The 72089-nt window shown below is 34.3% G+C and overlaps 3 protein-coding genes across 3 annotated transcripts; all 3 read left to right on the forward strand.

Moving 5' to 3' along the window:
* The first annotated feature begins 20828 nt into the window (after positions 1-20828).
* Positions 20829-26906, forward strand: LOC125842514 (protein SAWADEE HOMEODOMAIN HOMOLOG 2-like). Its single transcript, XM_049521815.1, has 9 exons — positions 20829-21014; positions 22423-22508; positions 22610-22655; positions 22746-22881; positions 24115-24178; positions 25708-25759; positions 25883-26026; positions 26263-26382; positions 26478-26906. Exons 1-9 carry the CDS (start codon positions 20961-20963, stop codon positions 26541-26543), a joined length of 768 nt encoding a protein of 255 aa, XP_049377772.1. The 5' UTR covers positions 20829-20960; the 3' UTR covers positions 26544-26906.
* A 30394-nt stretch (positions 26907-57300) lies between these two features.
* On the forward strand, positions 57301-58003 carry LOC125842516 (lachrymatory-factor synthase). Its single transcript, XM_049521816.1, has one exon. It carries the CDS (start codon positions 57371-57373, stop codon positions 57920-57922), a length of 552 nt encoding a protein of 183 aa, XP_049377773.1. The 5' UTR covers positions 57301-57370; the 3' UTR covers positions 57923-58003.
* A 10462-nt stretch (positions 58004-68465) lies between these two features.
* Positions 68466-69004, forward strand: LOC125842519 (lachrymatory-factor synthase-like). Its single transcript, XM_049521821.1, has one exon. It carries the CDS (start codon positions 68477-68479, stop codon positions 69002-69004), a length of 528 nt encoding a protein of 175 aa, XP_049377778.1. The 5' UTR covers positions 68466-68476.
* The last annotated feature ends 3085 nt before the right edge of the window (positions 69005-72089 follow it).

The raw sequence follows: 72089 nt of genomic DNA on the forward strand, positions 1-72089 counted from the left end.
GCATCCAGATCACGTTTAGATCAGTTCTCGATATTCAGTTCAGCAGCATCAGTGGCGAGTCCTCATTCTCCGAAGACAATAGTCATGAGTTTCTTATCAGTATTTTTAGTCTTTAGTTTCAGTTTNTTAGATCAGTTCTCGATATTCAGTTCAGCAGCATCAGTGGCGAGTCCTCATTCTCCGAAGACAATAGTCATGAGTTTCTTATGAGTATTTTTAGTCTTTAGTTTCAGTTTTGCTAGATCTAGTTGGGGCATGTCCCAACATTTCTAGTAAGTTTAGAGGCTTATTTCAGACATAGTTAGATTTAGCTTAGTATTGAGTTAATATCTTCTTTGTATTAAACTCATCAGTAATCCTATATCTCAGTTATAATATATGGGTAGTCCCCATCTTTTCATCTTATTTATGATTTAGCTTCCGCACAGTTTCTATTATTCAGATTATATTTAGTATGCTCATGATCATGCCAGCAGGGTTAGCTTGGGATCACTTGTGGTCCTAGGTCCCGTGTCCGCGTCTTGGGGGTAGCTCGGGGTGAGACAAACTTCGTATCAGAGCACTACGTTTAAGTGTCCTAGGATGTCTAAAATGCCGCACTAAGTAGAGTCCTTTTCACGGGTGTGAAGTGCACCACATCTAATGAGAGGGAGGCTATGAAGTGTTTTAGGAAAACTTCACTTTTTTTGATATTCTTATCGTGCGTAAGGTATGATCTAATTCTATTCTAACTCGACATTCTACATTTCAGCGATCATGCCTTCCCGTAGAGCTAACACTAGGAATGCGAATGTCATGAATGCTAACATAGTTCCTCTAGTCCCAGATCAGGGAGTTTCGAATGCAGAGTTTCAAAACACTATTCAACCTTTCGCTGAAAGTATGAATAATCAGAACAATCAACAGGTTGAGGGAGATAAGCTTAGGGAAATTGTTAAGGTAACCAAGAAAGCTAGAACAGGGAACTATGAGTACTCTCAACACAAATCGGGTGGTGGAAATCACTCACAGTTTCAACGAGATCAGAATAGAAGGGCACCAGGCTCTAAGTCTCAGGGAAGTGTTTCAGGAAATAGGACCTACCCAACTTGTCCAAAGTGTGGTAAGAACCATCCAGGCGAGTGTCTTGCAGGCAAGGAATGATGTTTTGGGTGTGGTCAGTCTGGTCATAGGGTGAAGAATTGCCCTTTTACCAGGAAGAGGCAAAAAGGTAACAATACTAGGGCTCAGTCTACAGCTCCAACAGTACCGGCAGGTCGCCCAACTCGGCAGGGTATGTCATCTTGTATAGGTGGTAGTCAATACCAAGGCAGGTTTTATTCTCTCCAGGCTCACCATGACCAGAAAGATTCTCCTGATGTTATCACTGGTATGTTTCGAGTCCTTCTTTAGATATTTTGTAGTGTTAGATCCAAGGGCTACTCTTACCTTTTTAACTCTCCTTATAGCAGTAATCTTAGGAGTTAGTCTAGAAACTCTTTCAGAACCCTTCTCATTCTCTATTCCAGTCGGTGACCCAGTTATAGCTAGACGGGTATACAGAAACTGCCCTATCTCAGTCTCTCAGAAAGTCACCTCAGCAGATCTTGTAGAGTTAGAAATGGTAGATTTTGATATAATTCTAGTCATGGATTGGTTTCAGTTCTGTCATGCCTCAGTCGATTGTAGAATTCGGGTTGTTTAGTTCCAATTTCCAAACCATCCAGTCTTAGAATAGAAGGGTAATATCTTAGTGCCTATATATCGATTATCTCTTACCTAAGGCCAGTAATAGGTGAATCTAGAGGGTGGTGTAGCACATATTGAGGAAAAAGAGAATGAAGTAGAAAATGATATTCATCGTCTTGCTCTATTAGGAGTTAGTCTTACTAGCACATCAGATGGCGGTGTGATAGAGTTCAGAATAGATCAGATTCTTCTTCGGTAAAGGAAGTTAAGGTAAAGCAACACAACGATCCGATATTGCTTGAACTCAAGGGTGTAGTCCATCAACAGAGAGTGGAGGTTTATCTCCCAAGGGGGAGATGGTGTGCTTCGCTACCAGGGTCGATTATGTGTTCCTAATGTGGGCGAGTTGAGACAACATATTCTTGTAGAGGCCCATAACTCCAGATATTCTATCCATCCAAGCACCACTAAGATGTATCGCGATCTGCGGGAAGTCTATTGGTGGAATGGTATGAAAAGAGATATAGTAGATTTTGTGGCTAAGTGTCCAAATTGCCAGCAAGTCAAGGTAGAACATCAGAAACAAGGAGGTATGACTCAAGAGATTGACATTCCTACTTGGAAGTGGGAAGTGATCCACATGGACTTCATCACAGGTTTACCTCGTACTCGCAAACACCATGACTCCATTTGGGTGATTGTTGATAGGGTTACTAAGTCTTCTCGCTTTTTGGCAGTCAAGACTACAGATTCGACGAAGGATTACGCCAAGCTTTACATTAATGAGATTATGAGGTTGCATGGGGTTCCTTTGTCTATTATCTCAGATAGAGGTCCTTAGTTTACCTCTAATTTTTGGAAGTCATTTCAAAAGGGTCTTTGAACTCAGGTTAACCTTAGCACATCATTTCATCCACAGACGGATGGTCAGGCAGAACGTACCATTCAGACCTTAGAGGACATGTTGAGAGCTTGTATGATCGACTTCAAGGGTAGTTGGGATGATCACCTTCCTCTGATTGAGTTCGCCTACAACAATAGTTACCATTCCAGCATTCAGATGACCCCTTATGAGGCATTGTATGGGCGTAGATGTAGATCTCCAGTTGGATGGTTTGAAGTAAGTGAAGCAGCCTTGATAGGACCAGATTGGGTCCTTGATGCTATGGAGAAAGTGCAACTCATTAGAGAGAGAGTTAAGACTGCTCAGAGTCGCCAGAAGTCTTATGCAAATGTGAGAAGAAAGGAACTAGAGTTCCAAGTTGATGATTGGGTTTTCCTAAAAGTGTCACCTATGAAAGGGGTGATGAGATTTGGCAAGAAAGGGAAGCTCAATCCCGGATATGTAGGCCCTTACCGGATCTTGAAAAGGATTGGTAAAGTGGCTTATGAGTTAGAGTTGCCAGCAGATTTAGCAGCAGTGCATCCAGTCTTTCACATTTCTCTTTTGAAGAAGTGTGTGGGTGATCCAACATCCATAGTGCCATTAGAGAGTGTGCCGTGATAGATAGTCTTTCTTATGAGGATGTACCAGTTGAGATTCTCGATCGTCAGGTTAGAAGGTTGAGAAATAAAGAAGTCGCTTCAGTCAAGGTTTTGTGGAGGAGTCAGTCAGTAGAGGGAGCTACTTGGGAAGCAGAAGCAGCCATGAAGTCTAAGTATCCTCACCTCTTTCCTACCGATTCCATTCCAGCTTGAGGTAATAGTTCCTCATCAGTTTTTCAGTCATTCATGCGAAAATTCAGTCTTAGAATCATGTTCCTTCAGTTTGTACTGGCATGTTCAGCGTATTTGCATGTTCTTGGAGCTCAGTTCAATTAGAAATTCAGTTCTCAGTGTTTAGTGGTAGGGATTGCAGCCCTCTCCCTCTATTACTGCTAGATTAGTCATCATTCGAGGACGAATGGTCCCAAGGGGGAGATAATGTAACACCCCGTATCCAAAAATAGAGATTTCAGATTTCTGGTGTTACAGGTGGCACTCACGGACACCATTCACGGACCGTAGATGGACTCACGGTCCGTCCTGCAAGTCCGTGATTCGTGACAGAAAACTTCCCCAGAACTCAGTCAGAAAATTTGGCTAAGTCCCGACTCACGGACAGACCCACGGTCCGTAGATCAGACCACGATCCGTGGTCTGTGTCCGTGGATCGAGACTTCCCTTTACCAGCCTCTGAGACAAACTACGGTCGACCAGCACGGACCGTCATTCGCTCCACGGTCCGTAGGTCTGACCGTAGATGAGGGTCAGCGGCCAGTTAGCTGAAAAATATTGATGGGTCAACTTCAGATGGTCATAACTCTTATCACAAAATTAATTATGTATCCCATGACCTATGGTTAGATAGATAATTGAATTACCTTTCCAACGCCACTGAGTTTGCTAAATTCTGACCTCCGAGTAAAAAGTTATGTCCATTTTAGTGAAGCCCTGTCGGGCAGACTCGACCTACGGACCCGATCGACGGACCGTCGATTGATTGACGGACCGTCGGTTGATTCCGTCGATCACTCCGACAGCAGTTAATTCAGGGGTCTTTTGGTCTTTTCCTATTTCGTTTAACCCCTTAGATACGTCGTTTAAACCCTAAATCATGAGGTTTTAATCAGTTTAAGCCTAGAAACATAACTAGAACTTATCCAAGTCAATTCATTAATCAAAACTTAGAAAATTAGAAGCAAGAGAGGAGAAAAAGGTCAAGAACCCTAGTTCAAGAACGCAGCGAGGTTTCTTCAGTTCCAGCCCCGAAATCGAAAGATTTCTCCGTGGAATTCGTCACCAGGTATGTGGGATTTCACTAGTGGGTTCCTTTCGCCCATTAGGTCCCTAGAATTCAGTCAGATTCTTGATTCCATGATTATGAACAGACCTAGGGTTTCTAGAATTTCAACAGATCATCATGAATTAGTTATTTAAATGTTCCAAATCAGATTATCATGTTATTGCTCAGTTTATCGCATGAATTTCAGAACCCTAGCTATGTATTTCTTTAGTTCTTGAATTACACATGCTAGGTCAGATATTTCAGTATTCAGTTTTACATGCCTCAGTTTATGAATGCATCATTATCAGATTAATTGTTGCATTCTCAGTTTGCATGTTCAGTTTCGAGCTATCCAGTATTTACAGAAATTCAGTCATAACTAGTTAACCACTTAATTCATTGGGAGTAGCATAATACCGAGTTGGACTAGGGTTTCAGCGTACCCATATAGTCCCAGAACTACGAGCCACGTAGGTGTAAGTCCCCTCTGTGGGCAACATCAGTTTAGTGATCACGCCAGCATGCCTCTATACCTCTGGCAGGGTATATTGGGTCCTCTCGATGGGGCGTATACATTGGACTCCACATTTAGCTCATGTGGTTTTATGTCGGTTATTAGTAGCTCCCACAGTTCAGTCAGACTCTATTGCATTGACCATATTTCAGTACAGTCAGTATTCAGTCTCAGCATGTTATAAATTTGGCTATATCATGTTCAGATTATTTCATTGCTTTATTGCTTTGTTCAGTTATATGTTATTTCAGCTTTACTCTATCCTGCATGCTCAGTACCTTTCAAGTACTGACGCATACGTGCGCTACATCTTCTCGTGATGTAGGTTTAGGTTCTCAGCATCCAGATCATGTTTAGATCGGTTCTCGATCTTCAGTTCAGCAGCATCAGTGGTGAGTCCTCATTCTCCGAAGACAATAGTCATGAGTTTCTTTTCAGTATTTTTAGTCTTTATTTCAGTTTTGCTAGATCTAGTTGGGGCATGTCCCAACATTTCTAGTCTGTTTAGAGGCTTATTTCAGACATAGTTAGATTCAGCTTAGTATTGAGTTAATATCTTCTTTGTATTAAACTCATCAGTTATCATATATCTCAGTTATAATATATGGGTAGTCCCCATCTTTTCATCTTATTTATGATTTAGCTTCCGCACAGTTTCTATTATTCAGATTATATTTAGTATGCTCATGATCATGCCAGCAGGGTTAGCTTGGGATCACTTGTGGTCCTAGGTCCCGTGTTCGCGTCTTGGGGTAGCTCGGGGATTGACATACTTGGTATCAGAGCACTACGTTTAAGTATCCTAGGATGTCTGAAAAGCCGCACTAAGTAGAGTTCTTTTCATGGGTGTGAAGTGCACCACATCTAATGAGAGGGAGGCTATGAAGTGTTTTAGGAAAACTTCACTTTTTTTGGTATTCTTATCGTGCGTAAGGTATGATCTAATTCTATTCTAACTCGACGTTCTACATTTCAGCGATCATGCCATCCCGTAGAGCTAACACAAGGAAGTTAAGGTAAAGCAAGACAGCGATCCGATATTGCTTGAACTCAAGGGTGTAATCCATCAACAGAGAGTGGAGGTTTATCTCCCAGGGGGAGATGGTGTGCTTCGCTACCAGGGTCGATTATGTGTTCCTAATATGGGCGAGTTGAGACAACATATTCTTGTAGAGGCCCATAACTCCAGATATTCTATCCATCCAAGCGCCACTAAGATGTATCGCGATCTGCGGGAAGTCTATTGGTGGAATGGTATGAAAAGAGATATAGTAGATTTTGTGGCTAAGTGCCCCAATTGCCAGCAAGTCAAGGTAGAACATCAGAAACAAGGAGGTATGACTCAAGAGATTGACATTCCTACTTGGAAGTGGGAACTGATCCACATGGACTTCATCACAGGTTTACCTCGTACTCGCAAACACCATGACTCCATTTGGGTGATTGTTGATAGGGTTACTAAGTCTTCTCGCTTTTTGGAAGTCAAGACTATAGATTCGACGGAGGATTACGCCAAGCTTTACATTAATGAGATTGTGAGGTTGCATGGGGTTCCTTTGTCTATTATCTCAGATAGAGGTCCTTAGTTTACCTCTAATTTTTGGAAGTCATTTCAAAAGGGTCTTTGAACTCAAGTTAACCTTAGCACAACATTTCATCCACAGACGGATGGTCAGGTAGAACGTACCATTCAGACCTTAGAGGACATGTTGAGAGCTTGTGTGATCGACTTCAAGGGTAGTTGGGATGATCACCTTCCTCTGATTGAGTTCGCCTACAACAATAGTTACCATTCCAGCATTCAGATGGCCCCTTATGAGGCATTGTATGGGCGTAGATGTAGATCTCCAGTTTGTTGGTTTGAAGTAGGTGAAGAAGCCTTGATAGGACCAGATTTGGTCCTTGATGCTATGGAGAAAGTGCAACTCATTAGAGAGAGACTTAAGATTGCTCAGAGTCGCCAGAAGTCTTATGCAGATGTGAGAAGATGGGAACTAGAGTTCCAAGTTGATGATTGGGTTTTCCTAAAAGTGTCACCTATGAAAGGGGTGATGAGATTTGGCAAGAAAGGGAAGCTCAGTCCCGGATATGTAGTCCCTTACCGTATCTTGAAAAGGATTGGTAAATTGGCTTATGAGTTAGAGTTTCCAGCAGATTTAGCAGCAGTGCATCCAGTCTTTCGCATTTCTCTTTTTGAAGAAGTGTGTGGGTGATCCAACATCCATAGTGCCATTAGAGAGTGTGCCGTGAAAGATAGTCTTTCTTATGAGGATGTACCAGTTGAGATTCTCGATCGTCAGGTTAGAAGGTTGAGAAACAAAGAAGTCGCTTCAGTCAAGGTTTTGTGGAGGAATCAGTCAGTAGAGGGAGCTACTTGGGAAGTAGAGGGAGCCATGAAGTCTAAGTATCCTCACCTCTTTCCTTCCTATTCCATTCCAGCTTGAGGTAATAGTTCCTCATCAGTTTTTAATTCATTTATGCGAAAATTCAGTCTTAGAATCATGTTCCTTCAGTTTGTACTGGCATTTTCAGCGTATTTGCATGTTCTTGGAACTCAGTTCAATTAGAAATTCAGTTCTCAGTATTTAGTGGTAGGGATTGCAGCCCTCTCCCTCTATTTCAGCTAGATTAGTCATCATTCGAGGACGAATGGTCCCAAGGGGGAGATAATGTAACACCCCGTATCCAAAAATAGAGATTTCAGATTTCTGGTGTTACAGGTGGCACTCACGGACACCATTCACGGACCGTAGATAGACTCACAGTCTGTCCTGCAGGTCCGTGGGTCGTGACAGAAAACTTCCCCAAAACTCAATCAGAAAATTTGGCTAAGTCTCGACTCACGGACAGACCCACGCTCCGTAGATCAGACCACGATCCGTGGTCTGTGTCCGTGGATCGAGACTTCCCTTTACCAGCCTCTGAGACAAACTACGGTCGACCAGCATGGACCGTCATTCACTCCACGGTCCGTAGGTCTGACTGTAGATGAGGGTCAGCGGCCAGTTAGCTGAAAAATATTGATGGGTCAACTTCAGATGGTCATAACTCTTATCACAACATTAATTATGTATCCCATGACCTATGGTTAGATAGATAATTGAATTACCTTTCCAACGCCACTGAGTTTGCTAAATTCTGACCTCCGAGTAAAAAGTTATGTCCATTTTAGTGAAGTCCTGTCGAGCAGACTCGACCTACGGACCCAATCGACAGACCGTCGATTGATTGACGGACCGTCAGTCAGGTCCGTCAGTCACACCGACAGCAGCTAATTCAATGGTCTTTTGATTTTTTCCTATTTCGTTTAACCCCTAAGATACGTCGTTTAGACCCTAAATCATGAGATTTTAATCAGTTTAAACCTAGAAACATTACTAGAACTTATCTAAGTCGATTCATTAATCAAAATCTAATAAAATTAGAATCAAGAGAGGAGAAAAAGGTCAAGAACCCTAGTTCAAGAACGCAGCAAGGTTCCTTCAGTTCCAGACCCAAAAACAAAAGATTTCTCCGTGGAATTCGTCACCAAGTACGTGGGATTTCACTAGTGGGTTCCTCTCGCCCATTAGGTCCCTAGAATTCAGTCAGATTCTTTATTCCATGATTATGAACAGACTAGGGTTTCTAGAATTGCAACAGATCATCATGAATTAGTTATTTAAATGTTCCAAATAAGATTATCATGTTGTTGCTCAGTTTCTTACATAAATTTTAGAACCCTAGCTATGTATTTCATTAGTTCTTGAATTACACATGCTAGGTCAGATATTTTAGTTATTCAAATATACATGCTCCAGTTTTATGCCATATTATCTGTATATTTCAGTATAAACCCTATTTTGAGTTATAAATCTTGAGAAGCTTTTCTTTAAGACAACACTTGAGTTTTAAACTGAGTTTTTGAGAAAGTTAAGATGAGTTTTGAGAAAGAGCTTCTAAAACATGATTAGTATACAATTGAGTAGGTCATCAATGTATGAATAGTATGGTATCTAGATATACCATCAATGTTTATGCAGTATGACTTCCCAAGTCATCAATGATCAGAGTATTGTTTTCTCAAAAGGAGTTTTCAAGTATGAGTATCTACATGTTAGTATTTCCAGCTATTCAGTATTTCAGTCATAATATATTCAGTTATACATGCTTCAGTTTATGAATGCATCATTATCAGATTAATTGTTGCATTCTCAGTTTGCATGTTCAGTTTCGAGCTATCTAGTATTTACAGAAATTCAGTCATAACTAGTTAACCACTAATTCATTGGGAGTAGCATAATACCGAGTTGGATTAGGGTTTCAGCGTACCCAATAGTCCCAGAACTATAAGCCACGTAGGAGTAAGTCCCCTCTGTCGGCAACATCAGTTTATTGATCACGCCAGCATGCCTCTATACCTCTGGCAGGGTATATTGGGTCCTCTCGATGGGGCGTATACATCGGACTCCACATTTAGCTCATGTGGTTTTATGTCGATTATTAGTAGCTCCCACAGTTCAGTCAGACTCTATTGCATTGACCATATTTCAGTATAGTCAGTATTCAGTCTCAGCATGTTATAAATTTGGTCATTGCATCAGTTAGCTCAGTATTCAGTATTTTCAGTATCTATATCATGTTCAGATTATTTCATTGCTTTATTGCTTTGTTCAGTTATATGTTATTTCAGCTTTACTCTATCCTGCATGCTCAGTACCTTTCAAGTACTGACGCATACGTGCGCTACATATTCTTGTGATGTAGGTTCAGGTTCTCAGCATCCAAATCACGTTTAGATCGGTTCTCGATATTCAGTTCAGCAACATCAGTGGTGAGTCCTCATTCTCCAAGGACAATAGTCATGAGTTTCTTTTCAGTATTTTTAGTCTTTAGTTTCAGTTTTGCTAGATCTAGTTGGGGCATGTCCCAACATTTCTAGTCAGTTTAGAGGCTTATTTCAGACATAGTTAGATTCAGTTTAGTGTTGAGTTAATATCTTCTTTGTATTAAACTCATCAGTTATCATATATCTCAGTTATAATATATGGGTAGTCCCTATCTTTTCATCTTATTTATGATTTAGCTTCCGCACAGTTTCTATTATTCAGATTATATTTAGTATGCTTATGATCTTGCCAGCAGGGTTAGCTTGGGATCACTTGTGGTCCTAGGTCCCGTGTCCGCGTCTCGGGGGTAGCTCGGGGCGTGACAGCTTATATGGTACCATCATTTCACACTCGTGGTATGTCAGGTCAATGAAACCACTTATCTCTTCAATCGTTGGTGCCAAGTCAAAATTCACAAATTTGAAGACCATCCTCACAGGGTCCCAAAATTCCAACAAAGCCCTAATCAGGTGATGGTTTGGTATGACAAACATGAGGTAGGTGAGACCGCCCAACAACTGACGGATCTCTTTTTCGCGGTCTCTCTTAATATCAATCCACCAACTCATTAGCTTGTGGTTTACCTCTACGATCATTTGCGGGTTTGGAGAGTTAAAAGTGTCCATGACTCTGCAAACAAAACAACAAACGAAATCTAAACTCCATTTTAGCAAATTTGGCTTAATTTAATTACTATGACCACATTGACACATAATTATGCAATTTGTCTAAAGGGTGTTGGGGCCCTTTAGACGATAAGGTGACTACTAATCATGTGGATTGACACCAAGGGTCAAACCACCTAGGGCTTATGCAACATGTATAACCTAAGTAAACTTTCTAAGAGTTGGCTTGACACGGACTTGAAAGGGGTTCTATGCGAGAAGACTCGTGGTTTTCCGGTAGTAAGACTATTCATTCCGTCCACGCATATGCCGACTCTCTATAATTGGGTATTTGAAGATAATTGGAGTAGTTGTGAGAGGTGCAAAGGCACAATATCACGGTAACAAAATAAAAAAGGAAGAGGGTCTCAATTGGGGGAATATGAGTGGATTGTCAGTTATCAAAATAGTAACATTTAGCACTTAGATGGAAAACAGTAACACATAAACAGTTTTATGAAAAGCGGTAAATAAATAAACAAGTAAATAAATGCCTACATAACAAAAGGAAATAAACATGCAAACACGTCGGAGAATTAATCCAATAAGGAAATAGGGTATGGGGTTAAGCATGCGAGTAAACAAATAAGGGAAAAAGGGAAAGGGCGAAACATGGAAATAAACAAATAAGGAAGAAAGGGAAGGGGTGGAACATGGAAAAAAAACGGTAAATAAGGAAACAAATGAACAAGGAAAGCTAATAACAACTTAACAGGCTAATAACCAAACAAACAACGAAATAACTCAGTAAAACCCACATAAGCATAAAACACGTAATGGTTAGAACCTAATATCCCCAGCAGAGTCGTCATTCTGTCGCGCCCCGTTTTGAGAAAAACGGGTTTTGGTGCACGACCTAACAACTCTTTTGGGCTTTGGGTGGTTGAAGAGTCGCCACCTAAAGAATTAAGGCGTGTTAGGGCACATATCTAACCTAACTAAGTCTAGCTAAGGTCAACGAACCAGAGATCAGGGTAAGGGTTCAAGTTACCTCGAGGGAAAGGTGTTAGGTATCCCTCGAGGTCCACAAATGTGGGTCCCGACCGTATCTCATGCAATATGTGCGGGTTATAAATAGCAAGTATTGTCACTTCTTTTGTTACTTATTTAATTAACATGGTTACTAAGTGATAAATTGTATTAAACAATTAAAGCCAGTTTAATTATTTATTTAATTGATTAAGCATGCGAAAACTAGGTGATAACAATATTAAGCAATTAAGGGCACTTTAATTATTTTAGTAAATTAGATAGGCAAGCGAGACTAAGTGATAATATAATAGATAAATATTACACAATAAATAAAGAGATGAGCGAGGGGATAGAAATTATACAAATAGATAAGCAAACAATTTTATTTTTTTATTAAACTACCCCAAATAAGTATAATTATTATAAACATATAAAAGGGAGAAGGAAAGGGAGACTCTGAAGGACTTTAGGATCAGCACTCGACTTTTTTTATTTTCGATAGGCTTTCGTGTAGGGACAGATAAAACCAAGGTTTGTCTCTTTAAGCCTGAGTCGATGTCATCATCTCCGTAGGGCCTAAACTACCCATACCCTACCACCATATGTTGTTCGTCTCTAAAAGGTGCCTAACGTCCCCGCTTAAGGTCCAAGAGGCATTGGACTACTATTATGGTGGATGTAGACAAAACAGAATATAATAGGCCTACCTAGACACCAAGTCAAACAAATAGGACCTTCATTTAGCACGTAAAATCTCAAGTTGGCCTCTAAATTTTATTTATCATGCTAGCAAACACAAGTAAAGTGAAGGTTGCATGCTAAGTGTATGCAAACAAGCATAGCAATACATATAAACGAGCGGTGATCAACACAACAGTATGACAATTAATTAATGAAAGGGCAAGTAATTACGACATAATGCATATTTTAGTTATAAACTGATTTTAAAGGTGGCAAAAAATTATCACAGATCCATGCATTTTTTAGAGCAGTAGCAGGTCGAACTATATTTATTTTAAATAGCAGTCAATTTATTAAATGCAAAAATTAATTAGGAGCCAAATTTAAATGGCAAAGCAGCATGCATAAGTTATTATTTAAAGCAGAGTTGTATTAGGGTAGCAAGTAGCAGACATAGTAAATTATTAGTAGCTGAGTTTAAGTAGCAGAACGATTGATTAAATACAAAAATTAATTAATTTAATCAGGGCGGTATATAAGTAGCAGATGCAGAAATTAATTATCAGTTAAATTTAAGTGGCAAAATGAGTAGTTACAATGCAGAATAGATTATGTCAAGCAGGTTAATATGCAGACAAAAGAATTATTGATTACTTTTATTTATTTTATTTTATTTTTCTTTCTTTTAAGTGGTAGTACTTAATGCATCACAGAGTAATGACACAATACATAACAAAATGTAGTTCAGTTATTTAACATGCTGGAGATTAGTTGATTTACTAATTCATAAACATATCAAAATTGCAATAGATATATGACTAGTCCAGTTTAAAGAACCTAAAATTGGTTTACAATTCCAGATTTTAGTGACATGCTGAAAATTGATTCACAAACCTATATACCTGATCTCTAAGTGTTTGAAAGATTGAAAATATATAGCTCCTATAGGCATAATTTCTACACACTAATGACATATTAAGAAAAATTTAAATCCTATAGGCATGCATTTCTGAGTACTAATTGTTCAAACAAACATATAGGCATGCTTTCTAAATGAAGTATAAGGTGACAATTATTCAACATATTTGATTTCTACGCCAAGTAACATATGAAGAGTAATTACTTTATAGGCACGTTATCCTAGGAATAGTATGAGGATTCTAATGCAAGCAGATTTTAAAAAAAAAATCAATATTTTATTTTTATTTTAATTAATTAAAATTTTATTATTTTAGGGAAACGCCTGAGTTTGAAATCAAGGAAACAACCATGCATTATTTTAGTATAATTAATAGGATGGTCTTGCAAATCCAATAATTCATTATAATGACCAGTTAGGTATTTAAACTCATAAACAACTTCCAAATTATAATTAGACAAGATAGAAATGAGTGATTAATGATGACAGTAACTTATTTTATTATTCTTTTTTGGACAGATCTTGATTAAAAATTATTATAAGGAACGATCAAACAAAATCACAATCCTATAAGCATGGTTTCTAACATAAATAAGTTATGATGAAAATAAATAAAACAAGTAGCACGTAAATCTCCTCCCCCCTTTAGACGATCCCCCCAAGTTATATTTTATATATATAGAGGGTTAGAGAGTTATACAAATATTACAGAACTAAAATAAAACCAAGAGATAAAGTAAACTAAAATCTATCGGTATCCCCTCCAAAGCGACTCTTCAAAACCTTGGACTCTAAGATCAAGGTCCTGCTCAGAGAAAATACAGTCAAATACATATAAAAGCAAACATGCATAATAAAATAAACATTCACATACATGTAGACCCACAATACTTAAACAAACCACTCACAATATATCACACATAAAGGAGAGAGGTGAAGAGGACTAACCCGAATGCTTCCCTTTTTATTCATACACAATATTCAAAATAACACATGCAAAGATGAAAATAAACTAGTGAAGTAGAACCAACCGATTATGCAGAATATAGTTATCAGCAATGCAGACGAACTTAATTCACATAGACCCGTACACAACAAAACAAAATGGATAAGTACTCCTTAGAACTCACCGGAAATTATTTTTAGAGCAGAGAATATTAATCTTTTTTTTTATTGTTCAAGTGTCTCATCCAGTTGTTAGGATGTGTGTTAAAACGTGAGAAAAGAGTGAAAGGGGGTCTTCTTTATATAGTGGGAGGGGGGGGGGTCAGCAATTAAGGGAAAGGAAATAATTAAGCAATTATGAAAATATTATTTCCTTAACAAGTAGGGAGCAAAATAAGTAAAATTTGTTTACCTTAATCAAATATCACTTTCTAAAAATACAACAAGTAAGAATATATTTAAAGTCAAACAAGGTAAAAGAATCAATTAGAGATAACAATAATGTATTAAAGTCACAAGGAATCTGCAATTATCTTAGTCACCCTTGAGAATCAAGAACTTGCCATAACAAGTAGCTTTAAATATTACAAATCAATCACAGCGGATACCAATATACTTACCATAAACACATTCCAAAGTCAAGGTTTCAATTAATTAATTTAAACTATAATTAAATTTCAGTACTATAACAACCAAATAAAAAAAAATTATACGCATGGCAACTACCATACGCAATCACATAATGGTCCCAAAACATATCAATTAGTAAACCCATTTATGCTCTAATTGATTTAAACATGCAAATTGCTTCTAAATTGAATGAGAATCAACACGTATGAGTTAAAAATCTAGATTAACAAGAGTAACCAAGATAACATGCAAATTCAAAGACAAGTACGAGATATTCATACTAATCTTGGGAAGAACAATGGAGCATATGAATTTTGAACAGAAAATACCACTAGAAAACTTGATGACAATTAATTTAAGCTATTTTATATTAACAAGTAGAGATTTTATGAGTTGTTTCATGAATAACAACAAACCATAAACAAACATAGAATATACATTTAAAAGGGCGCACCTGGACGGATCATTAGCTAAATTCAGAAAATTTATCAGAGCTTCTAGCTTTTTCTTCACTTGTTCTTATAGCTACTGGTCGGGGCGCGATTTACCGGAGTTCGCTGACCGAAGGTTGCCTGGCTGCTGGCTGTTCCCGTCGGCTGGAGCTGTTGTTTTCGCCGGTGGAGCCTGCTGCTACACTGGCCTGGCAGCTGTCACGCTGGTTGTGCCATCCGCGCTAGCAACTGCTGCTGTTTGGAGCTGGTTGCTGTTTGGAGTTGCTGCTTCGCTGGAGTTGTTGTAGACCGGAGTTGCTGTTGATTCCGGTCGGAGTGCTGCCAACTGCTGGAGTTGTTGTCCGGATGCTGCTGGTGGTGTTCCTGCGAATAGAGGAGAGAAAAAAAAAGAAGAGAAAGGGGGAAAGGAAGGAGAGGCGGAGGGAGATGAGAGGGAAAGAAGAGAGGCGGCTGCCGAAAAAAAGGAGATGGAGGTGGGTGAGGCGGCTGCTGGTTTAGAGAGGAAGAGAATGAATGAAAGTTTTTTAGGGTTTCTTTTGGAGTCATTAGATATTAAAATAGGAAGGTTAAGGAGAATTGATCTGAACCGTAAGATTAGTTTAAATGAACGGCTAGGATTTAACTTAAAAGATGGACGGATGAGATTAAATGGAATCAAAATTCTGAAAATTAGATTGAGAATTGGAATGGCCAAATTTGTAATAAAATTAGCTAGAATTGAAATGAAAGGATGACTATAATTGAAATAAAAATTGAAATTGAATAGGCTAGAATTGGAATGAATTAGAATAAAATGGGCTATAATTTAAATGATTTTGAGGAAAATTTAAGAAATGCTATTCAATTATAATACTACAAATATTATAATATTCTTATATAATTAACATCACTTAAATTTTAAAACATTTGAATAAAATAATTACTTTGAGTTTTAAAATATCTTAATAATATTTATGATAATTTTATAAAGCACACATACTAAAATGTACAATTTTTAGACAAAATCAACTAAAATTTTAGAACTCAAAATATATTTTAAAAAGCGTATTTAATCGGATAGCATTTCCAAAATTGTTAAAGGTCGGTCAAAATTGGGTGTCAACAGAACACAATACGCATATTAAACAATTTTCACCTATCCTTCTTAATTGATACATTAACAACCAGAAGCAACTCAAAATAAACATGATACCTAACACCTACAATTGCACGTAACAAATGTTATCTGTGTATCATGATCAACACAATAACAAATAAATTATAAAAATAAAGAATGTTATCATATATGTGTATCACATACCTTTTGTTATCAGATCTTTTAACTCTAAAATTGAAGTTATGCTTTATTTTGTATTTTGTCATTACATCCATTAGAGTTGTCTTATCCTTGTACAATTGCTTCACTTCCACATCAGAAACATTTGTATCTGATATAAAATTTTCCACCTCCATTTCTGGTATGTAATAGGAATCACAAATTTTTTATTCAACAATGCTTAGAGCCTTTGCGTCCCTTTTTTCACCTTCAACACACACAATTGCACCTATTGTTGCATCAAAATTTTGTATCTCTTCATCACTTTTATCCGATGTATCAATGCATAGTGGATACATACTGAATCCTACCTCAGGTTTCTTCACTTCTATCTACAATTTCACCCCCATATCATTCTGAATACATAATGAAGACGAATTACCTTCTACAACGTATCTGATCTCGATATTTTTTTTTTCCAATTCATCAATATGCAATTCTGCTGCAATTGCTAAATTAAGATTCACGAACGAAATAGTTTCCCCAACCACTATCTCATCACTTCTGTATCGCTCGTATCTAACATCACTTTCACATATTCATGAATGCCTTAACAAGATCAAAATATTCATTACAAATCTTTACCAAAGTTGCGCTGTAATTTTTTTTGAATCAACCTTCTACAGCTTTTCGAAAAACGGGGAGACACAATTTCAGAATTTGAAATTTGAATTTTCTAGTTCAGTAAACGTTTTTGAATGACTGATTGGTAGATGAAAGAAACATATGCGTGATTTGTGGCAGTCAATTATAATTTATGTTTTTAATTCCTTATTTAACGCACTAAACTGATAATTACAGCTTCTAAATTAATGTTTCCCCCGCACAATAATGTATCCGCAAGACACTAAAATAAAGGAATTTTTGTAATTTATGAAAGAGTAGGGATAAGAAGTAATGTATTTATTATACTATGTGTTTTGCATAATTTTTACTTATTTTAATCAGAATATATTGCAGTGGTTAATTTTTCTTTTTAATAATAATTTGGATATAAATATAAGATAGTTTGAGCAAATTTTACATGGTGTAGAGAAGTTATTAATCGACTTTGAAGTCCTAGGCATTAACAAGAAAAAAATATAAAAGAACTTTTAATTGTCATGTGTCTATTATTTAGGTTTGACTTTTTAAAGTTTTTCGTCGTTTAGATTTTTGTTGTAGGTTATTCAATTTAAAATGTATTTTTGAAGGTTAAAAAAAATAATCACATTATCTTTAAAATATATATTCTACATTACAGAACAAAATTATTCAACTATTTTTACATATTTTATAACTTTGAAATCACCTAAAACTTATTTTATAGAGCAAGCTCCATAACAACTATTAATATGTATATTTCCCTATACATATACAAAAGAAGCAATTATATAATCTGTTTCGGTATACATATACAACAGAATCAATTGTATAATCAGAATTTGTATAAAGCGAGAAAAAGAGAAAGACAAAAGAAAACTGGGCAGTGGAAGATTTGTATTTGTATAATCATAAGTGTATAGGACAAAAATATATGTATTTGTATTTGTATATACAATTTTCTCTCGCTTTATACAAACACAAATGCAATTTATACATTTGTGTTTATATAAAGTGAGAGAAGCAAGTGAGAGTGGCGAGCGAGAACTGGGAGAGTGACGAGCGAGATCTGTGAGAGGGGAACGAAAAGATATTTATATATACAATTTTCTCTCACTTTATACAAACACAAACACATTTTATACATTTGTGTTTGTATAAAGTGAGAGAGGCGATGAGAGACTGCTCAGCGAGAAACGAGAGTGGCGAGCGAGAAATTCAGGGAGAGAGGCGAAATGGCAACAATTTGCTACGGGTTACAATTAAATCAAACTGTGGTTATAACATTTAATTTGCTATTTTATACAATTTTCTCTATTTTATATTACACCTAGACTAAGATCTATAGTTATAAATACTATATACCACTGTTAATTGTCATAGTTTCTTTTTTTTAGAGTCAAACGATAACAACTTTGATTAACATTTTACGATTTATTTTTTCATCATATTGATATGCAAAAAATTGATATTTATAGTACGTTTCGTATAGTTTTTGAATATGTGATTTTTTTGTTTAAAATATCAAAGTAATGTAATCTAATTTAACTTTGAAAAATAGTTAAATTGACTTACGAAAAGCGCAACATGACAATTAAAAGTGGATAGAGACTAGAGAGAGTAAATCTACATAAGTTTCCTTTTTTTCCCCTTTTCCTTATTGTTTAAAATATATTTTTGTGTATTAATACTAACATAATTTTGACTTTTGATATCACTAACTATTTTGTGGCATTTAATTTTGCTTTTAATTATTAGGACTCGTTTGATATGTGGTAGTATTTAGAATAGTCCATAGATTGAAGGGAAAAAGGATAAATATACCACTGAACTATTGTAAATGGTATGCAAATACCCTTCGTCATACTTTTGGGACATTGGTCCCTTTGCCGTAAAAAAACTAGAGCATATATGCCTTTCACTCTAACGGAAGACTAAATAGGGACACGTGGCGCAATCTTATCCGTCGATAAATGTCGGATCAAGGGATAAGATTATGACACGTGTATATCCGTTAGTATAAATAGTATATATGCTCTAGTTTTTGGACGGCAGGGGCACCAATGTCCCTAAAGTATGTCGGAAGGTATTTGCATACCATTTACCATAGTTCGGGGGTATATTTGTCCTTTTTCCCTAGATTGAAATTTAGTTTATCAAATACAATGTTTAGTTTACTTTATTTAACTTAATCCATGAATTAGTGATACATCATATGAGGTCTTATTTTATCCCTAGAAAATGGAGGGATAACTAATCCAAGGTTTAACAATCCCCCAATTCATCTTTCTAAATTTCTTTTGTAATTTGATTTCCTTTTTATGTATATTGGAATGGTTATAAATGTTTCTTTTTTAATTCTCCAAATCCATTTAGTGTAATTTGATGATTTCACTAATATTTGTTCTCCATTTTTTTGGGATCATTTTATTCAATGTAGTTCGTCAATTAACCACTTGACCTATTTTTTTTTTAAAAAAGCTAAGCTTAAGGTATTTGAACAATTTAAGTATTCTTAAATCTAGGTTAAATTTAAGATATTTGATCAACAAGAAACTAGAAATAACATTGTGACATTAAGGATCTCCGTGATGATACATCACACCTCATAATTAATAACAATCCTCAAATATTAGTATTTAATTCGATTAGTTAAATGAAATAGAAAGTCCTATAAAAATAATTGTCCATATTGCTCTATAGACAGTTCTAATTGTAGGAGTAAAATACATTTTAAATATATTTAGGGAAAATATAATGGATTGCAAAATAGAGTCCATATTGCTCTATAGACAGTGTAGCTCTTAATACTCTATTAGAATTAATAAAAACGTTTAAATTTATTATAATTTTTTTTTAAAAAAGTAAAAATATTTAGTAAAAGTTTTAAATATGTATGCATGGCAGTAAAGAAAAGTTTAAATATATTGGATAACAAAAATATTTAAGAAACAAATATATGAAAGTAAATAACTATTTAGGACTTTACTTTAATTAATTAGATCCCAACCATTAATTCTAAACTATGACATGTGTTTCCAATCCAATCTAGAACTTAGGAGAAATGGAGAGGAGCCGGATCCCAATTATATGAAATAGAAAATCTCACTAATAAACTTTTTTTTTACCCTCCCTTGGAGCTCCCACCCCCTTTGCTCCCTTGGTGACTCGAATTCGCAACCTTCGGGTTGAAAGTGAGGGGTGCTTACCATCCGAGCAACTTCCTCTCGTCATCTCACTAATAAACTCAAATCTATAATAGGAAAGAAACTTTTTGTAGAGTTTTAAATCAAAGACAAAATCAATTAAGAATTAATGAACCAAACACTTGATAAAAAATAATATCTACATTACTAATCCCTATATAGCTAATTTCTACATTACTAAACCCCTACATTATCTTTGTACCAAACGACCCCTTAATGCGATGATAAATTATCATGTTCATATTTAAGTAAAGTTTCAAAATATACTTTTCATAATGTCTCATCAAAAGATATGAAGAGGGTATTATTTGCCAAACACAAAAGTATAGGGACTTAAGTGAAATTTATTTGAAGGTTCCCAAAAATAGTTTCGAAGTTTCTGAAATGTTCTTTTCACCATCTTATTTCTGCAATACAAGGGATGATGAATTATCATGTTCATATTTAAGTAAAGTTTTAAAATATACTTTTCATAATGTCTCATTCATAAGATATGAAGAGGGTATTATTTGCCAAACACAAAAGTATAGGGACTTAAGTGAAATTTATTTGAAGGTTCCCAAAAATAGTTTCGAAGTTTCTGAAATGTTCTTTTCACCATCTTATTTCTGCAATATATTTCTTTTTCCTTACTATAATACTCCGTTCTTGTTTGAACCCAAACAGACCCCTAAAAAATAGGAAAACAGAACACAAGGCGCTCAAAACCCAGTGTCACTCAATTTCAACCATTGTTAAAGAGCTTTTCGGCGATGACCCTTTGATCTTATCCTTCAATGGAACTTCGTCCCAGGCACAGGAAATCATTCTCTGGCTTTACAGAAGAGGAGGTGCTTTACCCATTTCAAAATTTTGTTATTTTTGTTCCATTGTATTCTTCTTAAAAAACGTTTTTTTAAAGGTTTGGCTTTAGTGGGTATTCGAAAAAAATGATCTTTATGATGTTTATGTGTGTGTACAATTTTCTGTTGCAGTAGAATAATCAAAATATATAGAAGTGTCCCTTCCCAAAATTGTGTTAGAGAGCATGCAGAGTTAAGACATGGTAGTAATGTTATTAGAATAAATGAAAAGTTTTTTTGATGAGGTGGTGACATAATCAGCAATTTTTTTGGTGCACCCTTTTTCAGAAAAGAGCTTATAGCTGTGTGTGTAGTAGCATTTTGTTTTGTTACAGTGTTGAAACCCCTTTTCCTTTTTTGGCTTAAGTTGAAGACTGTATTGATTTCTCTTTGGGAGTCTTCATAAGTTGTCTTGTTAATTGGTTTTATGTGTGCGTATTGTCTGGTCTAATTCATGAAGATGGTTGAACATACTCTATACTGTGCTGCACCCATGGTTCTTGTTCAATGGTTAATGAAGTGGTTGAGAACCTTGAGATGTTAGGTCTAAAACTCCAGTGGAGACAAACAAACACTAGGTGATTCTTCCCCTCTTCCTATCCTTGGTAAACAGAGGTATACCTCTTGCTGGTGGGAGATGACAAGTGTCCCGTGGAATTAGTCGAGGTGCGCAGAAGCTGACCCGGACACCACGGTCATAAAGAAACAAAAAGCTCTATAGTGCCCTGTGGAAGTGAACAAAGATTGATGTAGTTAGGCTTTGTTTGGTAGCTGGTTAGAATTATGCAACCAAATGACCCCTTAGTGCTCTACATCACACAGTTGATTTGGCTTGCGGAGAGCGTTTTTGGTTTTATATGGGGCATGATCCTCCTTGCTCTTACCACAAAAATAGATAGTAATAATAAAAAGGTGTATTAGTATAATGCAGGACAGTTGATTGCTAGTATAAGTTAGAAGTTACGTAAAATCTAGGTAAATGCATATTTTCCTTCTACTTAATCAAAATTTAAATTTAGAAGTTGTGGTCTATGAACAGTTGTGCAACCAGCAATACGTTAAGGAAGTTAATGTTGAGCGTTAGAGGTCCAATATATCTACAAGGTGAATGGCGTATTAATATGCATACTCGAAACAATTTATATTTTTGTACTAGATTGGACAAAATAAAAAATGATCACATATAACAGCAGATGTGAATAGCACATAAAATGAGAGAGGTTTACCTGGATGATATCTCTGTTGGCTTCTTTGGACATTATGAACTAGCCGTTGTTTGGAATTTGCAAAATGATGTGCATCTGCAACTTTAGCAACACATGTTGGAATTAACAATTTTATTCAGTTACTCTCTTGTAAACTGCAATTTTTTCATCATCTCTTGTTATTCAAGCAGATTGAGAAAATGGAGAATGAACTTAAGCAATCAGGAGAACAAGATTTTGACCAACATGTCTGCAAGAAATTGGCAGGGGTTTTCAGGTGAGTTGCACTTTCTGCATCAAGTTTTTTTTCTTGTTGAATAATCAACAACAATATTTTGTATAAATTTGTCTTTTAACACATTTTTGACATTTTTGCAGCCACTCTAAAGGTCGTGCAGGAAAACCGATCGTGAAATGGACTGAGGTTCATAGTTCAATGTACTTATTCCCGTATCTGATATTCTTGGTTGAATGTCCTTGTAGTACTAAGTTCTATTATTTCACTTGAATTTAGGTCCAAACTTGGCTCCAGAATAGGCAGAAATGCTGTCTCTCAAAGTATAATTCAGCAGAGTCCAACAGGAAACTGCCTGATGTGACGGAAGAATGTGCTTTAAAAGAAGAAAATCAAAGATTTCATATGCCTGAAGGTGTCTTTTGATCTATGTTTGCCATGAAAGTAGATATCTGACATAGTTGTTTTTAATGAAACATTGTTTTGCGGGTAGAGAAATTCCCTTCTACGTCTATTTACTTCCCTGGCTGATGCACTACAAATGTTACTCTCCCGCAAGAATATAATAATGCATACAAATTAAGGATATCTCATGCCTTCATGTTTAATAATCACTATTTCAAAAAATAAAATTGTTTTTGTTCTTAGTTCAGAAATTTTGTTAGAGCTATGCATTAGTTGATATTGTACAGTTTATTTTTAGATTGGTTATCAAATTAATTTTTGCAATGTTACAGTATGAGGAACCTCTAAAGCTCCAAGTACGTTCAGCAATTTAACATCCCCCAATATTAGACTGATTGTAGTTATTTGGTCTTTCATTCAGTTGTTCATGTTAGATTTTCCTCTAGGCATTTGTCTCCAAGTTCTTTAGCTCTCTTAGTATAACTGGATTTGTTCCTCTGTCTCATTTATATGGTGACTTATCCTTGAGAGATGCTTAAAGTTACTTCTCGTGATAGTACCTCAAACACCAAACACAGAATTCAAAAGTTTCAGTTACAAAAAAAATTTCTCAGTTGTATTATCTGTGATAATTTGATAATTCTGCATGAGATTGATCTTCTTACAGGATTAGATTGAAATATACCATGCCTTCTATCCTTCTCTATCAATTCATAATCCTCCATGTATTGCTGTTGTTTCACAAGTTCTCTCAAAGGATGAAATTGTTCATTTCCTTTTGGGACCTGTTCCTTATGTCTTACTTTTTTCGTAGTTTTCTTTGTTCATTAAGCTACAGAGAGTCAAACTATTTTGTCCGTTGTGTTCATTCTGCCTTACTTTTGTCTCCTGGTCTTGTCAATCGCTTTTATAACTCTAATGGAAGGCTTAAGATTTATTTAAACGTACATTCCTACTTGTCCTTGTCAAAGAAAAACAAGTTACATTCTACTCGCATTGAATATCAATGGTGAAAGTGAGAATGTTTGTTGGTTTCCTCCATCTAAAAATGTATACTTCTTTGAGGATCTAGTTAATGAAAATCTTATCAGTAATTGCCAAATTAGGGATTACCTAAGGACATATTTCATTGTTTTGGAAGCCACTTTCTTTTGCCTAATTATTACTTCTACTTATGCTCCCTTTACTTCTAAACCTGCGGTTTTGTCATGGCACTTACATAGTACCACAAATTCTTTTCCAGGTAAAAAGGTTCCAGATCTGTCAGACTTACAATTTGAGGCTAGGTCTTCAGTAGACGGGGCGTGGTAAGCCTACATTAGCAAGCCAGAAAGTCTCAACTTTTTTCTTATCAATAGAAATGAGTACTGGCTACACGGCCATTTTTGCATCAACTTTGGATGCATTTTCAACTTTTCTGCATTAAGCCATTAAAATGAAATGCAAGAATGGAATCCTGTTTGGATATTTCTGTTTCTAGACTCTCTTCTTTGACCTGTAAAAAAAATCTAAAAATAAAGAAAAAGGATTGCTAGAAAAGAAGAAAGTTTCTCTTTACTGCTGAGCAACTACACTGGCGCCATTGTGAAGTCAATATCTCAAAGGGTTCCATCTACTGGAAAATAACATCCATTCACTATCTTAATTTTCTATTGTTTGTTTTTAGAAGTTTTCTCTAATTTACTTTTTGGTGCTTTTCCTTTTAATAATAGTGGTCAATGATTGCTGGTAGTAAAATATTTTACGTTTTTGAGCGGACCTGTATTATGATCCTCTCTTCCTGTAAACATGCAATATGGTGAATGTTAAAGGAAATGTTTAAGTTCTTACTCTTTGGTCCTTGATAGCTAAAATTATCCAAGCCCTACTATCACCATTTACGGCTAAATGGTAAATAAACATCTGAAAATGTCATATTCTCTTAGGTCATTAAATTTTGTCGGGCTACCCAACATATTGTTCCTTCAGAGCTGATGCTTGATAATAACTATCCACTGTCATAGGGCACATCTTCTGCTTACTGAGGACATGACCTTAGATAGGAAGGTATGGAGGTCGCGGATAAGGATAGATGGTTAGTAGGTAGTTAGGGGTTGTCACATTGCTAGCCTTTTAAGATAGTCTTTGGCTTTTTGTACCAGTTATCACATGGAGTTATTGTAGTCTTATTTTTGATATGCTACATCGGCAGTTGTTTACTGTGCTTCAATTATTGCACTATTGTTGGTTCACCCTGTTAGTTGCTATATTCTCTACATTGTATTTACTGTACTCGAGCCGGGGGTGTTTCGGAAACAACCTCTCCACCTCTATGAGGTGGTGGTAAGGTCTTCATACACTCTACCCTCCCCAGACCCCACTTGTGGGATTCCACCGGGTATGTTGTTGTTTTCTTAAGAGGCTTTTGCTCCAGAATAATGACTAATTCACGAAACCAATGGTTTTAGATCAAAATTGGAATCTTAAGTCCCTGCCTTTTATTTTGGAGCTGTTTCATGAATTTAGCAGACAACAACCACAAGATGTAGCTTGATTCATTTCAAGAATTTCGGCAGAATTTTTCTTCATCAAACCTTAACCCTCAACAGACAGGCCCACATTATCCCGCTTACAAAGAAAGGAGCAAAAGAAGGGAAGGATATATCCATGTCCTAAACTCTGTATTTCCTGTGTGTTTGAACTGAAGGTTAATTCGCGGTGGTGACAATCTGCCTCTGACTCTCATGAAAGGATAATGAATTTTTTGTTAATGCTTTAGTAATACCTAGTATTTTTCACTTGAATCAATGCATCTGTTGTGGGGTCAATGAAGTAAAATGCATATGGTGTTTGACAGGTATGATGTTGATACATTTACCTCACACCGGTTTCTTGAATCAGGAGAACCTGTAAGTAGTTCAAATTGATCAAATTTGCTGCTTACGTGAAGGAGATGTTAGAAATATACTAGTCAAAATAGAACTCAGGAAGTGGATGCTGCTTGACATTTTGTGAAATACTATGTGCTGCAGGAAGTTCTTGTGAGATATGTGGGATTTGGACCGGAGGAAGACGAGTGGATAAATGTAAGAAAATCGGTCCGCGAGCGATCTGTAGCTCTTGAGAATAAAGAATGTATCAAAGTCAGGGTTGGGGATTCTGCTTTGTGCTTCCAGGTACCCCTGTTCTTCCATCCACGGAAATCTCTTTTCCTATTGTTCTAGGAAAAGAGATCAACTAGAAAAGCAAATAACTTCTTGGGCTAGTGCTGTTGATAGAGAGTGTAAAATGAGACTATAAATGGTAGAAAATATGGATATTCACTATTATGGCCTCTAAGAGGCAGATATATTTGCTCGTTGCAGTATGCTTCAACTTTATACGTGAGTTTTTCCTATTTTAATTTAACTAGGAGGGGAAGGACAACGCTAGATATGTTGAAGCTCGTATTCTAGAAATTCAAAAGAAATTTCATGACATTAGGGGCTGCAGATGTCTCTTTGTGATTCAATATGATCATGATAACACACGGGTGCGTATTCAAAACTCGAGAATATCTACACATTAATTATCATGTTTTACTAGAGATGAGTTTATGTTATCACAGTTTGTTCTTTCTGGTTTCAGGAAATTGTTCATATGAGGAGATTATGTTTCCGGCCAAGCATATTAGGGCGTTTGTCACAGATTTAGTTTTAAGTATGTTTGGTGCAGCCCACATGTTTTGCCTTTCGGCGTTGCACAGATTTTTACCTTCGTTTGGCCAGTAGATTAACTGCAGCTTATTTTGCTCCTTGCGGCCATATTTAATCTTAGACCAATATATATGCTTAATGTATAATTTAGCTGAAAATCATATGCCTATTATATCGTATATCTGTGTTCTGGAGGTTGAACAGTTGTATGTGTCAAACCGTTTCGTACAACTCTTTTAGGTGCAATTTCTGCTCAGTGCAGTTGCAAGTTTTGGAAGAAATGATATATAGAAGTGCATTCGTTCAAGTGTATATTGAGTATTTAAGCAGTTATAACACATGCCTATTGCACTTCTTTTTTTGTTTGTATTACTAGGAATTATTTTCTTGTTCCTCAATTTTATTACTACTGTTTTTTTTTTATAAGGTAAAGGTTTATTGAATAACTACCAAGAAGGTACCAAAACTAAAAGTTACAAAATATCCATACAGTCAATTACAACATCTCCCTAGCAGCTCCAAAAACTCCATATATTGATCTGTATTATCTATCAAGGAAACTACTTTCACACCAATAAAACAAATTATGTAAACACTTGTTTTTAACTCTAGAAATATGGGTTTTTGCCCGTCAAAACAAGCTTAATTTTTTTCTTGCCAGATAGTTCTGAATATGCACAAAGGTATAGTTCTCCAGATTTGCTTCAAAGCTTTGTGTGTTCTCTGGTGCTGCCAACTCTCCAATAATTCATTCACAAGGCATGATTCAAGGATCTCGCAAATGTTGAAGAAAAATTCACAACATTGTCTAGCTATTCTGCAATGCAAAAGAAGGTGATTCACAGTCTCCAACTCTTCACATAAGTAACATCTATTACTTGGTACAAGACCCTTTTTCTAAGGCAAGCTCCCCATGCTGCAATCCAACCAAAACAAGCAACCTTTATAGGTGCTCTAGTTCTCCAAATTCCTTTCCATAGCTAACTAGTATCCCAAAATCTTGTTTGCATCATTAGAAGGCTATAACACTTTTTTACTGAATAGGTTCCATCATTACTAGCTATCCATACTAGTGAATCCCCCTTACTCTGATCAATGTGGGTATAATCCAGTCGAAGGAGCAATTGACAAAAGTCGTCAATTTTCCAATCGTTCAAATTCCGTAGCTATTTTGATATCAATGTTTCTCTTTTCTTTGCATTTTCATTAGAGCTTCTTTCACCTCGTTTATTTTAAACCTGTTTTGAAATGTTGTTCTTGAGTGGAGGGGGTCTATCGGAAATAATTTTAGACGTTAGATTTGTGAGATTATTACTAGGAATAAATATTAAGATTAGACATAGTATTTTAGGGCTTGAATAGAGTTTTTCTATTGGTCATTGCATTATCTTTGTTGCCTATAAATAATAAAATTCACATATATACTTGTAAGGGGTTGAATTCTGTACAATACAAAACTCAGTATACTAATATTCTTGCACACCAAATTTTCTATTTTTTTTCACCAAGTCTTAGCTCTCGTGCATTTTCATATTAAGACATATATTTCTTGACTTTTGCATGAGATGAACCACTAATAAGCTAAACTTTGAGAAAATTTATTACTTGTGTCCCTCACCAGGACTAGGACCAGAATGCACAACATCAACTTTAAAATTATCATCAATAGGTTTCTCAAAATCTTTATAGTTATGATGACCAATTCCAGGACTAGGCCCAGAGTCTTTCACCACCACATTAAAATGTTTTTTTGGTCTTTGCACCATTGTAAATGGCCTAGCTTCCATGGCACAAAACAAAATGGAGCTCACCAGAAGGAGATGAAAAAAGAAGGATATTGCAATATATTGAATTACCCAAGCCATAAAAAAAGAATATTTCTATAAATTTGGACAATAGTATACTTAGTGTTTATGCTCTTCTTGCTTTGCTTTGGGAATATTAATGTAAGAATATGGTATTTATATACAAAAAATGAATGGGAAATTTTCATGTAATACTATGATCAATATAGCGACATATATAAGTTTATTTGACTTATTAGAAAAAGGATAATTTAGGGTCCTTGAATATTGACAAGCAGCCAAATCTTGAGTATAGAAAATGGTTACATTACCCAAAGAGTGTATTTAAGAAAGTGAAGTAAAAGATTTAGTTTGGAAGATGACTCTATCAATAAGGTAACATCAAAAGGTATTGGAATTTTATTGTGGAATAATTAATATATTGTCAATGTTTTGTTAAATTTCAAGGTCATGTGGTACCTAAGTTGCACTGTGTTTGCTTAAGCTGAGGATCTTTTAGAAAAAAAAGTCAAGTGTCAAAAACATATCGTCTCTTTTTTTAGTTTCACACTTAAATTATTAAGAGTGTGGATTGTGGAAAATACAACTAAACCATCAGTCATAAGTTTGAGAAACATACTTCAAATAATATGTGATGGTATGTATATTACGTTTTCTCTTTTATTAAATAAAAAAGGATTGTCATATGAATTATCAAGGGGAAAACAATTCCATCATGGCGACAAGTTAAATATTAAAATGAAGAATAAATTAAATTAGCGTATAGAAAAATAAAACGGAGAAGAATGTTGATAAATATAGAAGAAGGAGAAGGTTGAAAAAAATATGTAATAGAAGTGAAGAAATGAGGAAGAAAAAGAAGGGGAGAGTATAGAGTTTTAAAAATCAATCAAAAAATATTTTTTAAAATAAAAACGTGTCAGCAAAAAAACGAAGAAGCCATGTGGATGAAAACATAAGGACAGACGCGCTTAAGTGTATGTATACACCATTTCGTTTAGTCAGTATTGATATGTGTTTCTCAAATTGATAAGTAATAATTTAAATGTGTTTCTTACATTTTCAATAGTTTAAGCATGAAATTAAAATAAAAGATTAAGAAGATAGTTTTAAAAAAATATTATTAATATTATTATTACTTCATGAGGCTGAGAATAAGATCTATATACACTCTATTTTCCTCTTACTTGGACGAAGCCATCCTAAGAAAAGGATGATCCATTGCCCACCTTTCAATGAAAGTAGTGAATGATTGACAAATTAATAAAGAGGAAGTGGTTTTAAAAACGCAATGTATGTTATCAAAACTTGCAAGTTCGTTAAAAGGAGAAAAGACTTTGGAGTAAATGGCAGACTAACTAATTATGACTGTTTTAACTTGAAAATTGCAACCCTTTTACCTTTTGGGTATTGACTTAGAATTTTGGAAAAGGACCTAACTTATTTAATCCCCCGCAAGAGAGGAAGTATATAAATATTTTATGCGAATTAGTCAAATCAACTTACGCTAACTTCAATATTTCTTATAACAAATATAATAAGATAGCTTAAAATGTATAAATTAATAATATGTTCTATTTATATTTATATTTATATCAATTAATTTGATTTAGTTACATATCATTTTCCTTGAAGAGACCTTAAGATAAACAAGTTGTAATGCTTTGTAGAGTTTCTCTATGGAGAAAGCTTGCAATTCCATGAATTCACCATATGTATAACCAACTTTCTGATCATCAAATATGGTGCAGTGTATGAGACTGCTTCTTTCTTAGCTAGTTGATTCGAACTGTGAGTACAAATTTTTTTAAATAGAGAGCGCTTCTTCCGAATGGATTCACGCAGTGCGAACCTAAGAAGCTTGTTTTGGTAGGACATCCCATATAAGTTGTCCCTTGATATAGTAAAGAGTGCACCCCATGCATCTTATTCAATGTTTGTCCTTTTTATGACTTAAGTTACACAACAGCTTTGATATAAAGTTTGCAACCTTGTTCCAATAGATAAATCTCTAATAAACCTGTTAAAGACAGTATATGAGTATAAATAATTTAAAGCACAAGTCAGGTAACCAGTCACGGATCTTCTAATAAATAAATGACTAAATATATTTCTTTCTAGTTGTTTAACTTAAAATCCTAATTTAAATTAGCTTTTTTTAGCAACCCCAATTGATTTTTCTATTCAATAGGGCTTTACTTAAAATTTTCAAGTGAAAGTGTAAAATTCACTACCAATGCTTTTATCATTTAATTGGTTAGTGAAAAAAGTTTTTTAGCTTACAAGTTCCTAGTACTGTATGTAATTTTAGTTGTGCTTCATTTGGAGTTTCAAATATGAGATTACTAATAAATTTTATTTATTTTACATCGCTAAAGGTGCAAAATTCAATAGCTATGGGTGTGTTTGGTATGAAGGAAAATGTTTTCCTAAAGAATATTTTTCTCGAAAAATAAGTTGATTTTTAACTTATTTTCTCATGTTTGGTTGGTAAATGGAAAATATTTTCTAGTTAATGATTGGTGAATGAGAAACATCTTTTAGAAAATATCTTTAATTTTTTTTAGAGAGTAGAAAATACTTTTTAGAAAAATAGTTTATAACGTGAAAATCAACTACGATAATCGCTTCGACACTCGATTCGGAACTTGATCCCTACTCCCAACACGGGACCTGAAATTTGAACTAGAACCCGACTGTGACCATGACCCGAATTAGGACAAGATCCCAAGAAGAAACCCATGACCTAACCCTGCTAGAGACCCCGACATTCGAAATAGAATATGATCTTGACATCTGAACCTAAACCTGACTCGAGACCCGACCTCGATCTCGACCCAAGACACAACCCCAACGTCCAACCCAAACATCTGACTCTAGATCCAACTTTTGACACTAAATACAAACCCAACATTCGACCCGAGACCCGACCCTGACATTCGATCCAAGACCCGACCCCAACCCTGACCTCGACACCTGACCTGAGACTCGATCCCAATCCTAAATCGAGACCATAACTGTAACGACTTGATTCCGTCGTTAGGGAAAAGCCAATGGAGAAAGAATTGGGGTTAGGAAACTTTTTGGTAGTAACTTGGAATTTCCTAACCTAGTTTAGATTTGGACGAAATAAGAGTCGTTAAGGTGTAGGGAAATCTGGTAACAATCGGGTGACTTATTTATGATTTTGATTACATGAGTGGTTAGATAAGTCGTTAAGGAATTCGTACGACTTTACATAATTGAATTCGGGTGAGTAGAACTCTCGGAATTGATCTTAGCGTGCACGGTATTTTTCTGAGCGTTGTTGGTTAAAGGTGTGTTGTGAAATGGGGGTCTTGGAATTATTAAAATAGCTCACTGGTTCTGTGCAAGCAGCTGGGGTGGGATTTCTGCCGCCAAGGTGGGGCCGCTGTAGCGGGGTGAGGATCGTTGTGGCGAATTCGACGCGACTTAAGGTTGTAAATAAACCCCAAAACTTCTTTATTCTACACTTTTCGACTTTGAGAGCTAAGGAACAACCCAAGACGAGTTCTTGACCCTTTTTCACCATTCTTAAGGCTAAAGGTAAGGTTTTAACTTCCCGAATCTATTTTTCGATCCGTAGAACGTAGTATCTTAGGTAATTATCAATGGGGAAAGGTTTTGATTCGAAGTTAATGGTGGAAAAAGCCCTAATCTGAATATGAGGATCAAGGGTTGACCTAGGGTTGATATTATTGATTATGATTCATGTAATTGGGTCTTGATTGTTGATCCTTGCGTATAAATTGTTGTTTGTAGACCTAGAACAAGCGGAAAGAATTTGGAAAGGGAAGATTCAAGTGCGTTATGGGATTCAAGCTTGGATTCGAGGTAGGTGATGGTTGTGAGTTCATGTTGGTGTGATATATGCTTGTAATTGCTCATTATAATGCATGTATGTATGCGAATGTTGCATTATTGATCACCCTAATCGTAAATGAGGATACTTGAATAATTATATGCCATGAATCACCTCTTATTGTATGACTATGAGAATATACATTGTGATTGTGATTGTGGTTTGTTGAATGGACCGGGTGTTACGTTCCGATACACTAACTTGGATCGGTTACCATGTTTAGGCATAAATATGAGATCGATTGCCACGTTTTGGCATAATTATAGGATCGGTTGCCATGTTTCGGCATAAACATTGGATCGGGTACCATGACCGGTACACTAACAGTTTAGGTTTGGGTTCCATGAGAGGACCATTGAATTGGGTTCCGTGAGAGGACCATTGAATTGAGTTCCATGAGAAGACTATTGAATTGTGTTATGTATCTACTTGTGATGATTTCGTTCATAACTGATGATGATTGAAACGGTATGTTGCTCTAAATTGATATAACTGTGATATGTGAGAATCGTGAAACTGTTCGTCGTTCGTAATAGTTGACTAATATTGTATATGTTTGATATATGTCTATTTTATAATATTATGGTTACTTGCATGTGTTTCACTTATTTGGATAGCAGCGTCATCCTACCAGTACACTATGGTTATGTACTATACTGCACTTGCTTGTTATTTGTTAAGTACAGGGAATCTTCAGACGGCTATTGATAGACCTCAACTAAATACTATTGATCATGACTGGATTCAAGGGTGAGTCAGTTCTTTTAGGCTGCCATGGATCTCTCTTGTTTAAGTCCATTCTTTTCGAACTTAGACTATTTGTTTAAGGTGTTTGTTTAGTTTCGGGGTTATACCCCTTGTTCTTAGACTTGTCGTTAGTAGAGTTTTGGTACATTGACTTTCAGGTTCTAGGGGTTGTTTTTCCGCATTAGTTTGGTTAGTTGGTTGTTAAAACCTTAGAGTTTATGGGGACTACATTTTTATAGTCATTTAAACCTGCTTCTGTATCTTTAGATGCCTTAGTTTTCATAAAATTTATTTGTTTGGGTTGTAGTAATGGTTCTTCCACCGAAGGGTTTGTGTAGGTGTCAATCACGACGGTCTGAATCGTGACAAAGTTGGTATCAGAGCCTAGGTTCGTTGATCTCATAGTACCAAAACGAGTCTAGTAGAGTCTTGCGGAATGGTACGTTGATGTCTGTACTTTTCTTCGAGAGGCTATAGGACTTTAGGAAAAACTCACTTCTTTCTACTCCTTCGTACTATGACTTGAATACAATTGGTATTTGGGCGATACAAATTGGTATCTTTCCTCTTTCACTATATGGTCCAAGCTAAAGCAACAACAACGGTAACACCATCACTAGCAAGAGAGGATGTGTATAGACTACCGATAGTTGAATAGGGTCACCATTCAGAACAAGTATCCATTGCCTCGAATAAATGACCTTTTTGACCAATTGCAAGGTGCATTAGATTTCTCTAAGATTGATTTAAGATCTGGTTACCATCAGTTAAAGATTGAGGCGATTAAGAATTGGGTTCGACCAAGTTCTATGATTGAAATTAGCAATTTTGTAGGGCTCGCTAGCTACTATTGTCGCTTGTGGTATGAGTTGAGTCCAATTGGTATCTCCCGATTCCAATTGGTATCTCTCGATTCCAATTGGTATCTCAACGAAGTGAACTAGACGTGTAGTCCCAACTAAAGGGACACAAGCAAGTTAATTGGAACTTCGAAGGTTCCAATTGGTATTTGGCCTTAGAGGCCGTATAAGGCATAAATGATTAGTAATGGTCGTTTATGGAACGAACTAATTAAAGAATTTTGACTTGTCTTCAAGTTGTAACTGCTTGAGTGTCGTGAAACTTGTTGTGAAAAGAAAGTCATCACGAGATTAGGTGCAAGGGTCTAGATAAATTACGATATGGTTCGTAAGCGAAAAATCTGAACGTGCGTTGCGACCAACTGATAACCACGTGAGTCTGGATGTATCTTGGGGATATGTGTGTGGTAGTGTTGAAACGATGTAAAAGGATTCTAAAATGCGTACTTCGTTGGGTTGACCGGGGGGTAGACAATGATTATTCTAGCTAAAGGGATTTTCTTAAATGCCTAGTTATAACTGGGGAATCTAAGGGAAATATAGAAAAGAGAGAAACCTCAAATATTGTGGGCAGGAGTTCTGTTTTTGTCAGGGTTGCTGGGGCGGGATTTTCCCCGCCACGGCGAGACCGTCAAAGCGGGACAGGTCGAGACAGAATCTCAACCCTAGTCATAATTATGGACCCTGAATCGTACCCAAACTAACCCCCGCGATCTAATTCAGTGTTCAACAATCGAATATAAGTTATAAAGTGTGTTAAAATTGTGGAGAACCTGGGCATATGAGAAGGAAATCAACGAGGCCGTGGAGGCCGGGGAAATGGTAATGCAGGTAAAGGAGTTGTGCAGCCAGGCGATGAGGTTTCCCGTCAAGACGACAAGGCTCAATTTTATGCCTTCCGGGCAAGATCAAAGCTGAGGTGTTTGATGTAGTGGTCACATGTACTATGCTTGTTCGTGACCAGATGACTAATGTGTTGTTTGATCCGGGTTCTACTCATTCTTATGTGTCCATTCAGTTTTCCTTGGGATTGATGTGGTTTGTGATATACTTGATGCCCCTATTCATGTTTCTACCCCAGTTGAAGAGTCAATCATAGTCACCCTTCTATATCATGTTTGTTGATTTGGTTATGCTGGATATGACTGACTTGATATAATCTTAGGCATGACTTGATTGTCCCCCTGTTATACCGGGCTTAATTATAATACTAAGTCGGTAACTCTAGAGATTCCCGCTAGGGAAAGATTAGAGTGGGAAGAGGTGTACAAGCCTAAGCTAGCTAAGATTATATCCTTCATTCGGGATAGGAAACTGGTAGGGCAGGGTTGTTTGGCTGATTTGGCTCATGTTTGGGATGTTGAGGTTTAGTCTCCCTCTATTGAGTCTATTCTTGTGGTGTCTGAGTATTAAGGAAGTGTTTTCTACGGATTTGCCTGGTATGCCTCCGGATAGAGATTTAGATTTCTGCATTGACTTGGAAACTGACATTCTCCCCGTTTCCATCCCTCCGTATTGTATGGCTCCGACAGAATTAAGAGAGCTTAAGGCTCGAATCCAAGGGCTTTTTGATAAAATCCGTCCTAATTCTTCCCCGTGGGGGTGCTCCTGTCTTGTTTGTTAAGAAGGAGGAGGGTAGTATGAGGTCTGGTGATTTTATCTGAAGCCATAAGGTAGTGGATTGATACCAAAATAACAAGCTTATGGATAAAGAAGGTCCCAATGAGTATATTTGGGCGAAGGAAATCGAAGTATTTTAGTAAGAAAGTGCGTGTAAATTTGATTAGTCCTCTGAATTTGATGAGTATACCTAAGTTTGAGGTATCGTGTTGATGAAAAGGTTGACTTCGTAGTGATATCAAGGATGACAGAGCGTAATGGTAATAAGAGTCGTGATAGGTTGTGATGTGATGCAGCTATTTAATAAGATTGTTGGTCAAGCGAAATTTGTATAGTAATTACGACTTGCGAGTACCTAAGGTTGTGGTTTTCTAATATTTGGTGAGTAACGTGATTGTATAGAAAGTTCTAAGAGATAATGGGACACCACTCTATTAGAATTTAAAAGAGCTAGAGTTATAATGAATGAAATATAGTGGAATGTAGTACAACCTTTTGAGAGAAGTTAGAGCAAGAAAGTTTTATTTGATTGCAAAGGCTGAAGATATATCTTCATAGGGGTAGATTATTGGGTTCAGAGACACGTGATTTCATTGGTTTTGTTATGACTATGGTAAAAGTGTCACAAGTTCATCAGATTGGTTGACAACTATTGGAAAAGACTTAAGAAAGCAGTGTACAGACATTAGCTCGAAAGTGATGATAAGTGCTATTCTTTGTTTTTGAGTTTAGTAAGGAGTAGGATGGAATTTTTAGCAAAGGATATTGTAAGATCGATGGGGATGCGATCAATGATAAACGAAGATCTATGAATTCATAAAAATCTTCAAGATACAAACTAATGTTGATAGATAAGGGGATTGTGTTACACAGTTGAATTTACAATTCAGTTTTTTCATTGTATGTCTACATTCGTAGTGATATATTTTGTAAAGGTATGAATTTGTCAGGCGAGAAATGATCAATTGTATCAGGTATTGAACCTTTGAAAGGACTTACACCTGGGTTGAGTCGTAAAGTTTATTACTTTTGATTGTTAAGGTATCTAAGAAAGGTTTTCATTTTAAAAGTGTTGGTTTATAATAAGGTAAATGGTCGGAGTGTTTATGATGGTTGTTAGTATTGTGAGTATAATACACTAGCTATGATCACACGTGTTTTCTCTTTTGTGGGTGGATCCCTAGTGGTGGATTAGGAGTACCAAATCTTGCAATGTTCTCTTGGTTGAATGGGAAGATTTGGTTATTTTGAATGACATAATTGGTGTTGTTAAAGTATTTTAGTGGTTTTACATGTACCATCTTGCTTATGAAAGTTTATAGAAGAGCTACCATGTGTATTTGTGGTTGTCCGGCAATCTTAATATTCCTCTAGTCGTCGAGGTCATGTATTGATTATGTGTGGTTGAATGTGGGGATCATTGGGACCAATTCTACTGTTCTTAAGAGGTAATCTACAATTACTAAATCTAGCATTTTGATAGTGTTGTTGGAGGGGTTGTATGCTTCGACATATCCTTCGATGAGTATCTAATTTCTAAAGATCAAATTTGTTATAACTTAAGCTCATGGAAATTTATGTTGTGGGATGGAGATATTGTTAAGAACTATGATTGTTTGGGTATTATGAGTGTGTGTTCGTTGATTCAGGTTCACTTCTATTTGTAGCGAATATTGACTTGGAATTTTATCATGGTTATGTGAGAAAGGATTCGTCCTGATGTTTGTGTCAAAGTCCTTGATAACATGTTGCGGACATGTGTACGATTGTTGCTCCCAATTTCACACGTAAGTGTACGTGGTCGCGCAAGTAATATAGTGGCTTTTAAAAGAACTAGATTATCGAACCCAAATGACTTGTCAATTAACTATTTTTACTAAATTATATTGGTCTAATTATTTATTTAAGAGTGTCAAATAAAAAAGAATGTAGGAATAAAATAATAAGATTACTTACAATAGTTGGAAAATCCCAGGGCTGCAGCATGTATTGAATCTCATGTATCATATTATAGGCTTAGAATTAATTTCAGTTGTCAAGTTACTGGTTTATAGGGTTGATGATATGATCTGGGTTATACGCCTCTCGTCGCCTATCCCAGTTAACTATCTAACTACATCGTTGAGCGAGAATAAATAAACTAAATGGCGAGCATTTATATTTCATCATATTTCGTAACCAAGCAAGGTGATCGTCTGGGTGTCACTCCTGAACACTAATCACCTCAATTTAATGGGTGGACCGAGCTTTCTATATTCTTTGGTCTATCTAACCTCTTCTCTATCGATTTTAAGATTAGACAATAGATTTATCTTATGGTGCGCAAGCATAAAATATTAAACAAGAATATAGAAGTAACATGTATTGATAACCGAAAATTAATTCAACAATCTCAAATAATCAACAATCAATTCGTAGCTACAGCCCCAGAGTAAGGACGTTAGCCACTAATCTCTAAGAAAATAAGAAGAAGAAAAGAACCCTAAAAAGTATTGACGACTTTCTCTTCAAAAGTGCCTCCTCCTTACTCTATATTGATTGTCCAATAATTATTTCTATGGAATATTTATAGATGTAGAAAACCCTAAATAAAATAACTGGGACCAAATCAAACGAGGAAACCAAAACCAAAACTGAGTTGGAATTGTTGTACACATTTTGTCCGCCGCCTTCAAGATTGTGCGCAGCTCCTCAATTGACCACTGCCTTCAGAATTTGCCACGTGGTTGGCAGCAATATTCTCCTTTCAAGTTTCCAATTGAATGTGCACTTTGCAACATATAATTTTATATATTATTATATTCAATTTAATTCATTAAGCTGCCAGCTCGATTTCCTTCTATAATCTTTCATCTTTAATTCATTTTAGCTCCAAACTTCTTTAACTTTACGTCAATTTACTTTACAAATAAAATACACTATTTAGCACAATCCATAAAATTAATGTTCAAAAAGGACATATATAAATAATAAATGTGAGACAAATAATGATTAAAAATATAATTTTTGGCCTCACATCAACAGCCCACAGTTAAACTTTTGTTCGTCTTCGAGCAAACATTAAAGTTCATCTCAAAAATCATACTAGGAATGTCATCACTTGGGTTAATACAAACAATTAGTCCATGTACCAATTTCAAAACACCAAGTACTCTTCTCAATCATTATGCAAGACATCCAAATAAACAACAAACCTCTAACCTCCTACCTCAAGGAAAGACTTTGAACTCATCAAATTTAAGCTTGCTCCCCTACTCTCATCTAAGAAAGTTAATAAAATCACCCATCCATCATGAAACAAGTGCCCTTACAACAAGAAATAGTCCACACACTCAATTCAAAAGATTGAATATAAATTAAGGACTTCATATCAAAAACAACTCTCACACTCATAAAGAAAATTCACATGTAAGCACAAAGAACCATATGCTTGCCCATTATGTACATCTCCACTAATTAAGCATGCTCGAATAGAATCAAATAGGACTTTAACGGGTTGTAATGTAGGCTAGGGGACGGATAGGAAAACTATATAATAGTGACTTACACTTCCTTAAGTACTTTCCACTTTAAGACTTCATCACCCATTATTTTCTTCTTTATTTTCAGCCCTCTATTCAACAATTATTTCACAAGTAATTATCATCATCTCAAGAATGTTTCAATCATTTTTCCCCCTCTTTATATATATATATATATATATATATATATATATATATGCCTTTTCAGTAGCCACCCTTAATTAAGGTGCACAATATCCTTGGTAGGACAAAGGTCAATGTTTGAGCATACTTTTATTTTCCACACAACATAACAGAGCAATTTTTTTTATTTTTTTTCACATTCCTTCAAAGAGGGCTTTTTAAGCATTTTGTATCTATCATTGATTACCTTTCACTCAATCATCCCTTTTCTCAAAATTGATAATTAGAATAAGTCTATGCTATAATGCTCAAGGAAGCAAGGTGTAAAAACTAGGGATTCAACAAATAGTCAAGGGCAAAATATGGCTACCAACAAAAGGCTATAGGCTCAAAAAGGCTAACTAGTGATATAATATCTGAAAAGACTAAAATTTACCAGACAAATCAAAGAAAACCTATTATCATCTCCTAAGCAAATCAACACTTTTTTATTTCGCTTCAATAACATGCAGGGCAAGTTCTAGACTAGGATGCAAAACATGGAATAAACAAATTCTCACCACTCATGGCACAAGTATCAATCAAGATGAATCAATTCCACTTCTAAAAGAGACATGATCATAACAAACTACAAAATAAGATAAGCTATATACAAAGTCACAACCATGAGCTTAGATGTCAAAGAGTCTGCATTTTTTTTTATCAAGCATTCACAAGAAAGTACTACGAAAAAATTAGACCTAAATAACAAGTATCACACCACTCAAAAGGGTCTTTTCTTTTCTCTCAAAAAAATAAAAAATAAAAAATTATTCCTAAACAAATAAAAGACATTCGGTTCAAAGGGACTATCCTTAGGAAAAGAACCAAAAACAAAAGCCAATTTGTAAAAACAACATAACAATAAAATAAAAATAATAAAAAATAAAAATAAAAATAAGAAGTTACACTATAAATTGGGTTGCCTCCCAATAAGCGCCTAATTTAACATCGCGGCACGACACAAATAAATTCACCATTTTTCTTTCCACTTTGAACTTGTGAATTTTACCCCCAACTTTGCATCAATTTTTCTGCTCCTCTCAAGGGGTGGTGGTATAAAGATAAAAGAACCAAGTAATATTATGTCGCATCTTACACTTCTTGACCCTTAGGTGATGAGTCATTTTGTCTACGTGGACTAAAAAACCTTAGAATGTAGGGGTCTTGTTCCTCACCAATACACTCATCCATTAGTTCAGATTTTATAGAAGAGTGTTTTGAATGAGATTCAAATTGTCTCAATTCCAAAGCAACATTATTTACAACATTCTCATTTTTGTACTCTTTCTCAACATTGATATTAAGGAATAAGGTGTAGTTTAAAGGTTGAAATTCCTCTTTTTGCTCCACTTATTGATCATCATCCACGACAATTGAAAATTGGGTATCAGACGCCTTAATCTTTTTGTTCAAGTGAGTCTCTAAGTCATGAATATCTGAGCCAAATTGATATATTTCTTGTGTGAGCTCAACTCTTTCTTCAATCAGTTGGCTTGTCATGTATGTCAGACCATCACAGATAGACTCATGAAACTTTAGAAGTTGAGTTTGTTCTTGTAGCCAAGATTGGCTCACTATCTCTGCTTCTTCATAACTTTCTCTTTGTTGGGCTGCAATCTCTAAAACAGTAATTTCTAATTGAATAGCGTCAAACGCATCTCGCAGTTTCGTGATTATTTTTTGCTCTATCACACATTTAAACATTTATTCAGCGATTTTTAAATTAACTTTGTCCAGCATGTCCGTACATTCCATAAGTGAATTCACATTGCGCGCCTCTTGTTTTGCATCCTCCACTTCATCGCCCCTACCAACATCACAAATAACAGAAGAATCATAATAGGGATTTAGGGGAAGAGAATAAGATTTAGGACAACCATTCCAATGAATATATTGACGATCACATATATCACATAAGGAACATTCATCAACCAACCACGATTTATTCCAATCATCCATATCAATAAGAGTATCAAATTATTAAAAAAAAAGAGAAAAAAAAATATTTGTTAAGAAAAAAAAAACTTATAAAAAAAATTTAAATAAATAACAAGAAAAAATATAACTTAGACAAATAGTTAATTTCTAAGTCCTCGGCAGCGGCGCTAAAAACTTGTTGCTCCCAATTTCACACGTAAGTGTACGTGGTCGCGCAAGTAATATAGTGGCTCTTAAAAGAACCAGATTATCGAACCCAAAAGACTTGTCAATTAACTATTTTTACTAAATTATATTGGTCTAATTATTTATTTAAGAGTGTCAAATATAAAAGAATGTAGGAATAAAGTAATAAGATTACTTACAATAGTTGGAAAATCCCAAGGTTGCAGCATGTATTGAATCTCATGTATCATATTATAGGCTTAGAATTAATTTCAGTTGTCAAGTTACTGGTTTATAGGGTTGATGATATGATCCGGGTTATACGCCTCTCGTCGCCTACCCCCGGTACCATTCTAACTACATCGTTGAGCGAGGATNAGGTTGCAGCATGTATTGAATCTCATGTATCATATTATAGGCTTAGAATTAATTTCAGTTGTCAAGTTACTGGTTTATAGGGTTGATGATATGATCCGGGTTATACGCCTCTCGTCGCCTACCCCAGGTACCTATCTAACTACATCATTGAGCGAGGATAAATAGACTAACTGGCGAGCATTTATATTTCATCGTATTTCGTAATCAAGCAAGGTGATCGTCTGAGCGTCACTACTGAACACTAATCATATCAATTTAATGGGTGGATCGAGCTCTCTATATTCTCTACTCTATCTAACATCTCCTCTCTTGATTTTAAGATTAGACAATAGATTTATCTTATGGTGCGCAAACATAAAATACTAAAACAAGAATATAGAAGCAACTTGTATTGACAACCAGAAATTAATTCAACAACCTCAAAAAATCAACAATCAATTCGTAGCTACAGCCCCAGAACAATGACTTTAGCCACTAATCTCTAAAAAATAAGAAAACGAAAAGAACCCTAAAACGTATTGACAGCTTTCTCTTCAAAATTGCCTCTTCCTTACTCTATATTGGCTGTCCAACAATTATTTTTATGAACTATTAATAGATGTAGAAAACTCTAAATAAAATAACTGGGACCAAAACAAACGAGGAAATCAAAACCAAAACTGAGTTGGAATTGTTGTACGCGTTCTGTCCGCCGCCTTCAAGATTGTGTGCAGCTCCTCAATTAGCCACTGCCTTCAGAATCTACCACGTGGCTGATAACAATATTCTCCTTTCAAGTTTCCAATTGAATGTGCACTTTGCAACATATAATTTTACATATTATTATATTCAATTTAATCCATTAAGCTGTTTGCTTGATTTCCTTTTATAATCTTTCATCTTTAATTCGTTTTAGCTCTAAACTTCTTCAACTTTACGTTAATTTACTCCTACAAATAAAATACACTATTTAGCACAATCCATAAAATTAATGCTCAAAAAGGACAGATATAAATAATAAATGTGAGGCAAATAATAATTAAAAAAATATACTTTTGGCCTCACATCAACGATCAACTTTGGAGGTTATTGGGAATAACTTTGTGGTTAGCTAACTGTACATACAACAATAATTATCACTCGAGTATTGTGATGACTTCATTGAGGTATTGTATGTGAGGATGTGTAGGTATTCAATTGATTTGTTTGGGGACGAAGATTATATCATAAAGTGAGACTCAATTTTGTTAAACAAGACCTTATGTATAAGGAAGAACCAATTGAAATTCTTGATCGCAATGTCCGAAAGCTAAGGACATGTGAGACAAGTATCCCCTGTTGTTCACCGATTCAACTATTACTCTACCTTTACCCTAGCCAGTCTTCTCTAGTTAATCACTCGGGGATGAGTGATGGATAAATTGGTATCTATTGTAACGACCTGATTCCATCGTTAGGGAAAAGCCAAAGGAGAAAGAATTGGGGTCAGAAAACTTTTTGGTAGTAACTTGGAATTTCCTAACCTAGTCCAGATTTGGACGAAATCAGAATCGTTAAAGTATAGGGACATATGGTAACACTCAGGTAACTTATTTATGATTTTAATTACATGAGTGATTAGATAAGTCGTTAAGGAATTCGTACGAATTTACGAAATTGAATTCGGGTGAGTAGAACTCCCGAAATCGATCTTAGCGTGAACGGTATTTTTTTGAACGTCGTTGGTTAAAGGTGTGTTATGAAATGAAGGTCTTGGAATTATTAAAATAGCTCACTGGTTTCGTGCAAGACGCTGGGGTGGGATTTCTGCCGCCAGGGCGGGGCCACTGTAGTGGGGTGAGGACCGCTGTGGCGGATCCAACGTGACTTAAGGTCATAAATAAATCCCAAAACGTCTTTATTCTGCACTTCTTGATTTTGAGAGCTAAGGAACAACCCCAGACAAGTTCTTGACCCTTTTTCACCATTCTTGAGGCTAAAGGTAAGGTTTTAACTCCTCGAATCCATTTTTTGATACGTAGAACATAGTTTCTTGGGTAATTATCATTGGAGAAAGGTTTTGATATGAAGTTAATGGTGGAAAAAACCCTAATCTGGGTATGGGGATCAAGGTTTGACCTATGGTTGATATTATTGATTATGATCTGGGTAATTGGGTCTTGATTGTTGATCCTTGCGTATAAATTGTTGTTTGTAGACCTAGAACAAGCGGAAAAAATCTTGAAAGGGAAGATTCAAGTTCCTTAGGGGATTCAAGCTTGGATTCGAGGTAGGTGACGGTTTTGATTTAATGTTGGTGTGATATATGTTTGTAATTGCTCATTATAATGCATGTATGTATGCGAATGTTGCATTATTAGTCACCCAAATCGTAAATGAAGATAATTGAATAATTGAATAATTGTATGTCATGAATCATCTCTTATTGTATGATTATGATAATACACATTGTGATTGTAATTGTGGTTTGTTGAATGGATCGGGTGTTATGTTACGACACACTTACATGGATCAGTTGCCACGTTCCAGTATAAATATGCGATCAGTTGCCACGTTTCGGCATAATTATGAGATTGGTTGCCACGTTTTGGCATAATTATGGGATCGATTGCCACATTTTGGCATAAACAATGGATCGGGTACCACGAACCGGTACACTAATAGTTTGGGTATGGGTTCCATGAGAGGACCATTTACTTGGGTTCCGTGAGAGAACCATTGAATTGTGTTGTGTATCTACTTGTAATGATTTCGTTCATATTTAATGATGATTGATATTGGAAGATGATATGTTGCTCTAAATTGATATAACTGTGATATGTGAGAATCGTGATACTGTTCGTCGTTCGTAATAGTTGACTCATATTGTATATGTTTGTTAGATGCATGTTTTATAATATTGTGGTTACTTGCATGTGTTTCACTTCTTGAGATAGCCGCGTGATCCCACCATTACACTGTGGTTGTGTACTGATACTGTATTTGCTTGTTATTTGTTGAGTACAGGGCATCTTCAGGCAGCTATTGATAGACCTCAACTAAGTGACTATTGATCGTGATCGGATTCAAGGGTGAGCCAGTTCTTTCAGGCTTCCATGTATCTCTCTTGTTTATGTCCATTCTTTTCGAACTCATACTATTTGTTTAATGTGTTTGTTTAGTTTTGGGGTTGTACCCCTTGTTCTTAGACTTGTTGTTAGTAGAGTTTTGCTACATTGACTTTCAGGTTCTAGGGGTTGTTATTCCGCATTAGTTTGGTTAGTTGGTTGTTAAAACCTTGAAGTTTATGGGGACTCCATTTTTAGTCATTTAAATCTAATTAGGTATCTTTAAATGCCCTAGTTTTCATAAAATTTGTTTGTTTGGGTTGTAGTAATGGTTCTCCCACCAGAGGGTTTATGTGAGTGCCAATCAAGGCGGTTTGGGTCGTGACAAAGTTGGTATCAGATCCTAGGTACATTGATCTCATTGTACCAAAACGAGTCTAGTAGAGTCTTACGAAATAGTACATTGATGTCCGTACTTTACTTCGAGAGGCTATAGGAGTTTAGGAAAAACTCACTTCTTTCTACTCCTTCATGCTATGACTTGAATCCAATTGGTAGCTGAGCGATACAAATTGGTATCTGGGCGATACAAATTAGTATCTTTTCTTCTTCACTCTATGGTCCGAGCTAGAGCAACAACAGCGGTAACACCATCACTAGCAAAAAAGGATGTGTATAGACTACCGACAGTTGAATAGGGTCACCATTCAGAACAAGTATCCATTGCCTTGGATAGATGACATTTTTGACCAATTGCAAGGTGCATCAGTTTACTCTAAGATTGATTTAAGGTCTGGTTACCATCAGTTAAAGATTGAAGCGGTTAAGAATTGGGTTCGACCAAGTTCTATGATTGAAATTAGCAGTTTTGTGGGGCTCGCTAGCTACTATTGTCGATTGTGGTATGAGTTGAGTCCAATTGGTATCTCCCGATTCCAATTGGTATCTCAATGAAGTGAACTAGACGTCGTAGTCCCGACTAAAGGGACATAAGCAAGTTAATTGGAACTGAGAAGGTTCCAATTGGTATATGGTCTTAGGGGAAATATAAGGCATAAATGATTACTAATGGTCGTTTATAAAACGAACTAATTAAAAAATTTGGACTTGTCTGTAAGTTTTATCTGCTTGAGTGTCGTGAAACTTATTATGAAAAGAAAGTCATCACGAGATTAGGTGCAAGGGTCTAGATAAATTACGATGTGGTTCCTAAGCGAGAAATCTGGACGTGCGTTGCGACCAACTGATAACCGTGTAAGTCTGGGTGTATCTTGGGGATATGTGTGTGGTAATGTTGAAATGAATTAAAAGGATTCTAAAGTGCATACTTGGTTGGGTTGAGCAGGGGGTAGACAATGATTGTCCTAGCTAAAGTGATTTTCTTAAATGCCTAGTTATAGCTGGAAATCTAACGAAAATATAGAAAAGAGAGGAACCCCAGAAATTGTGGGCAGGAGTTTTCTTTTCGTTAGGGCCGCTGGGAGGGATTATCCCCGCCACGGCGAGAACACCAGTGCGGGATTTCACCCGTCAGAGCGGGACAGGGAGAGACAGAATCTCAGCCCTAGTCACAATTATGGACCCCGAATCATACCCGAACTAACCACGCGATCTAATTCAGTGTTCAGCAATCGAATATAAGTTGTAAAATGTGTTAAAATTGTGGAGACCCTGGGCATATGAGGAGGAAATCAGTGAGGTAGTGGAGGTCGGGGAAATGGTAATGCAGGTAGAAGAGTAGTGCAGCCAGGCGAGGAGGTTACCCGTCAAGATGACAAGGCTCAATTTTATGCTTTCCGGGCAAGATCGAGGCTGAGATGTCTGATGTAGTGGTCACATGTACAATGTTTGTTCGTGACCATATGACTAATGTGTTGTTTGATCCGGGTTCTACTCATTCTTATCTGTCCATTCAGTTTTCTTTGGGATTGATGTGGTTTGTGATATACTTGATGCCCCTATCCGTGTTTCTACCCCAGTTGAAGAGTTATTCATAGTCACCCTTGTATATCGTGTTTGTCATGTTGTGTTTAGGGATTTTCAGACTTGGGTTATTTGATTATGTTGGATATGACTGACTTGATATAATCTTAGACATGACTTAGTTGTCCCCTTGTTATACTGGGCTTAATTCTAATACTAAGTCGGTAACTCTTGAGATCCCCGGTAGGGAAATATTAGAGTGGGAAGGGGTGTACAAGCCTAATCTAGCTAAGATCATATCCTCCATTCGGGCTAGGAAAATGGTAGGGCAGGGTTGTTTGGCTTATTTGGCTCATATTTGGGATATTGAGGTTGAGTCTCCCTCTATTGAGTCTATTCCGGTGGTGTCTGAGTGTTAAGGAAGTGTTTTCTACGGATTTGCCTGGTATGCCTCTAGATAGAGATTTAGATTTTTGCTTTGACTTGGAAATTGTCATTCTCCCCATTTTCATCCCTTCGTATTGTATGGCTCCGGCAGAATTAAGAGAGCTTAAGGCTCGAATCCAAGGGCTTCTTGATAAAGATTTCATCCGTCCTAGTGCTTCCTCGTGGGGTGCTCCTGTCTTGTTTGTTAAGAAGAAGAAGGGTAGTATGAGGTCTGGTGATTTTATCTAAAGCCATAAGGGAGATTGATACAAGAATGAAAAGCTTATGGATAAGGAAGGTCCCAATGAGTATACTTGGGTGAAGGAAATTGAAGTATTTTAGTAAGAAAGTGCGAATAAATTGGGTTAGTCCTCTGAATTTGATGAGCATGCTTGAGTTTGAGGTGGTCATGTTGATGAAAAGGTTGACTTCGTAGTGATAATCAAGGATGACGGAGTGTAATGGTAATAAGAGTCGTGATGGATTGTGATGGGATGCAACTATTTAATTAGATTGTTGGTCAAGCGAAGTTTGTATTGTAATTACGACCTGCGAGTACCTAAGGTTGTGATTTTCTATTATTTGGTGAGTAGCGTAGTTGTATGAAAAGTTTTAAGAGATGGTGGGACACCACTCTAATAGAATTTAAAAGAGCTAGAGTTATAATGAAGGAAAATATAGTGGAATGTAGTACAACCTTTAGAGAGAAGCTAGAGCAAGAAAATTTTATTTGATTGCAATGACTGAAGAGATATCTTCAGAGAGGTAGATAATTGGGTTCAAATACAAAAATTAAATTACAATATAGACAAAAAAAATAGTTCTAAATTATAATATTGCCAAAAAAAATAGTTTAATTTTTTTTTTCTTTACACTAAAGAACGAAAGAAAAAAATAAAACAAGAATAAGAAACTCAAATAATTATAATCAAAGAAGTCAAAAAATAATTTATGTATGAAAAAATTAAAATATACCTTGAACTTTGCTAGAAGAATCATATATACCCCTAAATAATTTTAAGAAAATTAAAAGTCAAAAATATAAATTTAAAACTAATTTTTTCACTTCCGTTAAATGAAGGGTATATGTGAGCTCATTTTGTAACGGTAGGGGTATATGTGAGTCATTTGTACAACAGTAACGGTATATATGAGCCACTTTCATAACAAGAGACATATCAGCTCCAAATGGCGAAGTTGAGAGGTATATCAGGCTCTTTTCCCTATGTTAAATAATAGACTGTTATATTAATATTTACAAAAACTAGAAAAGAAAAGGAACAAAAATTAAATTAGAGATGGTTCCCAGTTCCAATGAATATTATGCACTAGTTTTGTAAAAGGTGAATCATGTTAAAAAAGTTAAGAGAAACTATTACGGATATAATACAATATAAAAGATTAGAGTGGGAAGTGGTGTGCAAGTCTAAGTTAAAAACTAGTTGTTTAACTTAAAATCCTAATTTAAATTAGCTTTTTTTTGTAGCAATCCCAATTGATTTTTCTATTCAATAGTGAAGGTGTAAAATTCACTACCAATGCTTACATCATTTAGTTGGTTAGTGAAAAAAGTCTTTTAGTTTACAAGTTCCTAATACGGTATGTAAATTTAGTTGTGCTTCATTTGGAGTTTCAAATCTGAGATTACTAATAAATTTATTTATTTTACATCAGTAAAGGTGCAAAATTCAATAGCTATGGGTGTGTTTGGTACGAAGGAAAATGTTTTCCTAGAATTTTTTTTTTTTTTTTTGAAAAATAAGTTGATTTCTAACTTATTTTCTCATGTTTGGTTGGTGAGTGGAAAATATCTCCTAGTTTATGATTGGTGAATGAGAAACATCTTTTAGAAAATATGTTTAATTTTTTATAGAGAGTAGAAAACACTATTTAGAAAAATAGTGTATAACCTGAAAATCAACTCCGATAATCGCTTCGACACCCAATTCGAAACCTGATCCCTACTCTCAACTCGGGACCTGAAATTTGAACTGGAACCCTATCGTGACCATGACACAAATTAGGACAAGATCCCAAGAACAAACCCATGACCTAACCCCGCTAGAGACCCCGATATTCGAACTAGAATATGATCCTAACACCTGAACCTGAACCTGACTCGAGACCCGACCTTGACCTCGACCTGAAACCAGACCTCAACCCAAGACACAATCCTGATTTTCAACCCCAACATCCGACTCAAGATCCAACTTTTGAAACAAAATCTAACCCCAACATTTGACCCTAGACCCGACCCCAACCTTGACCTCAACACATGACCCTAGACTCAATCCCAATCCTAACTCGAGACCCTACCTCGAGACCCGACCTAGATATCCGACTCTAGACTCGACCTCGATACCTGACCCCGACCCAAGACTTGACACATCACTTGAGATCTAACCTCGACCCGAAACTTGACACATGACTTGAGATCTAACCTCGACACACGACATTGATTTAAAAAATATTTTCCGAAATATTTAAGCTAATCATGTATGAGAAAGTTAGAAAACATTTTTCTTTCTATCAAAACACCCTATAAGTCAAAATAATGAGAGCCCCAACTTTACAATAAGTTAAATAATAGACTGTTATATTAATATTTACAAAAACTAGAAAAGAAAAGGAACAAAAATTAAAATAGAGATGGTTCCCAGTTCCAATGAATATTATGCACTATTTTTGTAAAAGGTGAATCATGTTAAAAAAGTTAAGAGAAACTATTACGGATATAATACAATATAAAAGAAAAAAACAATTATTATTATTATTATTACGGATATAATACAATATTATTTACTTTGGCCATTTCATTTTATGTTTGACTTTAGTCATTATTGTATTTTCTTTATTTAAATATAAGACAAAAGAAAAAGAAAACAAGAATAGAATAAAGTGTTTTGTTACTTTAGTCCGCCCACCTGATGCTTATTCCCTCTTATTACTCCCTCCGCTCCATTTAAAAAATAACCTAGATGGTTCATATCGCCGCCGGTTAGTCATCTACGGTGGCTGGCCAACAACATCTTTCTAGTGTTGATTTTCCCCCACTATGTCCCTCTTCCAGTGTGAATAACCCTAGTTTGCCTATGGAAAAATCTTTTGTTAAAATCATTTCTAATATTGTTGGTCAAACTGCAGAATTAATTAGTTGTAAAGAAGTCACTATAGTGGAAGGTGTTCCACATATCAAATGGACAGAAGAAGATGTGGATCGAATGAATCAGATTGAGAACCTACAATTCACAGTTATTGGGAAATTTACATATGAATGGACTGATCTAGAGGAATTAAGAAGAATTATTCCTCAACAATGTGAGATCAAGGGAGGATGTCAAATCAGATTCTTCCATAGCAAGCATACTCTTATCCGATTAACTCTACAAGAGGATTTCATTAATCTCATATCGAAAGGAGCTTTCCATATTACGTGCAAAGATGGATATTCATATATCATGCACACTCTTATTTATGATGCAAGATTAGTGAAGAAACCACAAATGATTTAACATGGATTTCATTCCATAACCTTTTACCTACCTACGTTGTTAGAGAATGTATTTTTTCTTTAGCATTGGTAGTAGGTAAACATGTACAGCTTGATCTGGCAACTATCAACAAAACTAGACCAAGTTGCACAAGAGTAAAAGTGTTGGTTGACCTGAGTTTCCCAAGATTGTTTTAATGGATATCGAAAATGAAGTTACCGGGGAAATACGTACTGAAGTGATACAAATCAAATATGATTATGTTTCATAATATTGTGAGGAATGTAAAATGCAAGGGCATGGCAGGGATAATTACAGATTCCTCAGTAATAAGAATGGTGAAGAAAAGGTGTTTACAGAGGAAAAGAAGCAAGTGCATCACTCTCCTTGGATTAGAAGACTACAAAAAGGAAAGGCAAAAATTCTTTCTAGTGGTAAAGTGGTTGGTGATCCAGGGGTATAGAATGTGGTGAAAGACAAGAATACTGTCAAGAAAAAAGTAATCACAACTCAAGCTCATCCCATGGTACAAAATAGTTTTGAAATTCTAAGTGAAGAATCCCAAAAGATAATCATACAACCAACATACAACAACATAAATGACAACAACAATCCAAACACAATGGTTAATGATAAGTAGGAAATGAATAATAATAAGCAACATGTCATCACAAGTGATAAAGAAAGTTGTCAACATGGTGTTTCTGCCAAGGAGTGGGTCACAAAAACCTTTGGCAAATCTCAAGGAGTTGATCCCAAGGCTCTAGTGGGTGGTCTTCTTGCAGAACGTATATCCCAAAACACATCTCAGGGGCATGATAATGGAGATATTAAAGATGTAGATGGAGATAAGGATGAGAGACAAGTAGAATTAACTGCAAGTGTCACAAAAACCACATATGGAAAAATTAATAAAGGAGGGCAGCAAATTACTTTCACAGAATGCTCAGATACTAACAACACTGAGGAAGTCATTACAAACTCAGAAGTAGAAATATCACATCAGCACAAAGAAGTAGTAGATGATAGCATGGCAATAGTGGAGGTCCCTATAGCAGTGCATACAGATGAATCACAACTTCTGGTGCAAATGGAGTCCCCTAACAAAGTGTTACATGACATTATCTCTCATAACATAGGAGAAGATAAGTGTTATGAAACAATAGGCCCAGTTCAAATAGCCAAGACTTTAAAAGAAACAGAGGTGTTTGAGGATGTACTGGATAATATCTCAAGTGAAGTAGATTTGTCTCCTAGATTGATGAAGACTGCCAGAAAAGGAAAGAAGCAAGGTAACAGAGAAAATAGTCAACCCATCAGAATTCAGCCAAAGAAGTCAAAATCAGTATCTAGTAAATATGAAGGCTTTTATATGGAATATTAGATCAATGAAGTCTCAACAAGATTTTCAAAGAATGCAAATGTTACACAATTATCATAAATTTTCATTTATTGGATTGATGGAACCTTTTCAGAATTCTAGACATTTTAACAGATATAGAAGAAAATTGAGGATGCCTTTTTCGATTGCTAATTGTAATGGCAAAATATGGTATTTTGCAAACCATGATATTTATTGTACAGTGGTGAAAGATACAGAGCAACAACTAACAATTCTCCTAAAACATCATAGACAGGCTCTCAATTATTATGTCACGCTAATGTATGCCAAATGAAGAGCTGATCAAAGAGTAAATCTTTGGGAGGATATCTATCAAGTGGCTGCAGGGATGAATAACCCATGGATAGTTGGGGGGTGATTTTAATGTGGTTAAAATAGGAGGTTCACCCATGGTAAATGCTGGTCATGAAGAGTTTGAATGTTACATATCAACTTGTGAATTAACAGAGGTCCAGTTTAAAGGAAGTTTATTCACTTGGTGGAATGGGTTGGTTTAATCATGCTGAGGTAGAGCATTTACCAAGAACTAAATCTGATCATGCACCCTTGCTTTTATCTTGTGAAGAAACCATTACCAGACATGAGAAACCTCAAATTTTGGATTGAGAATGAGTCCTTTGAAGATGTGGTTAGACAAAATTAGTCTACCAATCCCTCTCAGAATCCTTATTTAGATTTCAAGGAGAATATTAAAAGGGTGAAATCAGCTTTGACAAAATGGAGCAGAGATACATGTGGTGACATGTTTAAGCAATTGATCATTAGAGAAGACATTGTTCGAATCAAGGAGAAACTCTTTGAAGAGATCCCCAATCCTGAAAATAGAGAAGTCTTGCAAAGAGCTCAGGATGAGCTTAAAAAATACCTCCATTTTGAAGAGATTTTTTGACAACAAAAGGCAGGTTATGACTAGTTTGAAAATGGAGACAGAAATACGAGATTTTTTTCACAATATTTTAAGGGTAGAAGGAAAAAACTCCAGTTGAATAAAATTCAAAATAGTCTGGGCAATTGATTGGAAAAGGAAGCAGAAATAGCAGTAGAAGCTGTGGAATTTTATCACAACCAGTTTACTCAAGAAAGAGACGCTTCTTCCTTTTCACTACTGAGACACATTCTTGAACTTATTACATATGAAGAAAATTCAGATCTTTGTAAACTTCCAGAATTAGATGAATTTAGAAAAGTTGTTTTTAATTTAAATGGAGACAGTGCCAGTGGACCAGATGGATTGACGAGAAGATTTTATCAAAGTTGTTGGGATATTGTTGGGAATGATATTCTTCGAATAGTTCAAGATTTCTTTAATACCCTCGCTAAGTCCATTTTTTACACTAACTTGGTTCTCCTACCTAAGAAGGACCAGGTGCACTCTTTTGCTGATTTGAGACCAATTAGTTTATTAATAAGATATTCTCCAGGATTTTACATGACAGAGTTGAAGCACTTCTTCCCAAATTGATCTCTTATAATCAATCAGGTTTTGTTAAAGGCAGAAGCATTATTGAAAATATTTTGTTGACTCAAGAAATTGTTACTGATATTAGAAAGAGAGGTAAACTTGTCAATGTGGTCATTAAGCTTGACATGGCCAAGGCTTATGACGGAGTATCATAGTTCTTCCTAATGAAATTGTTAAGAAAGATGGGATTTTCTGTGGTCTTTGTTGATATAATTTGGAGGTTATTATCTAATAATTGGTACTCTGTCTTGATCAATGGTCAATCACATGATTTCTTTCACTCTACTAGAGGACTGTATCAAGGAGATCTTTTTTTTCCCTTCTTTATTTATTCTTTCTGTAGAAGTATTAACCAGGGGCCTAAACTTGGAAAGGAAATATTCTATCTTTTGGAGGGAAAGAGGTATTAATCACTAGTGTTTTTACAAAGTATTCTCATTCATGTGCTATCAACTATAGTTCCTCCTAATTGTGTTATAAAAGAGATTTATAGGATTTTTGCCAAATTCTTCTGGAGTAACAAAGCCATTGGTAGGAGTAAACATTGGTCTTCTTGGGAGAAGATTTGTCTACCAAAAGAGGAAGGTGGGTTGGGTTTTAGATCCATGTTTAATGTTTCACAAGCTATGTTTGTAAAACTTTGGTGGAAATTTAGAACTCTAAACTCTTTATGGTCTAATTTCATGTGGAACAGATATTGCAAGAAATTAAACAAATTCTAACACTTGTTCAATGGAGAGGGGGCTCTCAATTGTGGAAGCAAATGTTACAAAATAGGTAATGTATTGAACAACACCTATGGTGGGAACCTAAGGAAGGAACCTCTACTATTTGGTATGACAATTGGACAATGCTTGGTCCATTGTATACACAGTACACAGAAATTCAGACATATCATGATTTAACTGAGATTGATGTGTTCATGAGAGAAACAGGTTGGGATTGTGATTATATGCATAATCATTTTCCTGATCACATAGTTGGCCATGTTAGACAATATATGAATCACTTTAGGTAATCTGATATGGGGGATAAAATTTGGTGGACTAAGACAAGTTCTGGAATGTTTATTGTGAAGAGTTCTTGAGAGATTGTGAGAAAGAAAGATGAAGTTTCTAACTTCTTCAAGAATATTTGGGTGAAAGTCTTACCTTTCAAGATCTCTTTTTTGGATGGAGAGTTTGGACCATCAAGGTTCCAATTGCTACAGTCATGGCTCGCTGGAATCCCAACACTTCTCAATTTTGTTCTTGTTGTGTTGTACCAGTTAGAGAAACCATTGAACATTTGTTTCTAAAAGGAGAAATGGCTATCAGTGTTTGGGATTATTTTTCAAATGCAGCTGGTATCATTGTTCCAAGGATTCAGGTGAAATAAACTATGACAAAGTGGTGGAATGCACAGGGAAATGCTAGACAAAAGTTTGTCTTTCAAGCCATTCCCAATATTATTCTATGGTTTTTATGGAAAAGAAGGAACACAATGTTGCATGGAGGATCTTATCCTAGAGCCAAAGTTATTGGGGACATTAATTATACTATTCATAATCTCATTAAAGTGAAGTTTGAATATACAATAATTCCTAACTTTTGTCCTCAGATGGTAGCTCTCCTTGATGGGTACAGACCAAGTTTCCAGTTTAAACTGGTTAAATGGTTTCCCCCACCTTGTGGTTGGTGGAAATGCAAATACAGATGGGGCTTGTAGAGGTAATCCATGGCCTAGTGTTGATGCATTATGTGTTAGAAATTATGAAGGTGATTTAGTTTGTGCTAAGGGTGTGAAATTAGCAGAGTTTACAAGTTTGGTAGCTGAGGCAACGGCCATTAAGGAAGGATTGCAATATTGTTGGGAGAATAATTATTTAAACATCATTCTTGAATCTGATTCCTTGGTAATGGTCCAGATTCTTAATGGTGTTTGGGAGATTCTTTGGAGTGTGACAATGGTGGTCAACTCCATTAATAGGCTAAGGGAGGTGCTATCAGTAAGAGTACAACATTCCTTAAGGGAGGGAAATACTCTGGCAGACTTTTTTGCTAACTTGTTTTTTCATTTTGCAGGTAATTATGAATATAAATCTTTTCAGGAAGTTCCAAGTTCAAGAAAAAAGATAATCAACCTTGACAAGTACAAAACACCATACATGAGAATTCAAAAGACAAGTTCCATTGTATTTTCAAATTAATTAGAGTTCACAGTGTCAATAAGTAGTATGAATGCAAAAGTGAAGTACATAGAAGTATTCTATCAATTCAATCTTTGATGTCTGAAATTTTTTTCGATTGGTTAAAGTACTATGCACCTGGTGAGAACTTTCAGGTGTTGCGAATGGTATGAAATCAGGACTCAAAGATTTAGAGTAATATTTTTCTACTACAACAATTGAGTATTCATACACATGTAACTTAAATCATACAACAACACAGAATGTCGATAGTCTTGACTTAGATGGTGGTATTAACCTAGTCGGGTTCAATCCATTATAGAAGAGGCTAAAGAAATTAAAGTTGTTGCAGAAGGTTTCAAAGTCACCTTTGGCTACTGAAGGAGAAAGGCTCGATTCATTGGCAAACAGTTAGAGTAGTTGTACATGATGCTTGCAAATGACACAAGTAATTCCTATTCTGCAAGAAACCTCAAAAAGTTAATTTATCTTTTAAGGATCTAAAATTTGATGGTGGTATCAATCTCAGTGTTGGGATTCAATCCATTGAATGATAGATCTAAGAAAGAAGAACCAATTTGAGATGCCAAAGTCACCTGATAGAACTCTTGGATGAAAAGCTTAAATCGGTAGTGAGATATTCAACAGTGGATCTGGTATCATCGATGAAGAGGAAGCTCCGACCATGAACACCAACATTGAAGCTATCTGATGCTTCAGTTTCCTCTTTGGTTTACTATCTTTAGAAATGTCCATCCTTTTCAACTTTCCTATTTGATTGTCTCTTTTGTATTTTGTTTAATTTGGGTTTGGCCGTATGGGCTGATCCTATTTGTGTACTTATTAATTTTTTCAATAAAGTGGCCCAATGGATCTTCAATTAAAAAAAATAAAAATATACTCAGTAAAATTTTATAAATAAAATCTAGGGAAGATTCAATATACACAAATTTTATTACTACTTTGTGAGGTAGAGTGGCTTTCAAAAGACCTCTGGCCAAAACGTAGCAAATTTAGAATTAATTTTCGAAAACAAAGAAGAAGAAAATAATGCAAAGTCTACCAGAAGGGAGCAACAACAACAATAAAATAATGCGATTATAGGTACACAATAAACAACATATACTAGGATAGATTATTGAAAACATTGATGAATCTCAAAATCAAGAACTACAGTAATACAACTAATACAATAACATACACAGTCACCCTAAGCAAGAGAATATTATACTACCTACTAACCTTTTATCCTAATATGTATCCTTTACACCCCTCTTATCTAAAATCATGTCCTCGATCGGTAACTTGCGTCATATATTTTCTCATTTCTTTCTCATAGTAAGAAAATACGCACCCACTACACACCACACACTCAGATTTCTAGTGGGTCCTTCCCTAGGCCATGTGTAGGGAGCCCACAACCATTGTAGCTAGGCCCAACAAAACTTACCTTTGGTCTATAAATTATTGAGATTTTTTTTTACAACTCAAAATAAATGAATTATCTAAAGTTTAAAAAAATTGTTGGAATTTTTTTTCATATTTATCCTTAATATTGTGAAGTTTGTAATTACTTTACATTATTGTCTGGTAGAATAATTTGAAAATAATAATAAAATATAATCTTTAATATATATCCTTAACTATTGTTCTTTATTAAATCTCAACAATTCACTTAATATTGAATTAGACACATTTAATGTGCTTTCCAACTACAGAAAGAGAAAACAAACCAAACCAAAAATAAATACATTACTAGCTGTCCTTATATGACCTTGGAGACACGTGACATACAGAAAATTCCATATCATACAAACTTTATTTATATAGAATAATCTTCCAGCAAATGAATAAATTGGATCTAAATTCATCTTCTACAATGGAGCAACAAAAGGATTCACAACCAAAGTGGGAAGCAAAAGTCTCAACAACAATACAAAAGGTAAGTGCAAACCAAATATTTTCTCTTTTCAAAGATTTTTTTGGCCTAAACAAATGGTTTCCTAGCTTGTCAACATGTTATGGCATCCACGGCGAAAATGGCGAGGTCGGTTGCATACGATATTGTACCGGATTCTCTCTCCCTCCAGAGAGTGGTGGTGTTGTCACTGGAGAAGCCCCGGTGAGCGGTTGGTCCAAGGAGAGGTTGGTTGCTATTAATCCAATTGAGAGGATATTAAGTTATGAGATGGTGGATTGTAACATTGGGTTTAAGTCATACTTTTCAACGGTCAAGATTGTTCCAAATGGAGTTGATGGTCAAGATGGATGTGTGATTGAGTGGTTTATCACCGTAGATCCAGTTGTAGGGATGAGATTGGAGGATTTGGTCAACAAGTATGATGTTGGGCTGCAAGGAATGGGTAAGAACATGGAAAATGCCCTAACAAGTTCATAAGTTATTTAATTTTGGGATTTCATGTCTTTTTTCCTATGTCAATGAATTCTACTTAATAAATGTACTAATTAATACTCTCTATTTACTTGTCAATTTTTTACTTGACACATCTATTAAGAAAATAATAATTGGCATAGTAAGTTTACTATTTTACCCATGTAATTTATAGAGTCTCAAGCGTATTGACTCACTGTATTTTTAAAAGACATTAACTCAAAGTTAATAAATTGAGGGTATAATAAGAAAAAAAAATGATGTCTTTTCTTGATTTGTCAAAAATAACAAGTAAAAAGAGAAATTAAATTAAGAAATATTTGACAAATAAATAGGAATGTAGAGGATTAGAAACTTAAATGTACAATTTAAGCACCTAAATAACCCTTATATTAACACATCGATTTAAATAAAAATTCAAGCAATAAAAATAACAAAAAACCTTAAAACAATCAAAATCGAACTATATATTCTAACAATTAAACTCGAAAAAACTAATTAAAAACGGATGCATACTTCTTACACTCCATCTTCCATCATGCTAAATTAAAATTGATACATTGTTGCTTTCCTTCATTGATACGATTATCAAAGAGATGGAGAGTTTCATTTTGATTACAATACTTGTTTTGAGGTTATAAGAGAAAAACATTAATTAATTATTAAGAAATTTGTGGAAGGTAAATAACAGAACGAGAGGAAATTAAGGAATGAAATCTTATTTAATATAGAAACTTGTATTGTTGTATTCTACTTTACCGATTTTTTTTTTGTTTGGTTTGTTTTGTAAAATTCTATTGTTATGTAGGTGAAAAGTTAAACTATTGTTATATTGGAGTTATTTATGCGCTTAAATTGAATATTTAAATTATCAACCCATTTATCAATTGCATTACTTAAGGGATATGTCAAGTCAAACATGAACAGCTAAAAATAGACGGGAGTTTTCCTTTTGCAAGTCATTAAATTTTTTATTTTTTTTACTAAATTATTCATATTTATTTTTAATCCCAATGAGGTGCTATTATCTTTTCACCATACATTAATTAATATGTCTACTAAATAGAACCACAAGTAAAGTCGTCAATATGGGTTAACCCCATTGGACCGGCCTGATCTAATATGTAATTTAATAAGGTTGAGCTAAGATTTTTGAAATTCATGTAAGAAAATGGCTTTTCAGCTCGATTTGAATAAATCTGCTGATTTGTAAGGCTTGAGCAATATGGGTAGGGTCAATTTGTGGCCAAATAAAAAATAATTAAAAAATAAAAATAAAATCGAGTATTAAAAATAACAAAATTCAAACTCAAAATTATTTAAATTTTTAAATACAAATTATGTTTATAAAATTAAGTTAATATTTCTATTTAGCTATTTATATTTTTACTTTAAGCCAAACTTAATAAATATTATAAAGATAATTTTATTTGTTTATTTGATTAACAAGTAGTAATATTAACACCATATAATATTGTCTTATCGATATTTATGATAATATCTTTAAATTGTAATCTGATTTAAAAAATTATAAAATTATATTCTTTTAAAGAGGAACTTTCCCAAATAGCCACAATAATAAACTTAATTATGCTCCATAGCTATAGTTTGCATATTTACAAGTTGAAGTTATAATTTAAGCTGCCTCATTTGTATAATTCGTGGATTTGTATAATTCACAGGTTTGTATAATTTGCGGGTACATTTGTATAATTCAGTTATTTTTGTATAAACTCGAAATAACGAATTTATACAATTACAAACATCAGAAGTGTAAACAGTTATACAAAATATATTATACAAATTCTGAATTATACAAAATTTATAAAAATTATATTATACAAATTCCGAATTATACAAACGTGCGAATTATACAAAACTAAAAAGCTAAGCCGCATAATTATAACTAAAAGTAGATCGTGAATTGTAATTAAGGCAAACTATAACTATGTTAAGTAATTAACTAGTATATGTTTGCTTATACGCGTAAAATTTCCCAAAAAAATAGACTGACCCAACACTTTTTGCAGCCCACGTACTTGTGGGTTGGACCGACCCTTTAGTGGCCCATAAAAAAATAGATCAGTCCAACTTGACTCATCAAATTTCATAATCTGTATGAATTAACACAAATGAAGTAGGTCAACCCATATTGACACCTCTAGCCACACAAAAAGAGCAATTCGATAGATCGCGCTAAATGGTAGTCATTATGCTCAATATAATTTGTCCTAGTAATAACACGTGTCTAGAGCACTAATTTGTCCTAGTAATAACACGTGTCTATAGCATTAATTTGTCCTAGTAGTAACACGTGTCTAGAGCATTAACAAAGAATCTACAGTTCACTTTATAGTTATTGCGCAACAACAACAAATGTCAGTGAGTAGGAGCACTACTAAAATGAAAATTCAGATAATCTTAGTTATATGAGTTTACTATCGTAGAATATTATGCATTAATTAAGTTCGTTTAACGACCACCTTTAAAATTTGAGTCACTTAAAAATAAAGTCTCGCTCCATATTTTTCTTTGATATGTAAATTTGGAACCCATAGTGATGATTTGATATGTTATCGATCATGTCACTTTAAGCACTATATGCCATAAAAATTAGGGAAAAGGGTCAAAAATATTCTTCAACTTTGTTTTATTGTTTGACTTTATCTTTGCCGTTAAAATGAAGTTAGATTTATCCCTACCATTACTAATTTCACCATAAATACCCCTCATTTGACGAAAATCCGCAAATTGACCCAAATTATCCAAAAAAAATTTTAAAAAATCCATTCCCTATTTTTAACCCAATACCCAGACCCCTTTAGAGGATAACCCGATTAACCGATTCCCCATTTACCTATTCTCTCAAATTTTTCATATATCCCATTCCCTTTAACCTATTAACTTCTCCTCCGTTGTTCTTCATTTCCCTTCTCTCTAATTATTCTTCCACCATGTCTTTCGTTCACCTCTGAGTTTTCTTCTCAGAAAATGTAGTGATTTATAATGTTCTTCCATCCTTCTCCTTCTGGTTAGCCTTTCTCCCATGACAACAAAATTGTAGTGTTGGATAACATAGAAGAAGTTGAAAGCAGCAAGACCTATGAATATGAAAGAATAGATCCTCGCGTGGGATTGGATGGAGGAATTATCAGGCCGGAAGTAAACATATATAACTGTCCTAACGCAGTAGGCATTTATTGGCTGAACAGCTCCCGAGCCTATCGCTCATATGCATCCGAGCAAAGCTCTAACCCATTCAGGAGCATTCGTTTGGAGTAAACGCAATTGTGAAGGTGATGGATGAGCCTCTTTAGTGAAATGGTTATCGTAACTTTCATATGATTCCGGAACTGACAATGGTGCACTTCTGGAAAATGCTGGACTGAACGGGTACATAATCAGCGTGGCTGCTGCACTAGAACAGATACATATGAACAAAAAATTATGCAAAATACATTATAAATCACAACATTTTCTGAGAAGAAAAATCAGAGGCGAACGAAAGAGATGGTGGAAGAACAAACAGAGGGAAGGGAAATGAAGAACAATGGAGGAGAAGTTAATGGGTATAGGGGAATGGGTTATATGAAAAATTTGAGAGAATGGGTAAAAGGGGAATGGGTTAACCGGGTTATCCTCCAAAGGGGTCGGGACATTGGGTTACAAATAGGGAATGAGTTTTTTTTTAAAATTCGAGTAATTTGGATCAATTTGGGGCTTTCCATCAAATGATGGGTAAATATGGTGAAATTAGTAACGGTAGGAGCAAATCTAACTTCATTTTAACGGCAAAGGCAAAATCAATAATAAAATAAAGTTGGAGGATATTTTTGACTTTTTTCCCTAAAAATTATCTATATGGAACATTCATATTGGAAGAAAACTAGTCCTTATTAAAATAATTTTAAAATATATAAAGATTTCATTTTTGAAGACATTAGAATTTGATAGATTTATACAGGTCATCGAAATATCTTAATTGTATAGAAAATTTTATTATAGCAACTTGCACACAATTTTTATTTATTAATCTTTAAATGAGTAGTATAAATAGTATAACTTACCTAAATCTCATAGTATAAGACCTTAAATTACATTTTATTCCTACTCTTTTCTATTTTACAGAAATTCCTTAAAAATCAGATATCCGGATACATTATGTATGATACATCATAAACTTGTCTGTTGCGCTTAATATGAAATATTAATGTGAAATTGATTTTCTTTCCCACAAATCACGCATAACTGATTTTCTTTCCCACAAATCAGGCAGAACTAATTTTCTTTTCCCACAAATCACGCAGACGGATTGATATCATTCCATTCCAATTTGTAATAGCTTCACAAAATACAAAAATCAAATTTTCATATTCTCTATCAATTCAAAATCTTGAATCTCAAATCCTCCATTGTAGATGATTGGACAAACGATTCATGATTTCAAATCATCAATTTGAAATCGTCGAGTAATTTGAATTCAATGTATCACACAAAACTAATTGGACAACCTTGGTTGCTGATAACATTGCTAACAAGATCCCTCTGTCAACTAGTAAGTTTCTATTCCCTCTTTTCATCTTTCATTATTAAATTTTAATTTGATTTCAGAAAAGTTATTTCATTTCTTGTTCTGAGAAAATTGAAGAATTTAAGAAGAAAACATTGATGAAATCAAGAAACAAAAATGGGAAACAATCACCATTGATTGATATAACGAATGACTCCCCCATTGTTGGTCTTGCTATGGGAAATTTAGAGACCCCATCTTCAGAAATATCCAAAACATGATTACTTGTCAAGCTAAACATTTGGTTACTCCTGGATCTTGCGAGGATTTATTGAGGGGACAAGTTAAGACTTTGTTGCAAAAGGTTGAAGAAGACGTTTTATGTTGTCGTTTTGATGTGAACATGTACTCATGATACATTAGTGGTAAACGATGCATGTGTATAGTAATTTTGTATCTATAGATTATGATGTGGTCATTATTTTGTATCTGGATGTGATTTGTATAAAAATGTATCAACATAATATATTGTATATGATACATGTAATAAATGGATTAACAGTTGAGATGAATCAAATACATTTTGAATATCGAGTGTGTATCACAAATTTGCATAAATGTATCAGACTATTATTGTGTATTTTGTACATATAAATAGTGTAACAATCAAGATATGTAAATTACTTGCTTTGATCAAGAAAGTTTGTGGATAATACATTTATATATATATATATATATATATATATATATCAATCTTGAATTTTTGTAAATGATTGTATCATTGGTTATTGTAATGTACCTGGTACATGTTATAAGATGGTTAAAAAATTGTGTCGTTATGTGTTAGTTTGATGCTGGAAGAAGATACATTGTTTTCCATAAGCGAAAAATATGTAATTGTGGTAGATTTAACTAGACGAGTTACATTGTGGACGTTGTGGACAGAAGAATATATTACTCATGATACATTACTATTACTAAACTATTTAGTAAATTGCTAAGTACTGTAATCCTATGTGATACATTAGAGAAGTAAAGATTGCCCGTAAAATGTTTGATTTTTAGATCGATACATTACTGTGTGATAGTTATTAAGTATCAGATACATGTAGTTTTAAAATTTAAACTTTTACCAAACCAAACTTCGCTTACTATTTTTAAAATTCTTTTGCAAAAACAAATTTTCAAAAAATAAAACAAAAAAGGAAGGAAATATTCACTTTCTTTTTACGCCAAAAAAATGTTTAAACTGTGAGAGAAAATTTCCGAAACAAAAAAGGCACCTTAATATCAAATGAAGGCGTTATTTATATATGGAACCATTAGCTAAATTTTAAAATAATATTAAATTCTCTTTATCATAAAATTGGCAATTTGTATTCTTTTATTATATTATATTGTTTATTTAAAGAATTAACAACTCCCAATTCACATAAAAATAGATGTGTTGACTATCATATATAATCTAGTCTCATCATTGTTTTCAAACAAGAGGTTTCTAAGCAATTATGTCTTGGTTATTCGTTCCTTCATATTTCTTTGTATTCCTTTTTTAGTCTTAATCAAATTTTAGTTTGAAGTATATAATTAGTTATATATATGCAGATTATACGATAAATAAGATTGTTTTTCAAATAATGGATATGTATGATATATGTATTGTTGGATCTGATACACAGTGCTCCAATTATAGAACATTACGATTTATAATCAAGATTATTATTGGGTAATGTGTACATATACATCACATTCTAAGTTGGGTAAGACTGAAAAAATAATACAGAGTATAGATACATAACACACAACTGATTTATTGTTGTCTATATAGCCTTTCAAATTTGAATAAGATTGATGATACATTAAAGAACTTGATACATGTAAATGATACATTATGTAGTGTTTATGTATCAACAATATTTATATTGAAAATGATAAAACTAATCGAATATTCAATAACATTAGGGTTATATATCAACACCTTAAATATGAATATGATACATTGCATAAAACAAAGGCTATTGTGACAGTGATGTATCAGATCAGTGACACTAACAAAGGGTAATTTAAGAATAAAAATAAATGAGATACATTGAAAATCTGTATCTTTTACAGTGATAGTAGTGTAATGGTGGATCCAACTTTTTCCCCTCTTTTTTGGGCATTTATTCAACAGTAGATTTCATATGTCCTTCCTCAGTTTCTCCACTCACAAATTTATCACGAATATAATTTGGTATTGTGTACAGTTACACATTCTTCTAAATTTGGTTAATCATAGAAGATACATAGCAACACTTGATACATAATAAAATGATACATTCGATAGAGACTACTTCTTTCCATTTCATAATGTAGTTTCACCAGCAAAAGAGGATCCCCTGGAAACGAATTGTTTGCAAGGAGCAATGTGGATACATCATCTCTTTCACCTTTCCCTTATGCATTTTGTGAAGTTGGAAAGGGAGGAGATCTGGTAGTTCTTTGAAAAAATTGTGGAGCGAAGACTTACTTGGGTTCTTCGAAAAAAATTGTGGAGCGATCTTACTTAAAGGAGAAAGAACAAATCTGAAAATTAAAAAATGAAGGAAGTAAAGATTGAGGGAGTGAAAATAGGAAGAGATTGAGTGAGTGAAAATAGGAAGAGATTGAGGGAGTGAAATAAGTAGTAAAAATGGGAAGAGAAACGTATACAACTTTATGTATCTAGGAACAATGGGGTTTGGAAGGGAAAAATGGGATTTTGGAAATATTTTTAAATGGTTGGGAATAATAGAAATTATAGAAAATAAAGGTGTGTATATAGATAATTTATCCTAAATAGAATGACATTTATCTATAAACTAGTAAAGAAAGCCCGGGCGCTGCCCAGGCCCAGCATTAATAAAGTTATATTGTTACTCTCTTCGTCCCATATTAGATGAGAATCTTACTAAAAATATTTTTTTCATATTATTTGAGCACTTATTAAATTAGGATAGAATTAATTAATTCTTTTCCATTTTACCCCTACAATTAATATGACCATTCCTATATTGTATGTGTATTTTTTGTAACTCATTTCAATGTGCATTGATATAAACAAAGGGCAAAACGGTGAAGTCTTCCAATGTATTAATGATTTCTTAATCACCGTGTGAAGTTGGAAGTGCCCATCTAATATGGGACGGAGGGAGTATAGTTTATGTATTGTTATAAAATTAGTAAAGATTGTTATAATATATGTTGCTCATAATTGAGCTAATATAGAAACTTATTTGTCATTTGTCTTTTTAATTTCAATTTTAACTAGCAAATAAATGTAGTGATAAGAGTGAGGGTAGAAATGAAGCATATCTTTCTAAATTTAAGTAAAAATAAACAGAGTAGAAGTAACATTAGGGTTATCGATAGGACGATTCATTCGGTTATTTTTAAAAAAATTATATCATTCAATTTTTCGGCTATTTATAATGTATAACCAAAATTAAAATTTTAAAATCATCCCAATCCTAATTTATGTGACACAAGCAGTACAAAAATTAGTGTTTTTTTTTGTTGTCTTGTAGATATTTTAAGTTATTATTTATTGTAAATTATAGTACTTTTTATTAAAGTTTTTAATAACATATGTTACTTTTTATGTTTGAGAGTTAAACCAACTTTTTTTTATATGTCTTTTAATTTTATATGTGTTTTATCCTTTTCCATTTTCATAAACCAATACCCTCTCCATTTTATTTTATATGTCATTTCTTTTCATAAATATATTGGTTATTCCCTCTTTTTATTGGAACACATGTTGACTTGTGGTGAATACTTATTTCATCTTCTTATATAGTAATACATTAAATAAATCTTCTAAATCTATAAGCAAATATAATTTTTTTAATTTAACAATCCTCTTATGTTTTCTTTTAACTCAATATTCCTTACCAATATGGTATGATAACATTTGTGAACGAATTATCAAGTATCACATAACATACTTAGTGAAAATCTAAATCCGTAATAAATATGACACATTATATTAGAGATAAAAACTTAAGATGAGTACTCAAGAACTTTGTGCATCATTAGCCTCCCCTGGCCCCACCCCAAGAGGAAAAATAAAATAAAATTGACCGATGGAGCATTGTTTGGCTGTTTACAGCCCTCAAATGAGACAATTTAGACCAGACGTTATATTATTATAATAAAGGAATAAATTCTGCTGAAAAAAGGAATTTTTGGACAAAGTAGCCTTCAGATATATGCCCAATCGCCCATACCTTACTGGACCACTACCAACTAATTATCTCGCCACCAGTGCAATAGTATAACTATTTTATTCTTAATTAGAGATTTTAAATTTAAATATTGAGTATGAAGAGAATTACATTAAACGCATCACTCTTAAATAGATCCATACAAAATTCAAATTTAATTGAGATACTAAATTTAGGTTTTCACCTTTTTATTTTTGTTGACTTGAATTTATAATTTTATTATTATTAAAATATGTTATTTTTTATTTAAAAATGCTTAGTAACTATTTTATAGATATTTTGATTAAATTAGTAAGAAAATAAAAATAACAATAGGTTATATGAAAAAATTAGAAAATTTTCGTTACTTTAGTAAAAAATCTAGTTCTCAGAATGTATTTTTTCAATGAGATGATTTTGTGAGAAATTTACTTTAGTGAAAAATCTATTTCTCATCATACATTTTTTCAATGAGATAATTTTGTGAGAAATGACTAGAAAAATCAATGTGTGATGATATTTTTTTTTTTATTGATTCTTGATGAAATAAACCTTTATTCCTAATAGTATATATTTAAAGGTAGAAATTGTTTTATCTAAATCCAGACATTATTTCAATTAAAGCAAAAATAAAAATAAAAATGGAGCCCAAAAAGCAAGCCTTAAATAATATTCTACTCCTAGTGTATTTGTGCCAGTTTTGATATTGATTACTTTAATACCTACTAGGTGAGGAATTTCTCTACCTTTAATTAAATCTAAGAACTTCTTGTAGGGATTAATTTACCTTTTTAGTTTATTTACTTGACAATTTAAATTAATTGAGTTAATAAATACAAATACAAGAGAGTTACATAAAATATAAGTTAAATTTATTAACTTTAGAAAGTGATATTTCACTTAAAATCTTGAAATTCAAAAACAAACTATGGTTAATTATTATAATATAGTAAAAATAGTTATCATGAATTATTTGATTGTCAGATATCATAATTCATAATATTGGCCTTCAATATTGACTTAGAACTAAATTGGACAGGAAGATTAATTGCCTTAATATAAATATATACATATCCCTTAACCGTCCAGAAGCAATGATTAAATGACTAATTACCGACATTTATGGGATCCTTTACTCTGGTTTTATCAGATTAAATAAATACTGCTTAGTTGTCCTAATCATTAAAAATAACAGGTCAGTATTGAATTGAGATAACGTGTAATATTGTATTGTTTTAATGAATATAATGTTTAATATTATATTATTTTTCGCTGTTATATAATGTCACACATCAATATTTTGAATGATTAACCTATAAAAAGAAGGGTACAAGATAGAAATCATATGAAAATGTAGGATAAAGAATAAAATAAAATAGTTAAATCTAAGACAAAATTAAAAGAAAATATTAAAGTAAAACCGTTACATAAAATAAGACTTGACATTATTAATATAATAGGTAACAACCATCCAAATAAGACGTTACTAAATGCTTTTAGCGTGTCAAAAAAATATGAAAAGCAAAATGAACCAGAGAAAGTATCTAGGTGGTATGGTACTAATAAATGAGGACCCTTAATTTAATAGTCGATCTTGACTATATAATAGTACTTATAAATGAGGACCCTCCTATTTCTCTTTCATGTTTACATCTTTACGCATGTTTAAATATATATACTTATTATATCATATATATTCAATTTAATAAAATTATCTCATAAATACATGATAAAAAGTTATATTGCACTCGATAAATAGGCGATGTATCATCCTTGCTCTATTCATATAGAAAAAGTTGGTCCTTTCATCTATTCATTTCTCCTTCTATGGCAACTCAACAACTTGAGTCCAAATGGGAAGGCAAATCTATTGCAAATCTAAAACTTCCCAAAGCTGAACAAGTATGGCCACTCCTTGAAGATTTCTTCAACTTCCACAATTGGCTACCAAACATTGACACATGTCACCAAATGAATAGTGATAATAAAGATGAAATTGTCCGGTATTGCGCTAACACCGTGCCCCCGTCGTCATCAGACGATGGGGAAGCGATTATCAAGTGGTGTTATGAGAAGTTGTTGACAATCGATAAGATAGAGCGATGTCTAAGCTATGAGGTCTTAGACAATAATATTGGAATCAGGTCTTATGTATCTACGTTGAAAGTGTTGTCATCAGATGGTGAGGATGAGGGTGGGTGCCAAATCGAATGGTCGTTCGTTGCTGATCCGATTGATGGGTTGACTTTGGAATTATTTTCGGGTTATGTTGACTCATCCCTACAAGGCATGGCTGAAAATATGGAGAAAGCTTTTGAATCATCTAAGTTAGGTGATTTTGCGAGTTCTAATTAACAAATAGGACGTGTGATTGGGTGGTTTATCACCGTTGATCCAGTTGAAGGGATGAGATTGGAGGATTTGGTTAGGGGAAAATCCAACTCTTACCAATAAGTTGAGAGTTCCGTAGCTAACCAATTGAATTACTAAGATTCTCTATTTTTTTTTTGTGATTTCTTGTTTTTTTTATTTCCTATGTCATATGAATTACACCAATTAATAGAAATCATGTAGCATTACATTTAAATTGTGTGGATACAATAATTTATGCGTTGGAGGTCTTGCTTTCATATAATTATATTTGCACATTCTTTAATTTGATAAAAAATATTTATTTATATTAGTTACAAAGCATAATTGGAAATATTGGTAAAGCCAAATTTCTGCATTTTAATTAGTTAGTTTCTTGCTATTATTATTTCTAGAACCACTGAAAATAAGTCTATGTTAAAATTTTAAAATAAATCTGACATGGAAAAAAATGACGGATCTTGATTAATGATTAAATTAAATAACTTCATTAAAACAAGTGGGTTGAGTACCATGTCACCATTAAAATCAATGGATAAGTCATCAAGACACAAGACTTTACAAGGCTAAATTGAACAAAAATTTCAACATTAACAAAAGTCATGTTAATACAGCAATCCTTGATGATCAACGGAATGCATATATTTGAGAGAGAATAGAGATGTATCCGGAAAGAATTTTTGTAATTTTTTTAAATGATAAATTTTTTTAATAGATTATAATAAAATAAAATATATATTTATGTAATTTTTCCAATTTTGATTATATCAAAAAGCAAGTGGCCCAAATGGCCAAGTCCAACAAGAGAAGCGACTAAATTGAGCTTGAGTTTCCTAGAGGCGCTATATGTATCTAATTTTGACCTTAGAAGTACCTTTGTTCATAGATTTGTTTAATATGCATTGTGTATGACATGAGATAAATTGATAATTTGATACGAGTGTTTTATCATAATTGTTACTCCCTCCGTCTCATTTTATGTGAGGTACTTTGACTCAGCACGGAGTTTAAGAAAGAAAGGAAGACTTTTAAAATTTGTGGTCCAAAATGAATGATAGAAATTTGTGTGGCTGTAAATCATTTCATTAAGGGTAAAATAGACATTTAATAGCCCAATTGTTACTTAATATAGAAATGTGTCATTCTTTTTTAGACTGACTAAAAAGGAAAGTAAGTCACATAATTGGGACAGAAGGAGTATTAACTTACTTTCGTTGTTTTGTCGTTCATTTTTATCTATCCACTTTGAATCTTATATATTTCTTAAAAATAATGATTAATATAAGTACTTTATCATAATAGGTCATAAAAATGTTTTAGAAAATAACAATTAGTGTCAAGGATAAAACATGAAATAAATTTGTCTTTTTTTTAGATGTGACAATTAAATATATATATTTTTTAAAATATTGTACATGTGAAAATGAACCGAGGGAGTATTAGATCGAAAATCGATCAAGTTAAGTGGAAATAGAAGGGAGTTAAAGGAAACGTTTTGGGGTGAAATATAGCTAAATAATCAATCTAGCAATATTTCGAGATCAAGTTGTGAATTCAAAGTTGATAGATTCAATTGAACTAATTGAAATTTTAGATCCATTTTTTATTAATAAAAGAACGTTAATATAATCCAACAGAAAAAATATCTCTCTCCCTGTCTATCTGTTTGTCTCTCTCTATATATAGGCTAAATTCATTAAAATAAACAAGTCCATCTCCTTGGATTTCAGATGTGAAGGTCAAAGGTTTGTCATGTGAGACTTGTGAAGCAAATGTATATGTGGATTCCTCCTCTTGAAGTACTCCAGTGATTTTTAATTGTCATAGTTTTATTTGTGAAAGTTAAATAATATTAATTTTGATTAATATTTTAAAATGTATTTTTTTTCATCATATTGATATGGAAAAAGTTGTAATTTATAGTACTTTTTATATAGTTTGTGAATATTTTAAATTTTCTTTTAAAATCGAATTAATATAATCTAATTTAGATTTGACAATTAGTCAAATTGGCTTTCCAAAAAAGCAAGTTGACAATATTTTATTTTCGCATAAAACAACAACTCACCCTTCCTCAGTTCATTTTTACTTATTCAATTTAAATTTTGCATATATTTTAATAAATAATAATTAATATAAGTAATTTATCTTAATGCTTATATTAATTGATATATAATTTTAGGTCTTAAAAAATAATATGAAAGAATAAGAAATTAATACTAATTATAAAATTGGAAAAAGATTAACTTTTTTTGATAGATTGAAAATAACAACTAAGAAATAGAAATCTATTTCAATTTACCATAAATTTCTGCTTTAAAAGTCTTGTTACCCTCCACCCCACCCACCCCACTCCCTTTCATGATCCAGACCGTTGTGATTGGCACCCACACAAACCCTCCGGTGGAATAACCATTATTACAACCCAAACAAACAAATTGTATGAAAACTAAGGCATTTAAAGATACAGAAGTAGGTTTAAATGACTATAAAAATGGAGTTCTCATAAACTCCAAGGTTTTTAACAAACAACTAATCAAACTAATGCGGAAATTCAACCCCTAAAACCTGAAAGTTATTGTACCAAAATTCTACTAACGACAAGTCTAAGAACATGGAGTACAACCCCGAAACTAAACAACACCTTAAACAAAAGTCTGAGTCCGAAAAGAGTGAACTTAGACAAGAAAGATCCATGAAAGCCTGAAAGAACTGGCTTACCCTTGAATCTGGTCATGCTCAATAGTCACCTAGCTGAGGTCTATCAATAGTCACCTGAAGATGCCCTGTACTCAACAAAGAAAGAGCAAGTGCAGTATTAGTACACAACCACAGTGTACTGGTAGGATCACGCGGCTATCCCAATAAGTGAAACACATGCAAGTAACCACAACATTATAAAATAGGCATATACCGAACATATACATTATTAGTCATCTTTTCAGGATCAATGTAGCATCACATGTTCTCAATAATACACATTGGTCATCAATTTAGAGCAACATACAGTCTTCCAATATCAATCATCGTTAAATATGAACGTAATCATCACAAGTAGATACACAACACA

Source organism: Solanum stenotomum, chromosome 10 (assembly GCF_019186545.1).
Source record: "Solanum stenotomum isolate F172 chromosome 10, ASM1918654v1, whole genome shotgun sequence".
Lineage (NCBI taxonomy): Eukaryota > Viridiplantae > Streptophyta > Magnoliopsida > Solanales > Solanaceae > Solanum > Solanum stenotomum.

What these genes read in the sequence shown, in the direction of transcription:
- LOC125842516 (XM_049521816.1), top strand. Translation starts at nt 57,371, where the DNA reads ATGAATAAATTGGATCTAAATTCATCTTCTACAATGGAGCAACAAAAG.
- LOC125842519 (XM_049521821.1), top strand. Translation starts at nt 68,477, where the DNA reads ATGGCAACTCAACAACTTGAGTCCAAATGGGAAGGCAAATCTATTGCA.
- LOC125842514 (XM_049521815.1), top strand. Translation starts at nt 20,961, where the DNA reads ATGGAACTTCGTCCCAGGCACAGGAAATCATTCTCTGGCTTTACAGAA. An exon ending in TCTTCAGTAGACGGGGCGTG is followed by an intron (nt 24,179 to 25,707) that starts GTAAGCCTACAT and finishes GGTGTTTGACAG; the next exon opens with GTATGATGTTGATACATTTA. An exon ending in TTCTTGAATCAGGAGAACCT is followed by an intron (nt 25,760 to 25,882) that starts GTAAGTAGTTCA and finishes TATGTGCTGCAG; the next exon opens with GAAGTTCTTGTGAGATATGT.